The sequence below is a fragment of the Abramis brama genome (assembly GCF_963993115.1).
Source record: "Abramis brama genome assembly, chromosome: 16".
NCBI lineage: Eukaryota > Metazoa > Chordata > Actinopteri > Cypriniformes > Leuciscidae > Abramis > Abramis brama.
Window position 1 is genome coordinate 1,295,061 of NC_139978.1, and position 72,089 is coordinate 1,367,149.

Here is a 72,089-nt window from a genome sequence, read left to right on the forward strand (position 1 = left end):
GAGGAATTATATCAAGTTGTTCATGCAAAAGAAAGAAATAGATCACCACAGAGCCGTCCAAAGAAACAACCATTAAAAGACAGTGAAGGCCGTTATATTTGTTATTCGCGTGGTGAACCTGGACACACCAGTCGCTATTGTCCACAAGGTGGCAAGTCTGGAAGGGGACCAGCCCCACCACAGTGTACAGTGGATTCAGCTGAGATCACAGAAAAGATTCAGGAGGTGCAGTGCAGAAAATCCCTGGGCCCTCATTGATTAGATGTCACACGGCAGAATGGCTGGCTGATGAGACTGCTGAAAAACTGAAGAATAGCGCTTTTGGAGATTGTCTTACTGTTAAGGTTAAGATAGCAGGTGTCAAGACCAAGTGCCTCTTAGATACAGGGTCAGAGGTGTCCACCATCTCTGAGTCACACTTCAAACAGTACTTTGGGGAGCAGAGCTGAAGTTGTCCTCTGCATGCTGGGTCAACTGACAGCGGCCAATGGATTAGACATTCCTGTTTTAGGTTGCTTACAGGCTGATGTAGAGTGTCTGGGAAAAGTGCTTCCTAGGAAGTGTATATTCGTTCTGACTGACACAAGTCCTGATGTCAAGGAAATGAAAGGAGTGTCTGGAATCATCGGTATGAATATACTCAATGAAGTTCAGTCTCAGTTCATCTCAGCAGAGGGGATGGGAAAAGTAGGTAAGTATAGTCAGCGAGATGAAGCTCAAGTCCGGAGGGTACTTGCTAGAGTTGAGAAGGAAACAGGACATCTAGGGTCTGACGGAAGGATTGGGTATGTTAAGATTGCCGGAAGACAAGCTGTCACTATTCCTCCCCGCTGTGAGAAGGTTCTTGAAGGCCACTGTGGAGTGTCACCTAGGGTGAAGAGTAATGTGCTAGTAATGTGCTAGCCTAGTGATCCAACGCTGGATACTCTTATAGGTTACGTCCGTGGATCACGGCTGAACGCGTCTTCTCCGCACTCATTTACAAACAAACATTTTTTTCGCCTATCGTGCGTCTACTCCACACCCGTACCACTAAAAAGACGGATTATATCCAAGACTTAAGCCATAAATTAGTATTAATATTGATAGCATCACTGGTAGCGTCGTTGCTAACTTAACTTACTGTCCATCTGTTAAAATGGCGAATATATCAGATGTAAGTAGTCTACCTTTTGGTGCAGGTGAGGACACATTTGAGCTGCACGCGGTACAGTCTGAGCAGGAAGCTGTTGAGAAACAGATCCACAACCTTTTAGTGAGAAAAGCCGAGCTGATAGACCGGCGTTTGGCTCTTGAAACATCACGCGCCGATGCACACAAATCAGTGATTAACGTTACTAACCCGCTGACTCCGACCTCGTCTACTCCGTGCGTTACTCAGCATCGGTCACGAGCGTCGAGGCCGCGATCAGCTATGGTCTCGTTTACGCCGGCTCCAACATGCCACCACGAAGCCTGGATATTTCCGCAGCGGAAGACGCGAGTCAGGTCTAGACCAAGAAAACTCTCTCCGACCCTCCCGGTTTTCGAGATATCCACACAAAACCGCTTCTCCCCTCTTCGCGAAACAGAACGCGATGCTGTGATCATCGGCGATTCCATCGTTCGACACGTACACGCTACGTTAAATAAAAGTAAGGTGCACAGTCACTGCTTTCCTAGTGCTCGTGTTTCTGAAATCGCTGCTCACGTTCCCGAGATTCTGAACGAGCGCGTCGGAACTGTGGTCCTGCACGCGGGAGGGGCCGACATCAGGCTGCGCCAGACAGAGGTTCTGAAGAAAGACTTCAGGAATCTGATCGATACGGTACGCAGCACATCGCCTGATATAACTATCATTGTGTCAGGACCGCTTCCCACGTACCGACTAGGTCATGAAAAGTTTAGTAGATTATTCGCGCTAAATGAATGGTTAATATCATGGTGCAATGAGCAGGAACTGCTCTTTGTAAATAATTGGAATCTGTTTTGGGAGCGTCCTAGGCTTTACCGTGCTGATGGCTTACACCCAAGCAGATTCGGATCGGATCTTCTGTCAGATAACATCTCCAAAATGTTAAATACCTTTTGACTAGTAACCAAAAGTCCAAATCATAGTCTCTGCTGCACCAAATTAACTGATATAAATAGTGTAGAACATTGCATAGAAACTGTGTCTATTCCTCGTTTAGTGAGATCAAATAATAAATCTACTGCAGGATCTAGAAAAAATCTAATTGTTATTAAACCAGAAAATGTTGCTATTAGTAATCAAAAACAATTTCTAAAGCTAGGTCTTCTAAACATTAGATCACTCACACCTAAGGCAGTTATTGTAAATGAAATAGTCACAGATAATAGCTTCGATGTACTTTGCCTTACTGAAACTTGGCTTAAACCTAATGATTATTTCGGTCTAAATGAGTCTACTCCATCTGGATACTCCTATAAGCACGAACCCCGTCTGATTGGTCGTGGCGGCGGTGTTGCAGCGGTCTATAGAGATATTCTCAATGTTACTCAGAAAACGGGTTATAAGTTTATTTCGTTTGAAATACTTGTACTAAATGTTACGCTCTTAGATGTTAGAAAAAAATCCATATTATCTCTAGCCTTGGCTACCGTATATAGACCGCCTGGGCCTTACGCTGATTTCCTAAAAGAGTTTGCAGATTTTCTCTCAGATCTATTGGTCAATGTAGATAAAGCATTAATTGTTGGAGATTTTAACATACACATAGATAATTCAAATGATGCGTTAGGGGCTGCGTTTATAGATTTATTAAATTCCTTTGGGGTCAAGCAAAACGTCACCGGACCAACTCATCGTCTTAATCACACACTCGATTTAATTATATCATATGGAACCGATCCAACCGATATAGATATCATTCCACAAAGTGATGATGTCACTGACCATTACTTGGTAACTTGTATATTACATACTGCTGTAATATGTCATGCGGCGCCGCGTTATCGACCAGGCAGAACAATCCTTCCATCCACCATAGATAATTTCTCAAATTGCTTATCTAATCTGTCTCAGCTGCTGCCTGAACCCAAACAAACAGATGAACTAGAAGAACTAACTAGCACTATGAGCACCATTCTCTCTAGAACATTGGATGTTGTTGCACCCATTAAATTAAAAAAGGTCAGAGAGAAAATTAAAGCACCATGGTACAATAATACTACGCATGTTCTAAAGAGAGAAACCCGTAATTTAGAGCGTAAATGGAAACAAACTAATTTAGAGGTCTTTAGAATCGCGTGGAAAGACAGTATGTCACGTTATAAAAAGGCCCTAAAAGCGGCCAGGGCTGAGCACCTCCGCAAACTAATAGAAAACAACCAAAACAATCCTAGGTTTTTATTTAACACCGTGGCTAGACTAACAAATAAACAGACGTCACCCGAACAAAATATCCCGTTACAGTTTAGTATGATTTCATGAACTTCTTCACTGAGAAAATAGAAAACATCAGAACCACAATTGTAAACGTTCAATCCTCAATCGCACCTTATAATTCAGCCTCAATTATCCCCCCGCAAGAACAATTACAGTGCTTTACAACTATAGAACAAAAAGAGTTAAATAAACTTATCACTTCATCTAAAACAACAACATGTTTATTAGATCCTATACCAACTAAACTACTGAAGGAAGTGTTACCTGTAGTGGAAGAGCCTCTCCTCAATATTATTAACTCATCTTTATCTTTAGGTCATGTTCCAAGAACATTTAAACTGGCAGTTATAAAACCTCTCATTAAGAAACCACAATTAGATCATAATAATCTAGCAAATTATAGACCCATTTCAAATCTACCTTTTATGTCTAAAATACTAGAAAAAGTTGTGTCCACTCAACTGGGCTCTTTCTTGCAAGAAAATGATATTTATGAAAAGTTTCAGTCAGGATTCAGGCCGCATCATAGCACTGAAACTGCACTCGTTAAAATCACAAATGATTTACTCTTAGCTTCTGACCAAGGCTGTATCTCAATACTAGTTTTACTTGATCTAAGTGCTGCGTTCGATACTATAGATCATACAATACTCTTAGATCGACTACAAAATTATACTGGTGTTCAAGGACAAGCATTAAGCTGGTTTAGATCATACTTATCTGACCGCTACCATTTTGTCTATTTAAATGGAGAAAAATCGATCATAATTCCAGTAAACTATGGAGTGCCGCAGGGATCTGTGTTGGGCCCTCTGTTATTCTCAATATATATGATGCCACTTGGAAATATTATAAGGAAACATGGAATTAGTTTCCATTGTTATGCTGATGACACTCAAATATATATTTCATCACGGCCGGATGAAAACGCTAAATTATCCAAATTGATAGTGTGTTAAAGATATAAAAGATTGGATGACGCGTAATTTTCTTTTATTAAATCCAGACAAGACAGAGGTAATACTTATCGGTTCAAAAAACCGCCCACAGAACCTCTCACAATACAACTTTGACATCGTAGGATGTCCTGTTACTTTATCCTCTACAGTAAAAGACCTGGGTGTTATACTCGATTGTAACCTGTCTTTTGAAAATCATATTTCGTATGTTACAAAAACAGCCTTTTTCCACCTTAGAAACATTGCTAAGCTACGTAATATGCTATCAGTTTCTGATGCAGAAAAGTTAGTTCATGCATTCATGACCTCGAGACTAGATTATTGTAATGCTTTATTAGCCGGTTGTCCTGCATCCTCAATAAACAAGCTACAGTTAGTCCAAAATGCAGCTGCTAGAGTTCTTACTAGATCAAGAAAATATGATCATATAACACCGATTTTATCATCACTACATTGGCTACCTATAAAGTTCCGTATTAATTATAAGGTATTGCTACTGACTTATAAAGCCCTAAACGGCTTAGCTCCAGTCTATTTAACGGATCTTCTATCACCCTATAATCCATCGCGCTCTTTAAGATCAATAAATTCAAGGCTTTTGGTCATACCTAGGATATCCAGATCAACCAAAGGAGGGAGAGCATTTTCACATTTGGCTCCAAAACTCTGGAATAGCCTTCCTGATACTGTTCGTTGCTCGGACTCACTCTCCCAGTTTAAAACTAGATTAAAGACGCATCTTTTCAGCCAGGCATTCATATAATATTGTTAATCTCACAGTTTCAAACTACAATCCGGCCTCTAGTTCATAAATGCCAGAGGAGAACTGGCCCCCGACTGAGCCTGGGTTCTCCCAAGGTTTTTTTTTTCTCCATTAGGTCACCTGATGGAGTTTTAGGACACCATTAGGTCACTTGATGGAGTTTTTTCGGTTCCTTGCCACTGTTGCCTTTGGCTTGCTCAGTTGGGGATATTTTGGGGATATTTAATTTTATTCTATCAATCAATAAATTCCACTAGAAACAAACTTTGTTGTATTATTTTATTTTAATACTGTGAAGCTGCTTTGATACAATCTGTATTGTGAAAAGCGCTATACAAATATTCTTGATTTGATTTGATTTGATTTAGTAGAACCTGCTGCCAGAGTGAGTCTGCCGAAAGGACTTTTGGTGGCTCACGTTCTTGCTAAAACAGACTGTGGGAAGGTCCCTGTACGTATGGTGAACTTGAGTGAAAAGGCCGTTAGAATTGCACCCCGATCTAGAGTGGCTTCTGTTTTTAAACCAAAAGAGGTGGTCACAAAGGATGTTCTTGAATTTGAGGAAGATGACGGTGTACTTCATGTCAAGGAATTAAAGGGAGACAAGGTTCAGGAACACAATAACTTACTCAAACAGCCACCAGTTCCAGTTGAAGTAAACTTGGAAGGTCTCACACCAGCACAATATGAAAGGCTTGTCAAGTTGTTATCAGAGCATAGGGATGTCTTCTCCAGAGATGATCAGGATTATGGTTACACCACAGCTGTGGTGCATGATATTCCTACTGGCGAAGCACCACCGATAAAGCACCGTCATCATAGAGTACCACCGCATATATTTCAAGAAGTCAAAAGGCATGTCCAAAACCTGGTGTCCCAGGGAATCCTCAAAGAGAGCAGTAGCTCCTGGGCATCACCCGCAGTTATCGTTATGAAGAAAGATGCCAGTGTGCATTTCTGCTGCGATTATCGAAAGCTGAACCAAGTGACGTATAAGGATGCATATCCGCTTCCACGGGTGGACGAGTCCTTGGACGCGTTGGGCAACGCCAAGCTGTTCTCTACACTGGATTTGACTGCTGGGTATTTCCAGGTGGCTGTGAGTGAGAAGGATCAGGAGAAGACAGCCGTCACCACCCCATTTGGGCTGTTTGAGTGGACCAGGATGCCGTTCGGGCTGTGCAACGCTCCGGCCACTTTTCAGCGCCTTATGGGTGTGGTGCTTGGTGACTTGGCTTTTGACGTTCTTCTTGTCTATCTAGATGATGTCATTATTTTCTCCAGAGATTTTGAAAGCCACTGTGAGAGGTTAGAACTTGTCTTTAACCAGCTAAGACAATATGGTCTGAAGTTAAAGCCAAGCAAGTGCTTTCTTCTAAGGCCTGAAGTAAAGTTTTTAGGACACCAGATCTCCGCAGAGGGCATAAAAGTGAATGATGAGAAAGTTAAAGCCCTGGACATGTGGCCAGTTCCTAAAAATGTGAGCGAGGTCAGGCAAGTGCTTGGTTTTATGAGCTATTACCAAAGATTTGTCCCAAGGTTTGCTCAAATTGCCAAATCACTGAATGCACTGGTAAGACAAGCAAGACCCCAGTAATGTTTACTTGGAGCCAAGAATGTCAGTCCGCATTGGATGAGTTGAAAGGGTGTTTGATGTCGCCACCAGTTCTGGCATATCCTGACTTCAGTGAGCCCTTTATACTCACCACAGATGGAAGTCTTCATGGACTGGGAGCAGTCCTCAGCCAGAAACAGGAGGGGATTGAGCGTGTTGTGGCATATGCAAGCAGAGGACTTAGAAGTTCAGAAAGGAATGACAAAAACTATAGTGCGTTCAAGTTGGAGCTGCTTGCATTAAAGTGGGCGATCACTGAAAAATTTAGGGAATACCTTATGTATTCAAAGTTTACAGTGATTACTGACCATAACTCACTAAGGTACCTCTGCTCAGCTAATCTTGGCGCAGTTGAGCAGCGCTGGGTAGCACAGCTTGCTGAGTACGACTTTGAAGTATGCTACAAACCTGGCCGACTCAACACGAATACTGATGCCCTGTCAAGGATTCCCTCCAAGGAGGAACCAGAGAAGGATGATGATGGGAAGGATTTCATTCGGCTAGGAACTGACGAAGTGAGAGCATGCTTGTGGCCAGGCAAAAGGATCAACCAAGAGGAACCTGAAGGTAAAGCTGCAGTGCAGGCATCAATAAGAGGAGAAATAAATGGGTATAGTTGGAGCGAGATAAGAAAGCAGCAGAGGAACGATCCTGTGATCGGCCCCATTTATAAAGCAGTATCTGAGAACAAGAGACCAAGTAGAATGGATCACAGTGATATGGAGCCAAAACTGAAGAAGCTTGCCAAAGAATTTGACTGTCTTAAGCTGTGTCAGGGAGTGCTGTTCAGACAGGTGTTTTGAGGCCAATGTGATCAAAGAGCTTTGTAGAATCTATGTATAGGAAAAAGTCGTACAAGCCCATACCATCCACAGGGAAACTCTCAATGTGAGAGATTTAATCGTACCATGCACGACTTGTTAAGAACCTTGCCTTCAGATAAAAAGAGAGATTGGAAGACTCACCTTCCAGAGCTGGTAATGGCTTACAACAGTCACGTCCATTCATCTACTTGTTATTCTCCGTTCTATTTAATGTTCGGAAGGGATGCACGTTTACCAATGGATGTTCTTGGAGAAAAGGATCTAGAAGAGGATGAGGTTGATAACCTGGACGACTGGGTGAAGGGTCATCATGCAAGACTGAAGACGGCTGTGGAGGTTGCAAATGCAGCATCTCAAGAAGCAGACAGAGAGAGAAAGAGAAAGATAATTTATGACCGCAAGTCATTTGGAGCTCTTGTGAGGCCTGGAGATCGGGTGCTTCTGCGTAATCACAAACACAGGGGCAGAAATAAAATTCAGGATAAATGGGAAGACACACCATACATAGTGTTAAAGCAAAACCATGCAGACATACCTGTGTTTACGATCAAACCAGAAAAGGGGGGTCCTACAAAGGTTGTACACCGAGATCAGCTTCGGCACTGTTCGTTCCCCTCGCCCACAACACCGCGTACATGCCGGCGCAGTGTGAGAGACAAAACAGAGGCAGATACAGACATGTCAGACTTTGTCTGCTTTCCCAAAATTCAACAACACTCCACTTACCATGCACACACAAGGGTGGGTCAAGGGGAGTCACAGGAAGTAGGACAGGGTGACAGTGGGGAGAATCAGAATGTGATAGCTGAATCAGAGTTGAGGGTACAAGATGACTCAGATGATGCTGATGTCTCAGAAGCTAAAAGAGAAAGTATTCCTGAGCTTAGACGCTCTCAGAGGCAAAACAAGGGTATCTTACCTGTGAAGTATAGAAATGACTATATTGTAAAATAAGAGTTCAGAGTCTTCTGTAACTTTGGGTATTGACATAAGTTTTTAATTAATGTCATGTTTTTTTCTAACATGTTGTTTTGTGTTTCAGAGATGAATCTGTCAGAGATGTCAATGGAGTGGCAGGGTTTTAGCAGGGGGGAATGTAACAGGCGTATTATTTTGAAAGGAGCTTTTTTTTTTGGGGATACTCTTATTTTGGCGAGCGGTGCGCTTTTTGCGTGTGCTGTGAATGCAGTGGGCAGAGACGAAGAAGAGCACATGGTATGAGTGTGTGTTACACACAGAAGGGAGTGCAGTGTCGTGATCGAGAAGCTCGTTCGATAAAGTTCAATGGAAGATTATCGAGGCTTGAGTCGAATAAAGGACGACAGCACTAAGCGAGAGTGTGAACAGTGTGAAAATTGGATATTGTTGCACCCATTAGATTAAAAAAGGTCAGAGAGAAAAGTAAAGCACCATGGTACAATAATACTACGCATGTTCTAAAGAGAGAAACCCGTAATTTAGAGCGTAAATGGAAACAAACTAATTTAGAGGTCTTTAGAATCGCATGGAAAGACAGTATGTCACGTTATAAAAAGGCCCTAAAAGCGGCCAGGGCTGAGCACCTCCGCAAACTAATAGAAAATAACCAAAACAATCCTAGGTTTTTATTTAACACCGTGGCTAGACTAACAAATAAACAGATGTCACCTGAACAAAATATTCCGTTACAGTTTAGTAGTAATGATTTCATGAAGTTCTTCACTGAGAAAATAGAAAACATCAGAACCACAATTGTAAACGTTCAATCCTCAATCGCGCCTTATAATTCAGCCTCAATTATCACCCCGCAAGAACAATTACAGTGCTTTACAACTATAGAACAAAAAGAATTAAATAAACTTATCACTTCATCTAAAACAACAACATGTTTATTAGATCCTGTACCTACTAAACTACTGAAAGAAGTGTTACCTATAGTGGAAGAGCCTCTCCTCAATATTATTAACTCATCTTTATCTTTAGGTCATGTTCCAAGAACATTTAAACTGGCAGTTATAAAACCTCTCATTAAGAAACTACAATTAGACCCACATAATCTAGCAAATTATAGACCCATTTCAAATCTTCCTTTTATGTCTAAAATACTAGAAAAATTTGTGTCCGCCCAACTGGGCTTTTTCTTACAAGAAAATGACATCTATGAAAAGTTTCAGTCTGGATTCAGACCGCATCATAGCACTGAAACTGCGCTCGTTAAAATCACAAATGATTTACTCTTAGCTTCTGACCAAGGCTGTATCTCAATACTAGTTTTACTTGATCTTAGTGCTGGGTTCGATACTATAGATCACACAATACTCTTAGATCGACTACAAAATTATACTGGTGTTCAAGGACAAGCATTAAGCTGGTTCAGATCATACTTATCTGACCGCTACCATTTTGTCTATTTAAATGGAGAAAAATCAATCATAACTCCAGTAAACTATGGAGTGCCGCAGGGATCTGTGTTGGGCCCTCTGTTATTCTCAATATATATGATGCCACTTGGAAATATTATAAGGAAACATGGAATTAGTTTCCATTGTTATGCTGATGACACTCAAATCTATATTTCATCATGGCCAGATGAAAACGTTAAATTATCCAAATTGACAGAGTGTGTTAAAGATATAAAAGATTGGATGACGCGCAATTTTCTTTTATTAAATCCAGACAAGACAGAGGTACTAATCATCGGTTCAAAAAACCGCCCACAAAACCTCTCACACTACAACTTTAACATAGTAGGATGTCCTGTTACTTTATCCTCTACAGTAAAAGACCTGGGTGTTATACTAGACTGCAACCTGTCTTTTGAAAATCATATTTCATATGTTACAAGAACAGCTTTTTTCCACCTTAGAAACATTGCTAAGCTACGTAACATGCTATCAGTTTCTGATGCAGAAAAGTTAGTTCATGCATTCATGATCTCGAGACTAGATTACTGTAATGCTTTATTAGCCGGTTGTCCTGCATCCTCAATAAACAAGCTACAGTTAGTCCAAAATGCCGCCGCTAGAGTTTTTACTAGATCAAGAAAATATGATCATATAACACCAATTTTATCATCACTACATTGGTTACCTATAAAGTTCCGTATTAATTACAAGGTATTGCTACTGACGTATAAAGCCCTAAACGGCTTAGCTCCAGTCTATTTAACGGATCTTCTATCGCCCTATAATCCATCGCGCTCTTTAAGATCACTAAATTCGAGGCTTTTGGTCATACCTAGGATATCTAGGTCCACCAAAGGAGGGAGAGCATTTTCACATTTAGCTCCAAAACTCTGGAATAATCTTCCTGATGCTGTTCGTTGCTCAGACTCGCTCTCCCAGTTTAAAACTAGATTAAAGACGCATCTTTTCAGCCAGGCATTCTTATAATACTTTTAATCTTACAGTTAAATCCGACCTCTAGTTCATAAACGCCAGAGGAGAACTGGCCCCCGACTGAGCCTGGGTTCTCCCAAGGTTTTTTTTTTCTCCATTAGGTCACCTGATGGAGTTTTTCGGTTCCTTGCCACTGTTGCCTTTGGCTTGCTCAGTTGGGGATATTTGGGGATATTTAATTTAATTAATCAATCAACAATACTATTGATCAGCATTACCAAACGTGGACGTTTTCCACTAGAAATAAACATTGATGTATTATTTTAATTTAATACTGTGAAGCTGCTTTGATACAATCTGTATTGTGAAAAGCGCTATATAAATAAACTTGACTTGACTTGACTTGAACAGTGACCGACGTTTCATATTGAAGAAGATATTTTCTTCCAGTTTTGTTCTGGTGGTATGTGTTGGCTGTTAGAATGACGCAGTAACATATTGTGAAGACCACGGAAGCTGTGAGTACGTTTAAAGTGCAAACCCTGCTTGATTTTTGTCATCGAGAGACTTGTCACATGTCTTTTTGCTGTATTTTGCACTTCTCGTGTTTTGATCAAAAAGCATCGCCAAGAGTTAACAGTTCAATGGGACTGTTCATGTGTATTCGAGTTTCCCGCAAGTGTCAGAGCATGTGAGACTGAGATCGCTGTACAATGCACTTAATGCAGAGACATAACTTTTCCGCTGAGTCGCTGATGAAGATTGTTGTTACCCTGGCATCCAAGTGACATCTCAGTTTGATTCATCTTCAGGTTGATCCTTTTTGAGACAGTTTATCTGTGGAACGTTTTATATAAAGTTGAGTGTATTTTTGAACTTGCGCACTTAAATACGTGATCACCAGTTTATTTCAACGCACCCTACGTCCAGACAACGCACTCTAATTCATCTTTCTACGAACTGGTATTTTCTTAATTTTTCCTATTTTTTTTCAGTGATTGAACTGATAAACAGTGAACTGTGATAATTCAAGTGGACTAAAGAACTTCAGTAACCGTGAATGACTGGTGAACTGTGAGTAAACATTTGAAGAGACGTTTCATATAAGTGCTTTTTCAGAGGTGAGATTTAATGGTATGTTTTTTTTGTTTTGTTTGTTGTTTTCAAATGTGATTGTTTGAAGGTGATCATTTGAAAAGGTGAGGATTTGTGGGTTTACAAATTGACATATTGCAAATTATCTAATTTTGAAGTTCCATAAGGGATTTGTTATACCACAAGTGCAAGGGTTTTACAACTTCTGTGTTGAAAGTGTTGGTGTGAATTCAAAAGACAACACAAAGACTGTCAATTTTATTATAGTATTTTATTTGATCCTTTATTTAGACAGAAGAAATAACTAATCATAAGAAAAAGAAATCTAAAAGAATAAATTCTGTTTAATTGCTTTTTGCACTTAACAAATTTACAGTGTATCTTTTTGTTGATAGCTGCTAGGGAGTGGGGAAGTCTCACTTACCTTATTAGATCTGGGGAGGGAGGAGCATATCACACTGTGTTCTCACATATGCAATTTCACTTCAGGAAGCCACCGTGTTATATTACCATACCTGAAGCCTACCCTTGTCAATCTTTAGTGTTCTATCACAATAAGGTTAGAAACCTCATACATACATTAGTGTGTAACGAGACTAAAAAGTTTGGGGAGCGGGGTCCAAGATCCTTTCGTTGTCCAAACTTCCAGGGCAGCAATAATCCATTTCCCCTACACGACGGGCTAAATACCCCGTTACACAATTATCTAATTCATTTCCTTTGTTTCATCCATGCTTACATACCCTGAGTTCTGGCTTAGTCTCTGCCCTTCTTCATCTATGTATAGCGTGTATGAAGTGTATTCTGGTATTATCTTTAGAAATCTCTTTATGCTAATAAAGTGAGTATATTTTTCATAATTAACAAGAAATACTAAATAAGTGTTAATAAAGGTGCTGACGAGTGATCCATGAGAGACAAACTTTTGTCTCATCTCCGTTTCTCCTGTTTATTCAGGACTTTTAATCTGTTGATCTGTTTGTTTCTCCAAACACTGACAATCAGCAGATAAACAGAGGAGTGTTTATCACTGAAACTTCAGCATGAGAAGAAATCATTATAAAAGAGAGGGAGCATGACAGACCCTGGAGAAACTCTGTGACGAATAAAGAAGAGCAATAAATAAAACACGTATAAGGGTTTTGAGATCTTTTATTTTTAATATTCGAGTATTTTTATGGTTCTTTTGTGCTTAATCCAAGTAATTAGCATTATATCTTAACATTTCAATGCAAGTTCATTTTGAATAGGCTTAGATTTTGTTAATTTTACCTAAAGAAATCCTGATGTTGTTCTTTGAACTGTTTCAACACACCAACTTGATCAGAAGCTCCACCCTCTTACAACACTAACCAGGAAGAGACTGACTTGTTATTTCTCTTTTCTGCCATGCGGACTTTGTCTCGACAAAAGCAATAAAGAATGAGCGATCAGTGGAGTACGAAGGGAAAGGGAACAACAAGTTTGTTTCTGATTTTTGTGGTTCTCATGGTGATTTATTTTTGAAACCGTCATTCAGAAAGTGAAAGTAAAGTTTAGATTGCTGGAGCTCAAACAGTGAAAATGGCTTCAGCAGCTGAAGATGATTATATTTGTCCCGTGTGCTGTGAAATCTTCAAGGCTCCTGTTCTTTTATCATGTAGTCACAGTTTCTGTAAAGAGTGTCTTCAACAGTTCTGGAGAACCAAGGAATCTCAGGAGTGTCCTGTCTGCAGGAGAACCTCAAGATCTGAACCTCCAGTTAATCTTGCGTTAAAAAACTTGTGTGAGTCGTTCCTGAAGGAGAGAAATGAGAGGCGTTCATCAGGGTCTGAGGAGATCTGCAGTTTACACAGTGAGAAACTCAAACTCTTCTGTCTGGAGGACAAACAGCCTGTGTGTTTAGTGTGCAGAGATTCAAAACAACATGACAATCATAAATTCAGACCCATCACTGAAGTGGTTTCATCATATAAGGTAAGACAAATGTTTCTTGATTCACATGTAAAGAATCATAACGAGTCACAAACACTGATCGTTCCAGTTACTAAACGATCTGGTTATTGCGCAGAGTTCCTCCTTCGATTGGGCTAAAAGCAGTCAATCATTGAGGTAATTCAGGAGGTGAACTCCCATCTGTCTCAGGGGGAGAGGGCCGCATCCACGAGTATCATAAAAGTCCGCGGAGTAAGAGATAGTCAGAATGGTAGGACTGTATTATTTTGGTAAGCCACCCCTTCGAACGTGAATCTCAAGAACTGTGATGAGAGGCTATCTGGATATGAAAGTATGCGTCCTGCAGATCCACTGATATAAAACAATCAGATCTGTGAGAGGATTTGTTTCAAAGTTAGCATTAGCATTCTAAACGGCCGTCTTACCAGAGCGCGGTTCAGACATCTAAAATCGAGGATGAGCCTGAGGCCGCCATCCTTCTTTGGAATGAGGATGAAGCGGCTGTAAAAGCCTGAGTCGCCCTTCGCTAGCAGAGCTTGTGCTTCAGCTCGGAGGACGTGAGCGTCGATGTCCGAGACTGAAGTGTTAGTCACACTCCTGAAGCAGGGGAGCCTGCGAGAGAACTGAAGCGAGTAACTCCGTTTGATTACTTCTAAAACCCAATCTGACATGCCGGTAAAAGCTTCCCAAGCCTGGCTCTGGGCGGCGAGGGGTTGAAGAGTCGCAGCTGTGGTGGGGGGCTGATACTTGCAATTGGATAATGAAGAGGAGGAATGCTCTTTGCAAAAGGTGTTTGTTTTTTATTTGAAGTGGTGCATCATCTATGATGACTTCTGGGCCTGTAAAACGCTCAGCGAAGCCGTCCACTGCAGAACCGAACAGGCTCGAGAGAGAGACAGGGAGTCAAGGAGGGCTGTCTTGTCTTGATCTCCGTCAGGTTCAGCCAAAGGTGATCCACCAAACTGGCCATGGCACGACCAATCGCTTTATCCATGGTGCAGAGAAGGTTGGCCTGGTAGACTTGAAGTATCTAGTTCTGCACGGCTTAGAGGGAAGGGCAGCTTTAAACAGAGATGCGCGGATGGTCTCTCCCAATGGGGGAAGCTTACCACACCTCCACACTGTCAAAAGAGTTGAGGGAAGACGAAGAGGAATAGCGGACGCGTGATGAGTAGGGAGCGCGCCTTGACTTATAACAGAGTTCGCTCAGTCCTCCGCTTCAGAGTCATAGTGTCATCAAAGTCCTCCTCAGAGCCGCCAAATTAAACCATGGCACTCGCTCCAGATGAGGGAAGCAGGGAGCCCTGCAGGAGCAACACTCGTGGCACGGCATTTTGCAACAAATGTTACTCAAATTTACTCTTTTAATAGTGACATTGTCTCTTGAAGAGTTGCCGGATAGCCCAGAGGATAAGCGGCGAGACAGCTTTAGCTGTCGAAGAGCCGTTAATCCGCTAGTTGAGGCTTGTTTCAACGGTGAGCAGAAAGGCTCCTATCTTCTTCTCTTTGTAGACAGCGAAGAGATGATCTTCACGTATGAAGGAGAACAATTCTGATGAATCGCGACTTAAATAGGCAGTCGGCCCCGTCCGTTTTAGTGGGCTGAAAAGCCATTTGTCTGTAGAGGTGCACAGACGTGAACCAATCAGGCTTTAGTATTCAGTGTTGATTGGATTGAACAGGGCTGCAGTGATCAGGACTGGATGTGTTTAGTCCAGCTGAACTACATTCTAAATGCAGTTTTATAGATTTGAGGGATTAGTAACTACGGGGGCAAATACATTTTCACGCCGGCCCAGTTGGTATTGGATAACTTTTTTGTTTCAATAAATAACATTGTAATTTACAAACTGTACTTTGTGTTTACTCAGGTTGCCTTTGTTTTATGGTAGTTTTTCATTTGTATTTTAATGTATGTTTGTTCAATTCTAGGAGGAGCTCAATACAGCACTGAAGTCCTTAAAACAGAAACTTAAACACAATGAAAAAATGAAAGCAGAGTTTGAGAAAACAGTTCAACACATCAAGGTGAGGAAACAGAAACGAGAGTCATTTTCATTACAGCTGTTGAATCACTATATACAGTTATGATCTGATATAATGGATTCCAGTTTATTATTTCTGTAAATGACTAGCAGCAATCTGCTTCTGGATCCGTTTTATGTCGGGTATCTGAGTTTATCTTGGATATTAATGTGTGTCGATTGAGATGATTGGAGTGAATGTGCTTTGATTTCAGTCTCAAGCTGAGCACACAGAGCGTCAGATTAAACAGCAGTTTGAGAAGCTTCATCAGTTTCTCAGAGATGAAGAAGAAGCTACAGTCACTGCACTGAGGGAGGAAGAGGAGCAGAAGAAGCAGAGGATGGAGGAGAAGCTGGAGGAGATGAACACACACATCTCAGCTCTTTCACACACAATCAAAGACATGGAGGAGATGATGAAAGCCAATGACGTCTGCTTTCTGAAGGTCTGATTTCAGATCATTGGTTGATTGATTGATGATTGATTGAGTTCTTGATGATAAATGGTGTGTTTGTTCTGCAGGAGTTTCCAGTCTCAATGGGAAGGTGAGTGATCTGCTCCTGTCTCTGGTCTCTCTGGTTCTGATCCAAAGCCACTGCAGTTCTGACTCCTGAATGTTCTTCCAGAGTCCAGAGCTCACAGCCGGATCCACAGATGGCTTCTGGAGCTTTGATTCATGTGCCACGATACTTGGGCAACCTGCCGTTCAGAGTCTGGAAGAAGATGCAGGACATCGTCCAAAACAGTGAGTCTGACTGCAGGAGATCTGAGTTGGAAATGATGGATGGGTGAAGAGTTAGAGGTTCTTCATGACAGAGATAGATAGATAGATAGATAGATAGATAGATGGACATATAGATAGATATATAGATAGATAGATGGATATAGATAGATAGATATATAGATAGATAAAGATAAATATATAGATAGATAGACAGACAGACAGACAGATAGATAGATAGATAGATAGATGTATATACAGATGTAGCGGGTAGGACGTAGGCAGTGGGAATTGCGCCTTGATTGAATCAGGTGGTGGTCATTTGGCACTGCACCTTTAAATCCAGCAAGCTGGCGGTCTCTCTCATTAGTGTTTTGCTACAGACTCTTGGTTTCTTGGACTCTTGGTTGGTTGTACGAGTTGATCTTGATCTGTTGTTCGTGCGGTTATTCAGTGCCATGGTTACATCCAGCTTCCTGTCTTCACGAGCCCTCACTGGCTATGAATTGTGTCTGCGCGTTTCAACGAAAATGTAAGTTCTCTACTTTTACTCGTGAGCAGCGTTCAGCTAGAATGTGACCCCTAGGGGATGCTACATTTCCCTGACGTAGCCTTTCATTGCCAGCCTGCAACTGTTTAATCTGCTCCATTAGCTGCCCGACCCGTTTCTCCAGCTCCTGAGACATTTTCAAACCGAACAAAGCCAGAAAGAAAAAAAAAAAAAAAGAAAAGTTACGTTTCCTTTCCTTTTTTTTTTTTTTTTTTTTATATAAATACAAACCACTTGTCACTTGCAGAACCGCTGTCCAGGCCCAGTCCTCAACCACTGCTTTTCCTGTACTCTACCTGCACTCAATACACACACATACACACAAAACAACAAAAACAATAACAAATTACACCAGTCCCAATCAACCCTGCCCCGACTACGCCAAATGTGACCCCTAGGGGGCCTGTTTAAACCAATCACAAGTGGATAACCAACAATCTAAATTTTAGATGTTTACAAGCAGGCTATCCCAATGAAGGGAAATAAAAGGAGAGAGAGGGACTGGAGTATTATAAAAATATAAACCGTTTATTTTATTTTTCTCAAGTTGGACACACACATGAAAAACAGACCTTAGGCCTCTGGGCAACAAATTCAGGGACGGGGACAACAAAGTGCAAAATCAAGGTGTTTGAATAAATAGCACACACAGAATAAATAGGGCACATCACAAATCACATGCACAAAAAAAACAAAACAAAAAAAGTAATTTACACTCAGCAAACCAGTGAACACAAAACAGAGTTGTTACCCCCCAGGATATTGCACCAACCCAATGGCCTAAGATACAAACATTACATACACAAACATGAAACATACAACAACACACACAAGTGGGCAACACAGTGGGCCTCCCTCCCACACACACACACGCTCACACACAACTGAATACTAAAAATATACATATGACGGTCCTCCTGCAAAAAAACAGTTACAACATCATACCAGTAATTATACAGGTCAAATCAAAGCTATGCCTAATTTGTAGCCTGTGCATCAATGGGCTGAAAGTTACTTAACCCTCTGGGGACCAAAAACGCGCCCGCGCGTTTTGCTCGTTTTTTTTTTTAGCAATGTAAATTAAGTTCATAATGCTCTGTTAATTTTGAACTTTCATTTTCGTGTTATACATCAATCGATCCTGTTCAGTTTCTATTTTTTTTCTGTGTACTCACAATAAAAATAAAGTGTTTTGCTTTTTGCCAAATAAAGAAAAATTAACATGATGCGAGTTCTGCACTTTTTCTCCAATTTGAAACGCGTTCGAAAATGATCTGTAACTCCGCGAAAATTCTGTCAAACAGGCAAACATACCCACGGGCATAAAGCTTGAGATCTCATCTTTTAAATGAAGTAATTTATATAAAAAACAAATATTCTCAGCTTCTGTAATCTGTATGAAAAGAGAGTGATTCTAGTCGAGCTCATTACGAGCTCATTCACTTTAATTCGTTCACGCTTACTCATGGAGCGCGCTATTCACAAGATAATGTGTTAAGCCATCTATGCAAAACCGGTAAACGCCCCCAAGCAAATGCATTTAACGCTTCAAGTTTCATCATTCAATCACCTGCGCGTTGGGAAGATGGCACGATACACCGGTGCAGAAGCCCTTCAGCTCATCCTGGATACTAGCGACGAAGAGTCCACATTTTCATCAGAAGAAGAGCGCGACTACTCTGATGACGACCGTTTGTATTTTGAAGAGCGACTTGATCCAGCCGTGGATAGAATTTCGGATGAGTAAGTATTTAGTCTTACTTGCATTAGTTGACAAGCTATTCAATATAAACATGAAGCTTACATATTATACTGGGTCTATTTTCCACTTGCCATCCAGAGTATTGACATTTGATATCTACCTATAGCCTATTCAACACGATCTAATTAATGGTTAATGGCAACACGATCTATTAAATTCATATCTATACCATGAATTTAATATCTCGTACCATTTAAAAAAAAATTTAGTGCATATGCTACACACTGTAAACCCCTTGGTTAGGAAATTTGTATTTGTATGTGTAAATGATATGTTTAGATCATTATGTAGGCCTTTGAAAGCTAGAATTTAGAAATTATTTTAGAAAATAGGCCTAGGTGTTTAGATTATATTTTGACTAGTTTAAATGCTGCCTCATTATCATTAACGATGCATGCTCGCAAATATCAGTTGTAAATGCGTGTAAATGTGCTGAAATGTGTAAATATACCCAGTTAATGAAGTGCGCAAATGTTTGCGGTGTGCCTTTCCGGTAATTGCCCATTGACACGCATATAGGCTTATTGCATGCGTCTAAAATTATGTACATCAGTTATTCATTATAGACTAATGCTACTATAGTTATATTTATGTAATAATATTCTTCAACTTTTTAAAAAGGAATGTAGCTTCATCACTACCTCTGCCTGCAACTCGGAGTGCGCTTAGCAACACAGTCAGAAATCAGAAAGAGTAAGTACATATTTACCCACTATTTTACAGATGTTAGTTCAATTTTGTTTATACTTAGTGTTAATACAATATGCGCCTATATGACTTTATTATTTATTTTTGGAGATTGGTTGATGATGTTACATATGTTTTGTGTTATCAGCATTGCTAAATGTCCATCAGTTGTGCATGTGCTGGAATAGTACTCTGTAAAATATATGATAATAATAGTTTTTAACTTTTTTTAAAAGGAATGTAGCTTGTTCACTCTCGCCTTCCACTGCAACGAGGACACGCAGCAACAAAAATCAAAAAGAGTAAGTATATATTTACCTACTATTTTACAGATGTTAGTTACATTTTGTTTATATACTTAGTGATGATACAAATGTATATGTGCCTGTGTGGCTTTGCAAAAAATGTGTTATGCATGCACTATATAACAATTATTGACTGGTAATGTTAATATAAAAGAGCTTATATTGTGTTGCTTTATCAGCATTGCTAAATGTCCATCACTTATGCATGTGCTGGAATAGTACTCTGTAAAATATATGATAATAATAGTTTTTAACTTTTTTTAAAAGGAATGTAGCTTGTTCACTCTCGCCTTCCACTGCAACTCGCAGGACACGCAGCAACGGAAATCAAAAAGAGTAAGTACATATTTATCTACTATTTTTTACCTACTACTGTGGCTTTGCAAAAAATGTGTTATGCATGCACAATATTACAATTATTGATTGGTAATGTTAATATAAAAGAGCTTTAATATAAAAGAGATATTTTTTTTGTTTTATCAACATGCTGATTGCCCTGATAGCCCTGACATGCTGATAGTACTTTGATCAACCTTTATTAACCTTTATTGATATTATTATTTTTATAGGAATGTGGCAAAGAGGGCCAAGACAAACATTCAGACGAGCAACAAGGAGTCCACTCTGTCATGGAAAACAGAGACTGACATTGATATGGTTCCACAGACTCTGAGATTCCTGCCTGCCCGGGAACTTGGACCACAGCTGAGTTTAAATTGCTTTGTTTATAGCCGACTGATTATTTTTTTATTTTGCTCACATTTAATTTGCTTAGAGCAACATTTAGAATTTAGAACATTTAGTTCCTCCACACAGAGGAATTACAATAAAACAGATTGAAAAACAAAACCTTTGAATGTCCTCTCATTCTTTCTTCAGGCTGCCTCACTTGATGGCCCATTAGCCACTGGGGGGGGGGGGGGGGGGTGTCTATGTCACACCCCTGGTCTGAATCTCATTAATATTGATAGGCCATTACCACTCCCATGCATAAACCTCTTCTGACAAAAAAACTGTCTTACAATGTTTAAATCAATGTATTGTTTTATGTGAACGATTAGGCAGGATGATTTTCACATCATTTTGAAGCCAGAACTCGAAGCGACAACATCCATTAGTCAAAAGTCTTGTGGACACATATTTAGTATGTGTTTTGTGGTCTTATTTCAGCAACTTTCATTTTTATTTTTTTCAATAACCACGCATAAACATTATTCTCTTAAAAGTACAAACATGTACATACATGTTACTTACATATTATGGTAGCCCCGTTTGTGCTATATAGAGTGAATTTACACCTTTGCCATTAACATGTTTATAAATAACTGAAAAAAGCACAAATGTCAGGGCATGTCAAAACATCCCAAGGGCCCCAAAAACGCCTTGGTCCCCAGAGGGTTAAACCATAAAAGGTCTTCAATTGAATATAAGCAGTCGAAACAGGGCAAGGTGCTAAAGTAGCCTACTTTACCAACCTGTATGAACGCAGACTGCAGCGTCGAGCCAAGAGCTTGTTTAGTTGTAGTACTGTAGCGATCGCTTTATTCCGTCTGGTTTTTACTCGTACATTCCCAGGCCAAACTATAATACAGACATGGCGAGTCAACATGACTACATACATATGAACAAGCGTTCCGTGACGAAAATGCACACACGTGAGGGAGAAAGGAAGCCAGTGAACTTACATTCTCAGCACAACAAACAGCACTCAGCAAACTTGTAGTGGTCACACTCTACACCAGTATCTAATATAGACAGAACACGAATCAATGAGAGTTCATTACGGCCAGTGCCTAAAGAAAAAAAGCTGAACGCTGCTCAAGAGTAAAAGCAGAGAACTTACATTTTCGTTGAAACGCGCAGACACAATTCGTAGCCAGTGAGGGCTCGTGAAGACAGGAAGCTGGATGTAACCACGGCACTGAATAACCGCACGAACACCAGATCAAGATCAACTCCTACAACCAACCAAGAGTCCAAGAAACCAAGAGTCTGTAGCAAAACACTAATGAGAGAGACCGCCAGCTTGCTGGATTTAAAGGTGCAGCGCCAAATGACCACCACCTGATTCAATCAAGGCGCAATTCCCACTGCCTACGTCCTACCCGCTACACATATATAGATAGATAGATAGATAGATAGACAGACAGACATATAGAGAGATAGATAGATAGACAGATATAGATAAATAGATAGATAGATAGATAGAGATATACAGATATAGATAGATAGATAGATAGATAGATAGATAGATAGATAGATAGATAGATAGATATAGAGATTAGATAGATAGATAGATAAAGATAGACTGATAGATAGATAGATAGATAGATAGATAGATAGATCGATAAAGATAGACAGATAGATAGATAGATAGATATACAGATATAGATAGATAGATAGATAGATAGATAGACAGACAGACATATAGAGAGATAGATAGACAGATATAGATAAATAGATAGATAGAGATATATAGACATAGATAGATAGATAGATAGATAGATATACAGACATAGATAGATAGATAGATAGATAGAGATATACAGATATAGATAGATAGATAGATAGATAGATACATATACAGATTATATAGATAGATAGATAGATAGATAGATAGATAGATAGATAGATAGATCGATAAAGAGACAGATAGTTAGAGATATATAGACAGACAGACAGACAGACAGATAGATAGATAGATAGATAGATAGATAAAGATAGACTGATAGATAGATAGATAGATAGATAGATAGATAAAGATAGACATATAGATAGACAGACAGATAGATAGATAGAGATATATAAATAGACAGACAGACAGACAGACAGACAAATAGATAGATAGATAGATAGATAGATAGATAAACTGATATAGATAGATAGATAGATAGATAGACAGACAGACAGACAGACAGACAGACAGACAGATAGATAGATAGATAGACAGACAGACAGACAGACAGACAGACAGACAGACAGACATATAGAGAGATAGATAGATAGACAGATATAGATAAATAGATAGATAGATAGATAGAGATATACAGATATAGATAGATAGATAGATAGATAGATATAGAGATTAGATAGATAGATAGATAAAGATAGACTGATAGATAGATAGATAGATAGATAGATAGATAGATAGATAGATAGATAGATCGATAAAGATAGACAGATAGATAGATAGATAGATAGATATACAGATATAGATAGATAGATAGATAGACAGACAGACATATAGAGAGATAGATAGACAGATATAGATAAATAGAGATATACAGACATAGATAGATAGATAGATAGATAGATAGATATACAGACATAGATAGATAGATAGATAGATAGATAGAGATATACAGATATAGATAGATAGATAGATCGATAGATACATATACAGATTATATAGATAGATAGATAGATAGATAGATAGATCGATAAAGAGACAGATAGTTAGAGATATATAGATAGACAGACAGACAGACAGACAGATAGATAGATAGATAGATAGATAGATAGATAGACTGATAGATAGATAGATAGATAGATCGATAAAGAGACAGATAGTTAGAGATATATAGATAGACAGACAGATAGATAGATAGATAGATAGATAGATAGATAGATAGATAGATAAAGATAGACATATAGATAGACAGACAGATAGATAGATAAAGATAGACATATAGATAGACAGACAGATAGATAGATAGATAGAGATATATAAATAGACAGACAGACAGACAGACAAATAGATAGATAGATAGATAGATAGATAGATAGATAGATAGATAAACTGATATAGATAGATAGATAGATAGATAGATAGACAGACAGATAGACAGACAGACAGACAGACAGACAGACAGACAGACAGACAGATAGATAGATAGATAGATAGATAGATAGATAGATAGATAGATAGATAGATAGATAGATAGACAGACAGACAGACAGACAGACAGACAGACAGACAGACAGACATATAGAGAGATAGATAGATAGACAGATATAGATAAATAGATAGCTAGATAGATAGATAGAGATATACAGATATAGATAGATAGATAGATAGATAGATAAAGATAGACTGATAGATATACAGATAGATAGATAGATAAAGATAGACAGATAGATAGATAGAGATATATAGCTAGACAGGTAGACAGACAAATACATAAAGATAGACAGATAGATAGATAGAGATATATAGCTAGACAGATAGACAGACAAATAGATAAAGATAGACAGACAGACAGACAGATAGATAGATAGATAGATAGATAGATAGATAGAGATATATAGCTAGACAGATAGACAGACAAATAGATGGATAGATAGATAGACAGATAGATAGATTGATATAGATAGATAGATAGATAGATAGATAGATAGATAGTTCCCTTTGAAAAGCTACAATCGATGCTGTGCTGCTTAACGCATTGCTTAACGAACTTAACATCTTTAATCGTGACCTGCTGTGAATATAGTGTGTAAACACGTCGATGGAATCGACCGGAAGTAATATAGCCTCGGTCGGTGACGTCATCGGCGCGCACCCGCGACACGAGGCTATAATTAGATGAGCCACAGGTGCATCGTCAGGTCTTTTGTCTTCAGACCACTCTGTGTTTGGTGTGCAAGCATCTATTTTCTCTCTCTGCTACAGATCTTGGTTAGGAGTTATTTAGCTTTATACCTGACAGTGTGCAGATTTTCTCTCTTTCTCATTTCTTAACGATCTTAAAAGAGTTTCAAAAAGTCAAAAAGAGAAATGAGTCAGCAAGCTAAGCGTTGTGTCCCTCCATGTTCTCGTCTTATGTCAGAACTGGATGCACACACTTACTGCTTTGTGTGTTTGGGGGAGGAGCATGCGGCCGCTGCATTGGAGTCAGGAGAGTGCGAGCATTGTGAACTGTTCACAGTTAAAATGCTTTGCGCTTGTCTTGGCTACTTTCAGTCCGCACCCGCATTATCATCGTGGGGCTCCCGAATGGATTTGGCTGATGAGCAAGAGATGGGTCCGTCCCTTTCGCTTGCTTGTTCACCAGATCCACACGTTCCCTCACGTGATCCCGAAGCGCACCCCGGTGCTTCTTCGGCTCATGCAGGGGACGATAATGAATCTCTTAGGTCTACGGACTTCGAGCAGCCAACCTCTGAGCGTTCCTCGCGCAAAGATAAATCTGTCGAGGAACTACTCAAGGCGGTTACTCGTGCGGTGGCCAGATTGCAGCTTGACTGGCCTCGCGAACAAGAGACCCCCAAATGCAGTAAGCTTGAGGATAGGTTTTTGTCCAGTGGCAGGGGGGAGGGACCTCAACATCAGTCTCTCCCCTTCTTCGAGGACCTCCATGATGAGCTATCTAAGTCATGGAGGAAACCATATACCTCTCGTGTCATTGTGCCCTCGACGTCGACTTCTTCGACTATCATGGGTGCGAAGGCGCGAGGGTATGCAGAGATGCCCCAGGTTGAAGAGACGCTCGTGAGCTATCTCTCGCCTGGGTCTGCATCTTCGCCTAAAAAACCTACCCTCCCCTCGAAGCCGTGTAAAATAACATCTTCGCTCGTGGGTAAAGCTTACCAAGCTGCAGGTCAGGCTGGTGCTGCGCTGCACACAATGGCTGTGTTAGAGGCGTACCAGGCTGACCTCTTGAAGGACCTGAGTGCGGGTACTACAATAGACGAGGAAGCATTCTCTGAACTGCGCCGAGCCATGGACCTGTCTCTCCGTGCCACTAAGCAAATGGCCCATGCCATCGGCCATTCTATGTCCGCTTTGGTTAGCACGGAGAGGCATCTGTGGCTCAACCTCACGGGGATAAAGGATAAGGACCGTGTCTATCTTCTGGACTCCCCGGTTTCTCCCTCTGGCCTGTTTGGCGACTCGGTCAACACAGTCGTCACCAGGTTCAGGGAGGTTAAGAAACATAAGGAGGCGTTTGTTCAGTTCCTTCCTCGCCGCACTCAAGGGGAGGGGCCATCAGCCACCCAACCTATCCCCGGTCCTTCAAGACCTAGGGAGGTGAAAAAGCAGAGCGTCAAGCTCAGCATTCTCCCAAGCCAGACCTGAGGACTATCATCAACAGAAAGAAGAAGTCCTGATGGTCTGGCGCCCAGTCTGGTGGGGGTAGCCCCCCACGGGACGGGGCGTGTGTTATATCTGACCGCCCCTCCTCATTACCCCCACAAAACCTCTCCATCCCCTCCACCTCTGGTGCTTTGGGGGGCAGCGGTTTCCAGCGAAATGTTAGATGTTCCGTTGCTTCCTGCTGTCATCCAGGACATGGAACATCTAACATCCCCTCAAAAGGAAGTGTTAAAATTGATACCACTCTCAGAGAGTCTGGCAGCATGGAAACTTCTGCCAGGCATTTCTGCGTGGGTATTAAGCACAGTACAGATAGGATACAGAATCCAATTTATTCATCGTCCTCCGCGTTTCAACGGCGTGGTATCCACTTCCATGAGACCGGAGCTGATGCATGTACTGTCGCAAGAGCTACAAACTCTTCTGAGCAAAGAGGCCATAGAACATGTTCCTCTTCCAGAGAGGGAGTCGAGCTATTACAGCAGATACTTCCTGGTTCCCAAGAAGGATGGGGGGTTGCATCCAATCTTAGATCTTCGAGGCTTAACCCTCTGGGGCCTAAGGTGTTTTTGGGGTCCTTGAGATGTTTTGACATGCCCTGACATTTGTGCTTTTTTCAGTTGCTTATAAACATATTAATGGAAAAGGTGTAATTACACTCTATTTAGCACAAACAGGGCTACCATAATATATGAGCAACATGTATGTACATGTTTGTATTTTTGAGAAAATAATGTTTATGCATGGTTATTGAAAAAACTAAAAATGAAAATTTCTGAAATAAGGCCACAAAACACATACTAAATATGTGTCCATAAGACTTCTGAATAATGCATTTTGTCGCCTAGAGTTTTTTCTTCAAAATGATGTGAAAATCATCCTGCCTAATCATTCACATAAAACAATACATTGATTTAAATTTTGTAAGACACTTTTTGTTTGGAAAGGCAATATGCGAGTGGGCGTGATTCACACCTGAGAAGACAACGACCCGCATAATGAGGCTGCATACATAATGAGCCTTTCATTCAGGTGTGTGACTGAGCCACAAGAAAGAATGCAAGGACTAATATATATATATATATATATATATATATATATATATATATATATAATTGGTTCACAGTTGGAAACACAGTTGTTGTTGTTTTTCCACAAATTGTGCTTGCAAATTGTATAATATCCAAGGTAAACATTTCTAGTAATTGTGCAGTTAATTGTTCTCATACTGTATTTTCAGATTTTGAATATATTCTCTACCCAAATGTGTCACTAATAAAACACAATAAAAATTATTTAAAGAGAAGGCTTATACTGACCTTTTAAGATTTTGTTTACATCTATCCTTGTGTATATATATATATATATATATATATATATATATATATATATATATATATATATATATATTTTTTTTTTTTTTGTGCTATTTTATTCAAGGTTATACAAATACAACAACAATTAAAATTGTAACAATATTTCCAGTGTAATCTTTCTTTGTAAAAACTAAAGTATACATTTTATCATACGTAATTCAAAGTTAAGGATTAATTAGTTTGAATATAGCCTACATTGGAACAAACACTATAATAACATCTTAGTTGATGACTTTATTTTTTACAAAACATAGTATATATATATTTAACATATGAGCAGAAATTGGCAACATTATAAGCTTATTTGATGTGGCAGTATTTTACAGTTTTACTCATCTCAGTATAGCAATAGAGTTTGGTAAAAGCTGTTCATTCATTCACACACAAAAACGCGATTCATTTTGAAACAGTATTTTTGCCAGCTGTAGTAGCTACACAACAGCGCGCATCTGTGCATTCATTCATTCACACACAGAAACGCGATTCATATTTAAACTGTATTTTTGCGTGTACAGACACACACTATTGCGATTAGAACAAAGCAAATGTAGAACTGACCTATTCCTCAGCTGGATCCGTTGCTCCTCGAAATGAAACTTCCAGCACTTCTGAGGTAAATTTTCCAGGATTATTATTAAGATAGTATTATTCCTCACAGCGTCGTAAAGTACATGAGTCTGAAAGTGAACTCGCGGTGTGTGTTATCCAGCTGATGTGGGCGTTTCACAGGTTTGCATGTATCGCCTCAGATTATTTGCGTTTGAATAGCGCGCTTTCTGTGGGCGGGGTCACATTAAAACATAATGAGCTAAGATGAGAACGACTGACATCTCTCTCTTTTCATACATAGTACATAAACTGTGAATATTTGTTTTTTATAAAAATTACTTCATTTAAAGGAAGAGAATTCAAGCTTCATGCCTGTGTGTCTGTATTCGCTGAGTTACAGTTCATTTTCGGACGTGTTTCAGAATTGACTTCACTGACGGAGAGAAAGCAGAACTCACATCATGTTTATTTTTCTTTTTTTGGCAAAAAGCACAACACGTTGTTTTTATTGTGAGTACACACAAAAAATACACACTTAACAGGATCGATTGATGTATGAAACTTGTATGCAAGATCAAAGTCAACAGAGTATTTTGAATCTCTTTTGCACTGATAAGAAAAAAAGCCGGCGCGATTGTCGACCCCAGGGGGTTAAACCGTACAGTCAAAGCGCTCAAGTTCATGATGTTAACCGTCAAGACGGTCGTGTCGCAAAATTCAACATCACAATTGGTTCGTCACGATCGATCTGAAGGACGCATATTTTCACATACAAATATTGCCACAACACAGGAAGTTCCTGAGGTTCGCTTTCGGGGGCGAAGCATACCGATTTCGTGTTCTTCCATTCGGCCTAGCCTTGTCACCCCGCACGTACACAAAATGTATGGATGCAGCACTGGCTCCATTAAGACTCCAGGGCATTCACATTTTGAATTATATATACGACTGGCTTATACTAGCACAATCGCAAAAGGTGGTGCTTCAACACAGAGACATCGTGTTAGCTCATCTAGTTTCTCTAGGGTTGAGACTCAACACCAAGAAATGTGTTCTTTCTCCTGCCCAGAGAACGACTTATCTCGGGATCGTTTGGGATTCGATCACGATGCGGGCACAATTGTCTCCCGCTCGAATCGAGACCATTCGGCTAATCATGAGCAAAGTCAGGCTAGGCCAAGATCGCACTGTTCGTCAGTACCAAAAAATGTTAGGTTTCATGGCCTCAGCATCCACGGTAATTCCTCTGGGGCTGTTGCACATGAGGCCGTTTCAGTTGTGGCTAATAGCCAGGGGATTTCATCCAAGGGCCAATCCTCAAAGGCAAATAAAAGTGACGCGCCGAGGGCTTTGTACACTATCTCTGTGGCTCAGACCCCGGTTCCTCGCATTGGGTCCCACTCTAGGGGCGCCTTGTCGTCGCAGATTGCTAACGACAGACGGGTGTGCGCCGATGACGTCATCAACTGAGGCTATATTACCTCCGGGTCAATTCTATTGACGTGTTACACACAATGTTCACAGCTGGTCACGATTAAAGACGTTCCCAATGTGCTAAGCAGCACAGCATCTCTTTCCGCTTTTTCAGGGAACAGGGTTACAGTCAAGTAACCCGGAACGATCTCATTGATTTATTGTTATTTAACTTTCCCAAAGTATCAGTTTCTCTTGATGGACACAAATGTCTGAATCTCATATTTAATGTTTGTAGTTGATGCCGTTAAACGCTGATGATAAAAGCGAGTGTGAAACTAATAACAGCACTGACAGTGATCAGAGGAAAATGTGTTTGATCAACAGGACGAGTGTCATAATTCATAATAAACTGTGTTTGGTTCACTCTTGATCATTATATGAAGATCAGAATAAAAGCATCTGTTGATTGTGTCTCATCAGCTCCTGTGATTCTGGATCCAAACACTGCGAATCCACGTCTCGTCCTGTCTGATGATCTGACCAGTGTGAGAGACAGCGGGAACAAACAACCTGTTCCTGATAATCCAGAGAGATTTAACTGTTGTCTCTGTGTTCTGGGTTCAGAGGGTTTTAACTCAGGAACACACTGCTGGGATGTGGAGGTTAAAGAGAGTAAACGCTGGACTCTTGGAGTAACTACAGCATCAAACCGGAGGAAGGGAGGTGTTTTCTTCAACACTGATGTCTGGAGTGTGGAGTATCATAAGGGAAGACTGTCTTTAGGTTCTGGTTTTCATGTTAAACAGAAGCTTGATCGTGTGAGAGTGAATCTGGACTATGACGGAGGAACAGTGTTGTTCTCTGATCCTGTAACTAACACACATCTACACATATTCACAACCACCTTCACTCACACACTCTTTCCATTCTTCTTTTGTTATTCCTCTCTGAGGATCTTACCGGTCAATAGTCAGTAAACGTCACTCCTGTAGATCTGGATCTTCCTGCTTTCATCATGTTTCCAATATTTAATCCATATCGCATGAGTAAGAGTGCTGTTGATCTGAATGTCAGTACGGTGGCTGTGATTGGGCCGTGATGATCACATGACTGATATCCAGCACTACAGCAACACTCAGATCAATAAACAAGAAGTTTTCATTTATATTCCACTTCACACAATTAGACCGATTAGAGACCGTTTCAGCATTCATGTTTTCAGGATAATTGACATTTACCCGATTATTTCAGTCAATGTGTGTTTATTCATTTCTAACTTTTTTGCATCATAATTATATATGATTATATATTATATTTTTTTCTTGTATTACATCAAATCACTGAAGCAGTAAATTCTGCACATTCTCAGTGTTTGTTCAACATGAGACTAAATGAATAATTATTTCAGTTATAGAGGAGAAATTATCATTTGTTCATTGGAATAAATGGATGTAAAAGGTTCTTGCTGATAATCTTGTGTTTTAAATAAATAAATAATATGTGATTATGTGATTTAATGCTCAGAGTGAAAGATTAAATGTTTGGGATGATAATTAGGGTTTAAGTCATGGAAACAATACTTTACAGACGTAACATGTTTATTTTACCTTTCTTTCTGCCTTTATTGGAAACTCCTTCAGTCTTCCTTCGTTTGACAGACGCACATCTGTAGTTTTGACGAGCGGCAGAGATTTTCAAGGCGCTGTTTTCCTCATCCATTTCAAACAACATGTTATTATATATTATTAAATTGTATACAAAAATATATTTTTATTAACAAGTGTCATGATTTTTTTGTACTTCATTATAAAGACTATTTAGATCAATACTTGATCCAGCAATATTCAGAAACGGCTGCAGCTATTAGGCTATTTTTCTGTTTAACTTTTTTTAGATTATAAAAAACAGACAAAATTACAAAAATAAGGAAGAATGATGTTTGAGAGGTAACATGTATTATTCTTACCAATAGTGATAAAATAATTTAATATACAATTTAATTATATGAATATTATGAACCTTTTTAACGCTGCTTTAACAGGATCAACAAATACCGCTTGTCATGTGACACCATATTTATTTGCTTTAAAACCCTTTTTCTCGACAAAAAGTGTTTTCAAACTAGTTTTTTGCAACATTTGAAATTAAATGGAAAAAGATTTGATGATCGATAATCAAAAAATTCTCAATAATTGTCATTTCCTGTCACGACGCACACACAGGGAATTAGAGATCCAAAAGCAGTGTTTTATTAAAGGGTAATCCGTACTCACAACCAGTCCAAGCAAAGGTCATAATCCAAAAACATAAAAGATAAACACTAGAAACAGGTTCGAAGCGCGGTGTTTTCGAGATGCCGAGAGCTCCCATAGACAGTATATAAACGAGAGCTCCACGTCCGAGACTCCGACCGCTCCTACATGTACTTTATTAAACAGGTGAGCACATTTACATAAAACTAATCAATGTTTTATAGTTCAACAATGATAAAATGTCAGAATATGATCTGTATGTTATTCTAATGTTGATCTAGTTTACTGCTAGTCTCATACAGACAAACTAACATATAACGTTACAGTTCAACACATTGAAATGCAGTTTAGTGTGCTAGTGTAATGTTAGACCAAGTGAAACAGCGCTGTGTTACCTCACAAGTTTAATTTGTCTAATAAACTGACCTGTGAGTAGTAATTCTGCGTGTAGTTCGGTAGAATGAAATGTCCATATTCCTTTTATATCCGCGGGATCGCGTCAAGTGTGGAGCTGATAGCTGTCTCTCAGCAATCCCGAACTGCTTCATATCACAGTCATGATAAAAACATCGATGTATTCAGTCATCCATAAACATTATTAGATCGGTTGGCTTGACGTTGACGCCAAGATCCATAATTCTTAGCAAATGTTGCGTCATCAAACTACGCCTTTGTTATTGTAAAGAGGTTAGCGACCCCTAGTGGAGAAAAAAAATCCATACTGTACGTTTAAGGAGTACTGTATATTAGAGCTAGAATACAAAGTTTTATAAAATTCTGCTGTATGTTTTGAAATTGTAGATAAATCATCTGTGACAGAATTATTTATACATAATTTATTACTTGATAATCTTTCACCATTTCTTTTTTCCAAAGAATAAAAGTATCTGGTGTTTTTCACCATGTTCGAGCCACTTTCTTCTGGAACGTATGAAAGCAGATTTTGCCTTTTCCTCATAATGTTTATTTAAATTCTCTTGTAATTTTATGAGATTTTGAACTTGTTCCTCTGTTAGATCTGTTTTATCACACAGGGCACCTCAAACTCTTGATGATGGCCTGCATTTTGGCCCGTTTATTTTTGGCAATTGTTTTACTCATTTTAATGGCTAAACTCCTCACTTTAAATTTCATAAAATCCCACGGCAGCCCATATTGGTTAGTAATTACACCCTGTTTATAGTATTTATCAATTATTTTTAAGACTTCACATTTAAATTCATCATTTAATAATAAATAATTGTTTAATATCCAGTATCCACTTCTGCTCAGGTTCTTTCTATTGTCAGTAGTGATGATAAAAATGTGAATAGATTTATGGTCAGTAAAAGGTGCAGGATCAATTGTAACGTTGTCTATCAATGATGTCAACTCCTCTGATATTAACCATAATCTATTCGAGACTGCAAAGACAAATCATTATTTTGCCAAGTATACATGAGTTTCTGGGGGTTCATTTTCCGCCAGATATCAACAAGACCGAAGTTATTGGTAGTAATTCGTTTTTCTAATTCATGGAGTAGAATCAAATTTGTAGATTTGCAATTAGTACCATAAATATTAGCAATAATATATTGCTTATGAGAGTCCTCTAATATGATTATTAGCCACCTTCCATTATTATTACTCTCATTATGAAGAATTTTGCCCCTGAAATGCCCTCTGAGAATAGCGACCCCTGCTGGTGTATTTGTGCCATGACTCAACCAAATGTCCTGACCCCACTGACTCTTCCAAAAATTGTAATCAGCCTTTGAACTATGCGTTTCTTGTAATAAATAAAAATCGGCCCTTTTGTCTTTCAAAAATAAAAATACAGCCTTTCTTTTATTTATATTGCGGATGCCTCTAACATTAAGATAAACTAAAGAAAAAGACATAAGAAAAAACTTGAACTGTAAGTCCAGGGGGTTGTTCCATAAAAGACGCTTAGAAAAGCGGGGATTAAACTCCAAAACCAGACTTGAATGAGCCTAACAAATAAGTTGGGGCTAAAGTGGTTCCATAAAAGGTAATTGAAGTTCACGCAATCTCACTAATTTGATCCAGGTTTATCAAGTCTAGATAATTGCGTGTGCACGCGTTTCTGAAGCAGCCCTAGAGGTCGATCGTGGATCAAATCGATCCACCATCAAACAGCGTATATTTTGTGCTGTTTTATGCGTTTGTGACATGTTTTTTTTTTTCCTCAGTGCAAAACTTACATTTTACAGTTATATTCTCCATCTGTAAATGTTAGAAAGTCGAGCCAATGTATCCATTTTACTGCTAATCTTCATATTGAACGAGCGCTGCTGCGCGCATGCGCGCCAAATAGGAGCGCAATAATTCTGACTAAAATATACATTTTGCTTGGAAAATTAATATGCGATATTTTATAACACTAGAAATATCTTCTAATTATAATAATTTATCTTTAGGATGTTGGATAAGTTGCAGTGAACTTCTAGCGAACAGAAGTACTTCAGTGAACAGAAGTAGCCTAATTCAGGGAAGATTTTTTTTAAGAAACTAAATATATAAAGATACAAAATATAGTTTTGGGTATTGGACCTATGCTATTTAATAAAGATGATGTATACTTATTTAGAATGCTGAGAATTACAGCTTTTAATGCAATAATTTTTTTGGAGAAAGCAAGAATCCCCAGTTTTAAATGAGTGGTTAGATTTAGTTTCTAAAGTACATTATGGAGAGGATAACATGAAATTAAGAGCAAATGTATACATTTTGAAAAGATATGTGCAACTCTAAAATCAAAGAATATTCCATAAAATAAAGGAATATATATTAGCCTACATTACATTTTTATATAACCCTCCCTCCCTTTTATTTCTAGTTATTTGTTATTTTATGTATTTACTTATTTAAAATTGAATATTTGATATTCAAATAATATTACTTGAATAACTATTAGGAATTATGTGTCATTATAAGAGTTTGATATAAATATGTGAATGTTAAATTTTTATTAATATTTATTTATTGTTTTTTGTCTTTTCCCCCTTAAATCATATGTAAAAGTGTCTAACTATGTACTTTTTGGTTATTGTTCTAATCATGTGTTTTTTAGGCTATGTGTTGGTGGGTATTATCACAAAAGAAAAAAAGTAGAAGGAAAAATAAGGAATATTTATTGGGGGAAAATATGATGTCTTTAAAGGAACTGTCCATTTGTATAATTGTGTTAAATGTGTTTGAATTGAAAGACATAATAAAGTATAGATAGATAGATAGATAGATAGATAGATAGATAGATAGATATGCTAAAATATTTGTTGTGTATTTTTACAAGTGTATTTTTATGATAGCAATAACTGTAAAGGGACTATATGTACTGTGCTTTTGTAATTATTTATTTTTAATTTTGTGATTTTAACTTCTGCTTTACAAAGCTTTTTTTTAGATTGTGTTCTAATGTCCTTCTAATAATCATAAACATGTACTACAGCTGCCAAACAAAACCAGAGAGAATGAATGTATATATATAGGTCTATATTGTCTAATTTATCATTGTAGCCTTATTTAAGTTGATTTTCTGTATACTGTGTATTTATTTTTGGACTAATAATGGTTAATAAAGTCCAATAATGGTATGAGAGAGTGTCAGTGGCAATATCATTGTGTTCTTGTTGGTCAGTGTTAGAGGATCTGTGTAACAACTGAGGCTTAGCCTGACAGTTAGCCTGCCCTGGACCAGGCTAGTTTCCCAGCATAAGTTGCCAGGGTAACTGAGTTTGAACTATTTTAAGTTTGCTTTATGAAACCGAATCTACCAAAAATAAGCCTGACTAACCGAAATAAGCCTAGCTTATACTCTAATCTTGGTTTATGGAACAGCCCCCAGGTTTACTAAGTAGAACAATACCCGGACAACCCTTCTATGTTAAAATGAACAAAAACTTATTAAAAAAATAACTTTCTATATATTTCATGTATTGATGATGAGTAAGAAGGGAAAGAGAGAAAATATATAGGCTATATAAATGAGGCGTTGGAGGGAGGGGGGAACTGTCCGTGGAGCTGGTTTAACTGTCCAGCTCCTCCCTGAGTATATAACATATAACAGTCTGAACAAATTAGTTATTTCTTCCTTCTTTTTCCCCTTTACCTGAACACAGAAATTTCATGAAGATTGTCAGCTGTCAAACTTCAAGGGAGAAATTTGTTTTCACTCCTTTCTCTCTTCTGCTGCTTGTTTTGGGTCTCTAAAAGTAAAAAAAAAAATCATCAGATCTCCATTTTTCCATCTTTTGGTCGAGTCTGGATCCCACCCACATACGCCTTCGCTCCCACAAAGTAGGCCGACTTTCCAGCTTTCCTGGCGTGCTCCACCTCTGGCCACCGCTGCTGTCTCGCTGCTCGATCAGCGGGCGTCAAATCTTCCTCGAATTGCAACTCGTTAGTCTTCAAGTACTCGCTGGTTTTGGCTGCCCTCCAGAGAATCTTCCTCAGATCGAGAAATGAATCGAAGGATCACGGGCCTGTCTCGCTGGTTCTCACTGTTGATCTTGCCCAGTCGATGAGCCACATCAACTGTGCCCGTGTTGAATTCTGGAATGACCGCACGACACACCTCCTTGACTCTGGCCTTGACGTCGTCCTTGCTGTTCTCCGATAGCCCGTAAAGTCGGAAATTCCACCTCCTTCCATAACGCTCAGACAACCTCTCTTCTAACATTGCAATTTTCTGTTCATAAGCTTAATGTTTCTGCTTGAGAACGTCCATTTCGATGTGAAAGCCGCCCACTTCGTTGTATATTTCCAATTGCTAACACACTAAAATGACATGCACAGCACAATTATTTAAACTGACACACAGAGAGCAAAACCTCTTCTCACGTCTCCAAAAGTCTAAACACATTTTCTGCTTTACACACATTTTGCAATTCAAAATAGCACTTTTTAAACACACTGAACACAGTTCCCTGCATAACACACAACAATCTGACATATAGTCACATGATTGACATTTCAAAACACTGCCATTCAAAATGACACTCCATGATCTGATTTTCCGATACATGTGTCACCTGACCAAACACCTCAGTGGTTAATTGTTAAAGCTGCATTATGCAGCTTTGCCGACTTCTTCGCTGTTTTCTCGCTTTTTGCTCACGGGTTTCTCTATAGAGCTCCCCCTACAGCTTCGGAATATATATTTGACAACACTGTCGTTAAAACTCGTTGGCTCGTCCCATCTTCTCCCGCCCCATATGAAAAAAACCTGCATGGTTCATATACAGCAACCATATATCTTCCTTACATAAATCGACCAGAATTACCTTCTGTGTTTCATGTAAGGCCCATACATGTCTTATAAAAAAATCAGACCGATTATGGCCACTTTCATACTAAATCGCACACATAAAACTTGTAGGGGATTTTTGCGTTTTATATGAATACTGTTAAAAGTCTTATATGAGTTTTACATGACAAAAGTATGCAAATGTGTATGGTATTAGTAGAAATATATAAAACTCATATAAAATTCATATATAAATCATTTAAAGTTCTTATATTGAATCATATGCTAGTCAAATTAAAGTCATATAAAATTTATACACATTTTGTGTCATTTGTTTATGTGTTTCATACAGATTTCATGTTTTGATGACCAACATCTGATTCACTTATGCAGTTGGCAAAATTTTTAAATTGTACAGTGCAGAAGCCGGTTCGAGGATTACAGTCAGAGTATCACTGACCTTTATGAAGACTGTTAATTTTCCTAAAGGATTTGAAAGAGCAGTTGAAAAGCAATGACATTGTAACACTGTGTATTTACATTAATTGTGAACTGTCTGGGCCTGTTGTTTGAGAACAAATCATAACATATTATTGCAAATGAACAAAGTTGAGTCAAACATCATGTTTCTAGAACAGTGATTAAAATGTTGAAAATTGGCTGGAATATGTTTTTGTTATGTGACATGAACTCTGGTGGTGATGCACTCTAAAAACTTTTAATATGATTTACTCATTTTTTTGGTGAAACATTTTTACACTTAGAATACTGATTAGCCTAGATTAAGCAGTGAAATCCATTACATGCACTGTATTAACGGAGTAAATATAAGTAAAACAAATTAAATAGATCCGAGTAACTGCATTTGGTACATTAACAAATAAAATTGAGTAAAAATAATTAGGGGGGGGGGGGGGGGGACATTTAGAAACAAATATTTATGAGTACTATTAACTGTGTTTATATGCCAGTAATATTAACTTTTTTATTTCCTCTAAACCTTTGTAAAAATATTCCATACAACCACCGGTATAACTACATGACATTGGCCTTTATTGTCGATGCGTAGCCTACAGCAATACAGCATTTTTTATACTATTTTTAAGACGTATACAATATTGCCTACATTTAAACTCATGTAACAAACATTTTCGAAGTAAAAATTAAACATTTAGGCCTAAACATTCAAGTAATTCAAGTGTAATCAACCGGTCTGTTATCAATATCCACCGGATCAGCGCTGGTTGCCGTGCCGGAGACGGACTCGCCTCTCCGGGTGAACCTCTAACTTTACACGGCCGTCCTGCGTCACTCACAGCCGAAAGATGCTGCGACGCGACTGACTCCATAACCTGCCAATAAACAAACAGTGCACAGTTCTGAGGACATTTTATCATCCAAATTAGTTATATTCATTATCTTTAGGAATATAGTCGTGTACTTTTTATGCAAGGCGTTACAATCACGGGAAAAGGCAGGCGCGAGTCGACACTCGTTTAACTCGTGAGTAACATTGCGTCTCTGTATGTTCTTTCGCATTAAAAAAATGATTTAAAGCACATTAATGATTATACAGATAAATAAAAACATACACACACCTGAATTTCACAGAGGAAATGCACCAGTTCATGACGCTGAGAAGAGAAGAGGAGAACTCTCTGAAGACTGGCGAGAGACTGAAGAGTGGAGAGAGAGCTCAAACAGCGCGCGCTCCCTCAACCGCTGAGTGTCGTCAGAGGGTGGGGGAGGGGTGCATTGTTTTAATTGATTTAATTTTATGCGTGTTAAAAATTAATAGGTTGGTTTCACGTGACGTCACGCTGCTGCATCGCGAGAGCGCGAAATTCAGATGGAGGGCAGGAAGTGAAACAGCTGAGGATCTGCCGTCTGAGAAAATGCCAATGTTTTGTGTAGTTTACGGCTGCTCCAATCGTTCTAATCGAGAAAAGGGAAAGGGTTTTTATAGAGTACTGAAGATTGTCACTCATAAATGTGAGAAATGTAAAAAGCTCACAGAACAACGCCGTAAAAAGTGGATTTTTAACGTAAGTTACGTTTGCAGTCGGGAGGAGCAGAGTCTGTTAATGCCCGTGTCTGCAGCGATCACTTCGTCGGAGGTATGTTAGCTTGCCAACGTGTTTTTTGTGTCTGTGTTTATAGCATTATGTTGTCGTTAAATGCTCATTTATTTAGGCCTCGTTGTCAGTGAAATGTGACCCAATTCTGATTTTTTGCTCATATGTAACACAGAACCCATGTGTTCTATGACAGTGTAAAAAGGAAAAAAAACGCATGCATTCGGATATTTTGAGATCAGTTTCAGGCCTCATTCATATGTGGGAATAAATCGGATATGTGCCAATGCGACTGTCATGTAAACAGGCAGATCGGATGTTCTGAGGCATTACGTTAGGCAACGTCTCCGCGGTTAAAGCCAATATTTAAACACAGTATGCTCCCACCAGTCCTGAGATCTCTCTCACACACAATAACTGAAGCATGTGTGCAATGATGGCACTTTTCGTCCTCCTTCGCCTCATAATCATGGTGATGTTTGGCGAACTTCGCATTACGTTATATCGCAGAGCTCAAGCATATTTCGCGTTCGTCCATCTGTGCAAGAGAATTGAACCCTTTAAGCATGCGCGATGTTTCAGATAGTATGGCAAGTGTAAACGCATGAATCGGATATGGGTCAGAGTTGAAAGAACGTGTAAACAGACGGTAAAAAAAATCGGATAAATGTACAATACGGACACTCCGCAACGGTTTCCTACATAGACGTATTCTCCGTGTTTACTTCCTGCCCTCCATCTGATATCGCCCCGCCTTCGCGCGTCATAATAATCACGTGACTGAAACCCAGCTATAATATTGATTTTAAGTAATAGGCTATTTGTGGTTCTTGAAACAGATCAGTTTAATTATCCATTCCCAAATAATGTGATGGAAATTTCCATAATTTCTTAGCTCTAAGCGTATTTTAAATAAATAATTGCTTAGTCAAATACTAAATTATTTTAGTGAAAAACTTCAAACTGTAAATTTCAGACAAAATTAATTGTTGGAGTTTTAGTCAATTATTTCGGTATGTTCAACTCAAACTATCAAGTAAATAATATTCGGAGATTTTATTAAGTTAATAAAGTTAATTATTACTGTGATATTTACTAAGCCACTGAATTATTTTTTAGAGTGATACGCATAAGAATCACTTCGACATTTAGGAAAGTTTTATGTTTGTAGGTTAAGAATAGTTGAACTGTTGTATACCATAGTTGTTCTGTGATAAAGTTTAGAGAAATTGTCACAAATGAAAATGAAATCTGGTGATGCAGGATTTAAAATGAAAACTATTGATATGTGAAATATGCAAATGTATCTTTTAGAATATACTCTAATAAATAATTTTGTAATTAAAATGTGTGCTTGTGTAGTTTAAATGTGTTTCATCTAAGGCTGATTATACAGTATGATTGACTACAGGCATAGGGCTCGACTTAGGACAAGATAAGAGCAAGCATGAGTGAAGTACAGCCTTATACTCATTGGTAAAGTGCACTGTGTTTTATACACATCCATGCTGGACATTCATATTAAATTAGCATTATTTTCCTATGTTTTTACATCATGAAAATCTATATGGCTTTAGTTGTATGTAGGACATATATGACATATATGATTAAAAATACATTAATATTATGCAATTTATATATGTGGTTTTTGCAGCATATATGTCCCTTACAATATTCTGTTGGAACATATAAGAATCACAGATGTTTTTAGCAAACCTTTTCCATATGGGGCTCGTCATGTGCATTTGTTTTCAAAGAAGCCGGCGAACGCACGGAGCCATGTCCACTGAGGTATGTATAATACACAGAAGGCTAGCATAAATGTTTAGATAGTATATGTGTGCAGTGCCGTAAAGCAGTTTGTTACATCGCGAGACCTGATATCACGCGATACTTCCTGATGCTGCGGTTGTCGGCCCACCGGCCCAAAGTTGCAAGGGTGGTTTTTTGTCTCACAGGCGCTTGAGGGGTGCGAGAAGACCACCATTCAACCCGAAAACAGTCATATAACCATTCCAATGACTCCGAAGCTGTTCGGTTAAGATTCACCTTTAACACTTCAATCTTTTTCAGTTTACTGTTTTTTGTGAGCATATTTGTGTTCAGTCCAGTGTAAATATTTCTGCTGTGCATATGTTGCATTGACTTGTTTTGTAAAAATAAAAAAATAAATGTTTCAACAGCGTGTGTGTCTCTGCAAATATTTCTGTGCATGTGAACAATTAGAAGAATTTTCTACAATTTAAACTATTTTAGTATTATGGCAAAGGATACTAAAGATGAGAGTGCTCTTCATTACGCCCAACAGTGTGTAGTTGGTTAGACAAAAATCTGTTTATATGAATGAAGTGTGTGCCATTTTGTGGAAAAGTTTGATTTTGATAATGCTATATGTAGTTTAGTTTGCAGTGCTTCATTCTGCAGGATATATTGGGTATTTTGCAGTTTAGGTGTGTGGTTTTGTGAATTGTGAAAAGTATTTTGAAAAAAACAGCCTAGTTTGCAAAATTGTGTGTGAGCAATTGGAAAAAACTGTAAGGATGTCCACACAGACTTATGGTCTCCTATACTCACATAATAACCTCTCACTTCTTAGTATGACCTGAACCATTTGAGGACCATCCAGAGTGTTGTGATCGACAGTGTCAAACCCAGCTCTGATATTTTGCCTGTTTCTGCATTGAGTAGCCTACTGTGCTGTATTGAGTAGCCTACTGTACTGTATTGAGTACCTACTGTACTGCATTGAGTAGCCTACTGTACTGTATTGAGTAGCCTACTGTACTGTATTGAGTACCTACTGTGCTGTATTGAGTAGCCTACTGTACTGTATTGAGTACCTACTGTGCTGTATTGAGTAGCCTACTGTACTGTATTGAGTAGCCTACTGTACTGCATTGAGTAGCCTACTGTACTGTATTGAGTAGCCTACTGTACTGCATTGAGTAACCTACTGTACTGTATTGAGTAGCCTACTGTACTGCATTGAGTAGCCTACTGTACTGCATTGAGTAGCCTACTTTACTGTATTGAGTAGCCCACTGTACTGCATTGAGTATCTTACTGTACTGCGTTGAGTAGCCTACTGTACTGTATTGAGTAGCCTACTGTACTGCATTGAGTAGCCTACTGTACTGCATTGAGTAGCCTACTGTACTGCATTGAGTAGCCTACTTTACTGTATTGACTAGCCTACTGTACTGCATTGAGTAGCTTGCTGTGCTGTATTGAGTAGCCTACTGTACTGCATTGAGTAGCCTACTGTACTGCATTGAGTAGCCTACTGTACTGCATTGAGTAGCCTACTGTACTAAATTGAGTAGCCTACTGTACTGCATTGAGTGGCCTACTGTACTGCATTGAGTAGCCTACTGTACTGTATTGAGTAGCATTGAGTACCTACTGTACTGTACTGAGTAGTCTACTGTACTGCATTGAGTAGCCTACTGTACTGTATTGAGTAGCCTACTGTACTGCATTGAGTAGCCTACTTTACTGTATTGAGTAGCCTACTGTACTGCATTGAGTAGCCTACTGTACTGCATTGAGTAGCCTACTGTACTGCATTGAGTAGCCTACTTTACTGTATTGACTAGCCTACTGTACTGCATTGAGTAGCTTACTGTGCTGTATTGAGTAGCCTACTGTACTGCATTGAGTAGCCTACTGTACTGCATTGAGTAGCCTACTGTACTGCATTGAGTAGCCTACTGTACTGCATTGAGTGGCCTACTGTACTGCATTGAGTAGCCTACTGTACTGTATTGAGTAGCATTGAGTACCTACTGTACTGTACTGAGTAGTCTACTGTACTGCATTGAGTAGCCTACTGTACTGCATTGAGTAGCCTACTGTACTGCATTGAGTAGCCTACTGTACTGTATTGAGTAGCCTACTGTACTGCATTGAGTAGCCTACTGTACTGCATTGAGTAGCCTACTGTACTGCATTGAGTAGCGTACTGCATTGAGTAGCCTACTTTACTGTATTGACTAGCCTACTGTACTGCATTGAGTAGCTTACTGTGCTGTATTGAGTAGCCTACTGTACTGTATTGAGTAGCCTACTGTACTGCATTGAGTAGCCTACTGTACTGCATTGAGTAGCCTACTGTACTGCATTGAGTAGCCTACTTTACTGTATTGAGTAGCCTACTTTACTGTATTGAGTAGCTTACTGTACTGCATTGAGTAGCCTACTGTACTGTATTGAATAGCCTACTGTACTGCATTGAGTAGCCTACTTTCCTGTATTGAGTAGCCTACTGTACTGCATTGAGTAGCCTACTGTACTGCATTGAGTAGCCTACTGTACTGCATTGAGTAGCCTACTGTACTGCATTGAGTAGCCTACTTTCCTGTATTGAGTAGCCTACTGTACTGCATTGAGTAGCCTACTTTCCTGCATTGAGTAGCCTACTGTACTGCATTGAATAGCCTACTGTACTGCATTGAGTAGCCTACTGTACTGCATTGAGTAGCCTACTGTACTGCATTGAGTAGCCTACTGTACTGCATTGAGTAGCCTACTGTACTGTATTGAGTAGCATTGAGTACCTACTGTACTGTACTGAGTGGTCTACTGTACTGTATTGAGTACCTACTGTACTGCATTGAGTAGCCTACTGTACTGCATTGAGTAGCCTACTGTACTGCATTGAGTAGCCTACTGTACTGCATTGAGTAGCCTACTGTGCTGTATTAAGTAGCCTACTGTACTGCATTGAGTAGCCTACTGTACTGCATTGAGTAGCCTACTGTACTGCATTGAGTAGCCTACTGTACTGCATTGAGCAGCCTACTGTGCTGTATTGAGTAGCCTACTGCACTGCGTTGAGTAGCCTACTGTACTGTACTGAGCAGCCTACTGTACTGCGTTGAGCAGCCTACTGTGCTGTGTTGAGTAGCCTACTGCACTGCGTTGAGTAGCCTACTGTACTGTACTGAGCAGCCTACTGTACTGCATTGAGCAACCTACTGTACTGAGTTGAGTAGCCTACTGTACTGTATTGAGTAGCCTACTGTACTGTATTGAGTAGCCTACTGTACTGTATTGAGTAACCTACTGTACTGTATTGAGTAGCCTACTGTACTGTATTGAGTAACCTACTGTACTGCGTTGAGTAGCCAATGTAGTCAGCCGGATCTGGGCCGTATCAAGATCAGACGGTGGACCTGCGCCTGGACACAAACACAAAACATGATGCAGTCTGCCGAATCTTGGCCGTATCTAGATCAGATGGTGGACCTGCACCTAGACACGACCACAACGCATGATGTAGTCAGCCAGATCCGGGTCGTATCCAGATCAGATGGTGGACCTGCGCCTAGACATGACCACAACGCATGATGTAGTCAGCCGGATCCAGGCCGAATCTAGATCAGATGGTGGACCTGCACCTAGACACGACCACAACGCATGATGTAGTCAGCCGAATCCGGGCCGTACCCAGATCAGATGGAGGACCTGCGCCTAGACACGACCACAACGCATGATGTAGTCAGCCGAATCCGGGTCGTATCCAGATCAGATGGTGGACCTGCGCCTAGACACGACCACAACACATGATGTAGTCAGCCGGATCCAGGCCGAATCTTGGCCGTATCTAGATCAGATGGTGGACCTGCACCTAGACATGACCACAACGCATGATGTAGTCAGCCAGATCCGGGTCGTATCTAGATCAGATGGTGGACCTGTGCCTAGACATGACCACAACGCATGATGTAGTCAGCCGGATCCAGGCCGAATCTTGGCCGTATCTAGATCAGATGGTGGACCTGCACCTAGACACGACCACAACGCATGATGTAGTCAGCCAGATCTGGATCGTATCCAGATCAGATGGTGGACCTGCACCTAGACATGACCACAACGCATGATGTAGTCAGCCAGATCCGGGTCGTATCCAGATCAGATGGTGGACCTGCACCTAGACACGACCACAACGCATGATGTAGTCAGCCAGATCCGGGCCGTATCCAGATCAGATGGTGGACCTGCACCTAGACATGACCACAACGCATGATGTAGTCAGCCAGATCCGGGCCGTATCCAGATCAGATGGTGGACCTGCACCTAGACACGACCACAACACATGATGTAGTCAGCCGGATCCAGGCCGTATCCAGATCAGATGGTGGACCTGCGCCTAGACATGACCACAACGCATGATGTAGTCAGCTAGATCCGGGCCGTATCCAGATCAGATGGTGGACCTGTGCCTAGACACGACCACAACGCATGATGTAGTCAGCCGAATCTTGGCCGTATCTAGATCAGATGGTGGACCTGCACCTAGACACGACTACAACGCATGATGTAGTCAGCCAGATCCGGGTCGTATCCAGATCAGATGGTGGACCTGTGCCTAGACACGACCACAACACATGATGTAGTCAGCCGAATCCGGGCCGTACCCAGATCAGATGGTGGACCTGTGCCTAGACATGACCACAAAGCATGATGTAGTCAGCCAGATCCGGGTCGTATCCAGATCAGATGGTGGACCTGCGCCTAGACATGACCACAACGCATGATGTAGTCAGCCGAATCCGGGCCGTACCCAGATCAGATGGTGGACCTGCGCCTAGACACGACCACAACACATGATGTAGTCAGCCGGATCCAGGCCGTATCCAGATCAGATGGTGGACCTGCGCCTAGACACGACCACAACGCATGATGTAGTCAGCCAGATCCGGGTCGTATCCAGATCAGATGGTGGACCTGCGCCTAGACATGACCACAACGCATGATGTAGTCAGCCGGATCCAGGCCGAATCTTGGCCGTATCTAGATCAGATGGTGGACCTGCACCTAGACATGACCACAACGCATGATGTAGTCAGCCAGATCCGGGTCGTATCCAGATCAGATGGTGGGCCTGTGCCTAGACATGACCACAACGCATGATGTAGTCAGCCGGATCCAGGCCAAATCTTGGCCGTATCTAGATCAGATGGTGGACCTGCACCTAGACATGACCACAACGCATGAGGTAGTCAGCCAGATCCGGGTCGTATCCAGATCAGATGGTGGACCTGTGCCTAGACATGACCACAACGCATGATGTAGTCAGCCAGATCCAGGCCGAATCTTGGCCATATCTAGATCAGATGGTGGACCTGCACCTAGACATGACCACAACGCATGATGTAGTCAGCCAGATCCGGGTCGTATCCAGATCAGATGGTGGACCTGTGCCTAGACATGACCACAACGCATGATGTAGTCAGCCGGATCCAGGCCGAATCTTGGCCGTATCTAGATCAGATGGTGGACCTGCACCTAGACATGACCACAACGTATGATGTAGTCAGCCAGATCCGGGTCGTATCCAGATCAGATGGTGGACCTGTGCCTAGACATGACCACAACGCATGATGTAGTCAGCCGGATCCAGGCCGAATCTTGGCCGTATCTAGATCAGATGGTGGACCTGCACCTAGACACGACCACAACGCATGATGTAGTCAGCCAGATCCGGATCGTATCCAGATCAGATGGTGGACCTGCACCTAGACATGACCACAACGCATGATGTAGTCAGCCGGATCCGGGCCGTATCCAGATCAGATGGAGGACCTGCGCCTGGACATGACCACAACGCATGATGTAGTCAGCCGGATCCAGGCCGAATCTTGGCCGTATCTAGATCAGATGGTGGACCTGCACCTAGGTACAACCACAACGCATGATGTAGTCAGCCAGATCCGGGTCGTATCCAGATCAGATGGTGGACCTGCACCTAGACACGACCACAACGCATGATGTAGTCAGCCAGATCCGGGCCGTATCCAGATCAGATGGTGGACCTGCACCTAGACATGACCACAACGCATGATGTAGTCAGCCAGATCCGGGTCGTATCCAGATCAGATGGTGGACCTGTGCCTAGACATGACCACAACGCATGATGTAGTCAGCCGGATCCAGGCCGAATCTTGGCCGTATCTAGATCAGATGGTGGACCTGCACCTAGACATGACCACAACGCATGATGTAGTCAGCCAGATCCGGGTCGTATCCAGATCAGATGGTGGACCTGTGCCTAGACATGACCACAACGCATGATGTAGTCAGCCGGATCCAGGCCGAATCTTGGCCGTATCTAGATCAGATGGTGGACCTGCACCTAGACACGACCACAACGCATGATGTAGTCAGCCAGATCCGGATCGTATCCAGATCAGATGGTGGACCTGCACCTAGACATGACCACAACGCATGATGTAGTCAGCCGGATCCGGGCCGTATCCAGATCAGATGGAGGACCTGCGCCTGGACATGACCACAACGCATGATGTAGTCAGCCGGATCCAGGCCGAATCTTGGCCGTATCTAGATCAGATGGTGGACCTGCACCTAGGTACAACCACAACGCATGATGTAGTCAGCCAGATCCGGGTCGTATCCAGATCAGATGGTGGACCTGCACCTAGACACGACCACAACGCATGATGTAGTCAGCCAGATCCGGGCCGTATCCAGATCAGATGGTGGACCTGCACCTAGACATGACCACAACGCATGATGTAGTCAGCCAGATCCGGGCCATATCCAGATCAGATGGTGGACCTGCACCTAGACACGACCACAACACATGATGTAGTCAGCCGGATCCAGGCCGTATCCAGATCAGATGGTGGACCTGCGCCTAGACATGACCACAACGCATGATGTAGTCAGCTAGATCCGGGCCGTATCCAGATCAGATGGTGGACCTGTGCCTAGACACGACCACTACGCATGATGTAGTCAGCCGAATCTTGGCCGTATCTAGATCAGATGGTGGACCTGCACCTAGACACGACTACAACGCATGATGTAGTCAGCCAGATCCGGGTCGTATCCAGATCAGATGGTGGACCTGTGCCTAGACACGACCACAACGCATGATGTAGTCAGCCGAATCCGGGCCGTACCCAGATCAGATGGTGGACCTGTGCCTAGACATGACCACAAAGCATGATGTAGTCAGCCAGATCCGGGTCGTATCCAGATCAGATGGTGGACCTGCGCCTAGACATGACCACAACGCATGATGTAGTCAGCCGAATCCGGGCCGTACCCAGATCAGATGGTGGACCTGCGCCTAGACACGACCACAACACATGATGTAGTCAGCCGGATCCAGGCCGTATCCAGATCAGATGGTGGACCTGCGCCTAGACACGACCACAACGCATGATGTAGTCAGCCAGATCCGGGTCGTATCCAGATCAGATGGTGGACCTGCGCCTAGACATGACCACAACGCATGATGTAGTCAGCCGGATCCAGGCCGAATCTTGGCCGTATCTAGATCAGATGGTGGACCTGCACCTAGACATGACCACAACGCATGATGTAGTCAGCCAGATCCGGGTCGTATCCAGATCAGATGGTGGGCCTGTGCCTAGACATGACCACAACGCATGATGTAGTCAGCCGGATCCAGGCCAAATCTTGGCCGTATCTAGATCAGATGGTGGACCTGCACCTAGACATGACCACAACGCATGATGTAGTCAGCCAGATCCGTGTCGTATCCAGATCAGATGGTGGACCTGTGCCTAGACATGACCACAACGCATGATGTAGTCAGCCAGATCCAGGCCGAATCTTGGCCATATCTAGATCAGATGGTGGACCTGCACCTAGACATGACCACAACGCATGATGTAGTCAGCCAGATCCGGGTCGTATCCAGATCAGATGGTGGACCTGTGCCTAGACATGACCACAACGCATGATGTAGTCAGCCGGATCCAGGCCGAATCTTGGCCGTATCTAGATCAGATGGTGGACCTGCACCTAGACATGACCACAACGCATGATGTAGTCAGCCAGATCCGGGACGTATCCAGATCAGATGGTGGACCTGTGCCTAGACATGACCACAACGCATGATGTAGTCAGCCGGATCCAGGCCGAATCTTGGCCGTATCTAGATCAGATGGTGGACCTGCACCTAGACACGACCACAACGCATGATGTAGTCAGCCAGATCCGGATCGTATCCAGATCAGATGGTGGACCTGTGCCTAGACATGACCACAACGCATGATGTAGTCAGCCGGATCCAGGCCGAATCTTGGCCGTATCTAGATCAGATGGTGGACCTGCACCTAGACATGACCACAACGCATGATGTAGTCAGCCAGATCCGGGACGTATCCAGATCAGATGGTGGACCTGTGCCTAGACATGACCACAACGCATGATGTAGTCAGCCGGATCCAGGCCGAATCTTGGCCGTATCTAGATCAGATGGTGGACCTGCACCTAGACACGACCACAACGCATGATGTAGTCAGCCAGATCCGGATCGTATCCAGATCAGATGGTGGACCTGCACCTAGACATGACCACAACGCATGATGTAGTCAGCCGGATCCGGGCCGTATCCAGATCAGATGGAGGACCTGCGCCTGGACATGACCACAACGCATGATGTAGTCAGCCGGATCCAGGCCGAATCTTGGCCGTATCTAGATCAGATGGTGGACCTGCACCTAGGTACGACCACAACGCATGATGTAGTCAGCCAGATCCGGGTCGTATCCAGATCAGATGGTGGACCTGCACCTAGACACGACCACAACGCATGATGTAGTCAGCCAGATCCGGGCCGTATCCAGATCAGATGGTGGACCTGCACCTAGACACGACCACAACGCATGATGTAGTCAGCCAGATCCGGGCCGTATCCAGATCAGATGGTGGACCTGCACCTAGACACGACCACAACACATGATGTAGTCAGCCGGATCCAGGCCGTATCCAGATCAGATGGTGGACCTGCGCCTAGACATGACCACAACGCATGATGTAGTCAGCTAGATCCGGGCCGTATCCAGATCAGATGGTGGACCTGTGCCTAGACACGACCACAACGCATGATGTAGTCAGCCGAATCTTGGCCGTATCTAGATCAGATGGTGGACCTGCACCTAGACACGACTACAACGCATGATGTAGTCAGCCAGATCCGGGTCGTATCCAGATCAGATGGTGGACCTGTGCCTAGACACGACCACAACGCATGATGTAGTCAGCCGAATCCGGGCCGTACCCAGATCAGATGGTGGACCTGTGCCTAGACATGACCACAAAGCATGATGTAGTCAGCCAGATCCGGGTCGTATCCAGATCAGATGGTGGACCTGTGCCTAGACATGACCACAACGCATGATGTAGTCAGCCGGATCCAGGCCGAATCTTGGCCGTATCTAGATCAGATGGTGGACCTGCACCTAGACATGACCACAACGCATGATGTAGTCAGCCAGATCCGGGTCGTATCCAGATCAGATGGTGGACCTGTGCCTAGACATGACCACAACGCATGATGTAGTCAGCCGGATCCAGGCCGAATCTTGGCCGTATCTAGATCAGATGGTGGACCTGCACCTAGACACGACCACAACGCATGATGTAGTCAGCCAGATCCGGATCGTATCCAGATCAGATGGTGGACCTGCACCTAGACCACAACGCATGATGTAGTCAGCCGGATCCGGGCCGTATCCAGATCAGATGGAGGACCTGCGCCTGGACATGACCACAACGCATGATGTAGTCAGCCGGATCCAGGCCGAATCTTGGCCGTATCCAGATCAGATGGTGGACCTGCACCTAGGTACGACCACAATGCATGATGTAGTCAGCCAGATCCGGGTCGTATCCAGATCAGATGGTGGACCTGCACCTAGACACGACCACAACGCATGATGTAGTCAGCCAGATCCGGGCCGTATCCAGATCAGATGGTGGACCTGCACCTAGACATGACCACAACGCATGATGTAGTCAGCCGAATCCGGGCCGTACCCAGATCAGATGGTGGACCTGCGCCTAGACACGACCACAACACATGATGTAGTCAGCCAGATCCGGGTCGTATCCAGATCAGATGGTGGACCTGCGCCTAGACATGACCACAACGCATGATGTAGTCAGCCAGATCCGGGTCGTATCCAGATCAGATGGTGGACCTGCGCCTAGACACGACGACAACGCATGATGTAATCAGCCAGATCCGGGTCGTATCCAGATCAGATGGTGGACCTGCGCCTAGACACGACCACAACGCATGATGTAGTCAGCCGGATCCATGCCGAATCTTGGCCGTATATAGATCAGATGGTGGACTTGCACCTAGACATGACCACAATGCATGATGTAGTCAGCCAGATCCGGGTCGTATCCAGATCAGATGGTGGGCCTGTGCCTAGACATGACCACAACGCATGATGTAGTCAGCCGGATCCAGGCCGAATCTTGGCCGTATCTAGATCAGATGGTGGACCTGTGCCTAGACATGACCACAACGCATGATGTAGTCAGCCAGATCCAGGCCGAATCTTGGCCATATCTAGATCAGATGGTGGACCTGCATCTAGACATGACCACAACGCATGATGTAGTCAGCCAGATCCGGGTCGTATCCAGATCAGATGGTGGACCTGTGCCTAGACATGACCACAACGCATGATGTAGTCAGCCAGATCCAGGCCGAATCTTGGCCATATCTAGATCAGATGGTGGACCTGCACCTAGACATGACCACAACGCATGATGTAGTCAGCCAGATCCGGGTCGTATCCAGATCAGATGGTGGACCTGTGCCTAGACATGACCACAACGCATGATGTAGTCAGCCGGATCCAGGCCGAATCTTGGCCGTATCTAGATCAGATGGTGGACCTGCACCTAGACACGACCACAACGCATGATGTAGTCAGCCGGATCCGGGCCGTATCCAGATCAGATGGAGGACCTGCGCCTGGACATGACCACAACGCATGATGTAGTCAGCCGGATCCAGGCCGAATCTTGGCCGTATCTAGATCAGATGGTGGACCTGCACCTAGACATGACCACAACGCATGATGTAGTCAGCCAGATCCGCGTCGTATCCAGATCAGATGGTGGACCTGTGCCTAGACATGACCACAACGCATGATGTAGTCAGCCGGATCCAGGCCGAATCTAGATCAGATGGTGGACCTGCACCTAGACACGACCACAACGCATGATGTAGTCAGCCGAATCCGGGCCGTACCCAGATCAGATGGAGGACCTGCGCCTAGACACGACCACAACGCATGATGTAGTCAGCCGAATCCGGGTCGTATCCAGATCAGATGGTGGACCTGCGCCTAGACACGACCACAACACATGATGTAGTCAGCCGGATCCAGGCCGTATCCAGATCAGATGGTGGACCTGCGCCTAGACACGACCACAACGCATGATGTAGTCAGCCAGATCCGGGTCGTATCCAGATCAGATGGTGGACCTGCGCCTAGACATGACCACAACGCATGATGTAGTCAGCCGGATCCAGGCCGAATCTTGGCCGTATCTAGATCAGATGGTGGACCTGCACCTAGACATGACCACAACGCATGATGTAGTCAGCCAGATCCGGGTCGTATCCAGATCAGATGGTGGGCCTGTGCCTAGACATGACCACAACGCATGATGTAGTCAGCCGGATCCAGGCCGAATCTTGGCCGTATCTAGATCAGATGGTGGACCTGCACCTAGACATGACCACAACGCATGATGTAGTCAGCCAGATCCGGGTCGTATCCAGATCAGATGGTGGACCTGTGCCTAGACATGACCACAACGCATGATGTAGTCAGCCGGATCCAGGCCGAATCTTGGCCGTATCTAGATCAGATGGTGGACCTGCACCTAGACACGACCACAACGCATGATGTAGTCAGCCAGATCCGGATCGTATCCAGATCAGATGGTGGACCTGCACCTAGACATGACCACAACGCATGATGTAGTCAGCCGGATCCGGGCCGTATCCAGATCAGATGGAGGACCTGCGCCTGGACATGACCACAACGCATGATGTAGTCAGCCGGATCCAGGCCGAATCTTGGCCGTATCTAGATCAGATGGTGGACCTGCACCTAGGTACAACCACAACGCATGATGTAGTCAGCCAGATCCGGGTCGTATCCAGATCAGATGGTGGACCTGCACCTAGACACGACCACAACGCATGATGTAGTCAGCCAGATCCGGGCCGTATCCAGATCAGATGGTGGACCTGCACCTAGACATGACCACAACGCATGATGTAGTCAGCCAGATCCGGGCCATATCCAGATCAGATGGTGGACCTGCACCTAGACACGACCACAACACATGATGTAGTCAGCCGGATCCAGGCCGTATCCAGATCAGATGGTGGACCTGCGCCTAGACATGACCACAACGCATGATGTAGTCAGCTAGATCCGGGCCGTATCCAGATCAGATGGTGGACCTGTGCCTAGACACGACCACTACGCATGATGTAGTCAGCCGAATCTTGGCCGTATCTAGATCAGATGGTGGACCTGCACCTAGACACGACTACAACGCATGATGTAGTCAGCCAGATCCGGGTCGTATCCAGATCAGATGGTGGACCTGTGCCTAGACACGACCACAACGCATGATGTAGTCAGCCGAATCCGGGCCGTACCCAGATCAGATGGTGGACCTGTGCCTAGACATGACCACAAAGCATGATGTAGTCAGCCAGATCCGGGTCGTATCCAGATCAGATGGTGGACCTGCGCCTAGACATGACCACAACGCATGATGTAGTCAGCCGAATCCGGGCCGTACCCAGATCAGATGGTGGACCTGCGCCTAGACACGACCACAACACATGATGTAGTCAGCCGGATCCAGGCCGTATCCAGATCAGATGGTGGACCTGCGCCTAGACACGACCACAACGCATGATGTAGTCAGCCAGATCCGGGTCGTATCCAGATCAGATGGTGGACCTGCGCCTAGACATGACCACAACGCATGATGTAGTCAGCCGGATCCAGGCCGAATCTTGGCCGTATCTAGATCAGATGGTGGACCTGCACCTAGACATGACCACAACGCATGATGTAGTCAGCCAGATCCGGGTCGTATCCAGATCAGATGGTGGGCCTGTGCCTAGACATGACCACAACGCATGATGTAGTCAGCCGGATCCAGGCCAAATCTTGGCCGTATCTAGATCAGATGGTGGACCTGCACCTAGACATGACCACAACGCATGATGTAGTCAGCCAGATCCGGGTCGTATCCAGATCAGATGGTGGACCTGTGCCTAGACATGACCACAACGCATGATGTAGTCAGCCAGATCCAGGCCGAATCTTGGCCATATCTAGATCAGATGGTGGACCTGCACCTAGACATGACCACAACGCATGATGTAGTCAGCCAGATCCGGGTCGTATCCAGATCAGATGGTGGACCTGTGCCTAGACCTGACCACAACGCATGATGTAGTCAGCCGGATCCAGGCCGAATCTTGGCCGTATCTAGATCAGATGGTGGACCTGCACCTAGACATGACCACAACGCATGATGTAGTCAGCCAGATCCGGGACGTATCCAGATCAGATGGTGGACCTGTGCCTAGACATGACCACAACGCATGATGTAGTCAGCCGGATCCAGGCCGAATCTTGGCCGTATCTAGATCAGATGGTGGACCTGCACCTAGACACGACCACAACGCATGATGTAGTCAGCCAGATCCGGATCGTATCCAGATCAGATGGTGGACCTGTGCCTAGACATGACCACAACGCATGATGTAGTCAGCCGGATCCAGGCCGAATCTTGGCCGTATCTAGATCAGATGGTGGACCTGCACCTAGACATGACCACAACGCATGATGTAGTCAGCCAGATCCGGGACGTATCCAGATCAGATGGTGGACCTGTGCCTAGACATGACCACAACGCATGATGTAGTCAGCCGGTTCCAGGCCGAATCTTGGCCGTATCTAGATCAGATGGTGGACCTGCACCTAGACACGACCACAACGCATGATGTAGTCAGCCAGATCCGGATCGTATCCAGATCAGATGGTGGACCTGCACCTAGACATGACCACAACGCATGATGTAGTCAGCCGGATCCGGGCCGTATCCAGATCAGATGGAGGACCTGCGCCTGGACATGACCACAACGCATGATGTAGTCAGCCGGATCCAGGCCGAATCTTGGCCGTATCTAGATCAGATGGTGGACCTGCACCTAGGTACGACCACAACGCATGATGTAGTCAGCCAGATCCGGGTCGTATCCAGATCAGATGGTGGACCTGCACCTAGACACGACCACAACGCATGATGTAGTCAGCCAGATCCGGGCCGTATCCAGATCAGATGGTGGACCTGCACCTAGACACGACCACAACGCATGATGTAGTCAGCCAGATCCGGGCCGTATCCAGATCAGATGGTGGACCTGCACCTAGACACGACCACAACACATGATGTAGTCAGCCGGATCCAGGCCGTATCCAGATCAGATGGTGGACCTGCGCCTAGACATGACCACAACGCATGATGTAGTCAGCTAGATCCGGGCCGTATCCAGATCAGATGGTGGACCTGTGCCTAGACACGACCACAACGCATGATGTAGTCAGCCGAATCTTGGCCGTATCTAGATCAGATGGTGGACCTGCACCTAGACACGATTACAACGCATGATGTAGTCAGCCAGATCCGGGTCGTATCCAGATCAGATGGTGGACCTGTGCCTAGACACGACCACAACGCATGATGTAGTCAGCCGAATCCGGGCCGTACCCAGATCAGATGGTGGACCTGCGCCTAGACATGACCACAAAGCATGATGTAGTCAGCCAGATCCGGGTCGTATCCAGATCAGATGGTGGACCTGTGCCTAGACATGACCACAACGCATGATGTAGTCAGCCGGATCCAGGCCGAATCTTGGCCGTATCTAGATCAGATGGTGGACCTGCACCTAGACATGACCACAACGCATGATGTATTCAGCCAGATCTGGGTCGTATCCAGATCAGATGGTGGACCTGTGCCTAGACATGACCACAACGCATGATGTAGTCAGCCGGATCCAGGCCGAATCTTGGCCGTATCTAGATCAGATGGTGGACCTGCACCTAGACACGACCACAACGCATGATGTAGTCAGCCAGATCCGGATCGTATCCAGATCAGATGGTGGACCTGCACCTAGACATGACCACAACGCATGATGTAGTCAGCCGGATCCGGGCCGTATCCAGATCAGATGGAGGACCTGCGCCTGGACATGACCACAACGCATGATGTAGTCAGCCGGATCCAGGCCGAATCTTGGCCGTATCTAGATCAGATGGTGGACCTGCACCTAGGTACGACCACAATGCATGATGTAGTCAGCCAGATCCGGGTCGTATCCAGATCAGATGGTGGACCTGCACCTAGACACGACCACAACGCATGATGTAGTCAGCCAGATCCGGGCCGTATCCAGATCAGATGGTGGACCTGCACCTAGACATGACCACAACGCATGATGTAGTCAGCCGAATCCGGGCCGTACCCAGATCAGATGGTGGACCTGCGCCTAGACACGACCACAACACATGATGTAGTCAGCCAGATCCGGGTCGTATCCAGATCAGATGGTGGACCTGCGCCTAGACATGACCACAACGCATGATGTAGTCAGCCAGATCCGGGTCGTATCCAGATCAGATGGTGGACCTGCGCCTAGACACGACGACAACGCATGATGTAATCAGCCAGATCCGGGTCGTATCCAGATCAGATGGTGGACCTGCGCCTAGACACGACCACAACGCATGATGTAGTCAGCCGGATCCATGCCGAATCTTGGCCGTATCTAGATCAGATGGTGGACTTGCACCTAGACATGACCACAATGCATGATGTAGTCAGCCAGATCCGGGTCGTATCCAGATCAGATGGTGGGCCTTTGCCTAGACATGACCACAACGCATGATGTAGTCAGCCGGATCCAGGCCGAATCTTGGCCGTATCTAGATCAGATGGTGGACCTGTGCCTAGACATGACCACAACGCATGATGTAGTCAGCCAGATCCAGGCCGAATCTTGGCCATATCTAGATCAGATGGTGGACCTGCATCTAGACATGACCACAACGCATGATGTAGTCAGCCAGATCCGGGTCGTATCCAGATCAGATGGTGGACCTGTGCCTAGACATGACCACAACGCATGATGTAGTCAGCCAGATCCAGGCCGAATCTTGGCCGTATCTAGATCAGATGGTGGACCTGCACCTAGACATGACCACAACGCATGATGTAGTCAGCCGGATCCAGGCCGAATCTTGGCCGTATCTAGATCAGATGGTGGACCTGCACCTAGACACGACCACAACGCATGATGTAGTCAGCCAGATCCGGATCGTATCCAGATCAGATGGTGGACCTGCACCTAGACATGACCACAACGCATGATGTAGTCAGCCGGATCCGGGCCGTATCCAGATCAGATGGAGGACCTGCGCCTGGACATGACCACAACGCATGATGTAGTCAGCCGGATCCAGGCCGAATCTTGGCCGTATCTAGATCAGATGGTGGACCTGCACATAGGTACGACCACAACGCATGATGTAGTCAGCAAGATCCGGGTCGTATCCAGATCAGATGGTGGACCTGCACCTAGACACGACCACAACGCATGATGTAGTCAGCCAGATCCGGGCCGTATCCAGACCAGATGGTGGACCTGCGCTTAGACATGACCACAACGCATGATGTAGTCAGCCAGATCCGGGCCGTATCCAGATCAGATGGTGGACCTGCACCTAGACATGACCACAACGCATGATGTAGTCAGCCAGATCCGGGCCGTATCCAGATCAGATGGTGGACCTGTGCCTAGACACGACCACTACGCATGATGTAGTCAGCCGAATCTTGGCCGTATCTAGATCAGATGGTGGACCTGCACCTAGACACGACTACAACGCATGATGTAGTCAGCCAGATCCGGGTCGTATCCAGATCAGATGGTGGACCTGTGCCTAGACACGACCACAACGCATGATGTAGTCAGCCGAATCCGGGCCGTACCCAGATCAGATGGTGGACCTGTGCCTAGACATGACCACAAAGCATGATGTAGTCAGCCAGATCCGGGTCGTATCCAGATCAGATGGTGGACCTGCGCCTAGACATGACCACAACGCATGATGTAGTCAGCCGAATCCGGGCCGTACCCAGATCAGATGGTGGACCTGCGCCTAGACACGACCACAACACATGATGTAGTCAGCCGGATCCAGGCCGTATCCAGATCAGATGGTGGACCTGCGCCTAGACACGACCACAACGCATGATGTAGTCAGCCAGATCCGGGTCGTATCCAGATCAGATGGTGGACCTGCGCCTAGACATGACCACAACGCATGATGTAGTCAGCCGGATCCAGGCCGAATCTTGGCCGTATCTAGATCAGATGGTGGACCTGCACCTAGACATGACCACAACGCATGATGTAGTCAGCCAGATCCGGGTCGTATCCAGATCAGATGGTGGGCCTGTGCCTAGACATGACCACAACGCATGATGTAGTCAGCCGGATCCAGGCCAAATCTTGGCCGTATCTAGATCAGATGGTGGACCTGCACCTAGACATGACCACAACGCATGATGTAGTCAGCCAGATCCGGGTCGTATCCAGATCAGATGGTGGACCTGTGCCTAGACATGACCACAACGCATGATGTAGTCAGCCAGATCCAAGCCGAATCTTGGCCATATCTAGATCAGATGGTGGACCTGCACCTAGACATGACCACAACCCATGATGTAGTCAGCCAGATCCGGGTCGTATCCAGATCAGATGGTGGACCTGTGCCTAGACCTGACCACAACGCATGATGTAGTCAGCCGGATCCAGGCCAAATCTTGGCCGTATCTAGATCAGATGGTGGACCTGAACCTAGACATGACCACAACGCATGATGTAGTCAGCCAGATCCGGGACGTATCCAGATCAGATGGTGGACCTGTGCCTAGACATGACCACAACGCATGATGTAGTCAGCCGGATCCAGGCCGAATCTTGGCCGTATCTAGATCAGATGGTGGACCTGCACCTAGACACGACCACAACGCATGATGTAGTCAGCCAGATCCGGATCGTATCCAGATCAGATGGTGGACCTGTGCCTAGACATGACCACAACGCATGATGTAGTCAGCCGGATCCAGGCCGAATCTTGGCCGTATCTAGATCAGATGGTGGACCTGCACCTAGACATGACCACAACGCATGATGTAGTCAGCCAGATCCGGGACGTATCCAGATCAGATGGTGGACCTGTGCCTAGACATGACCACAACGCATGATGTAGTCAGCCGGTTCCAGGCCGAATCTTGGCCGTATCTAGATCAGATGGTGGACCTGCACCTAGACACGACCACAACGCATGATGTAGTCAGCCAGATCCGGATCGTATCCAGATCAGATGGTGGACCTGCACCTAGACATGACCACAACGCATGATGTAGTCAGCCGGATCCGGGCCGTATCCAGATCAGATGGAGGACCTGCGCCTGGACATGACCACAACGCATGATGTAGTCAGCCGGATCCAGGCCGAATCTTGGCCGTATCTAGATCAGATGGTGGACCTGCACCTAGGTACGACCACAACGCATGATGTAGTCAGCCAGATCCGGGTCGTATCCAGATCAGATGGTGGACCTGCACCTAGACACGACCACAACGCATGATGTAGTCAGCCAGATCCGGGCCGTATCCAGATCAGATGGTGGACCTGCACCTAGACACGACCACAACGCATGATGTAGTCAGCCAGATCCGGGCCGTATCCAGATCAGATGGTGGACCTGCACCTAGACACGACCACAACACATGATGTAGTCAGCCGGATCCAGGCCGTATCCAGATCAGATGGTGGACCTGCGCCTAGACATGACCACAACGCATGATGTAGTCAGCTAGATCCGGGCCGTATCCAGATCAGATGGTGGACCTGTGCCTAGACACGACCACAACGCATGATGTAGTCAGCCGAATCTTGGCCGTATCTAGATCAGATGGTGGACCTGCACCTAGACACGACTACAACGCATGATGTAGTCAGCCAGATCCGGGTCGTATCCAGATCAGATGGTGGACCTGTGCCTAGACACGACCACAACGCATGATGTAGTCAGCCGAATCCGGGCCGTACCCAGATCAGATGGTGGACCTGCGCCTAGACATGACCACAAAGCATGATGTAGTCAGCCAGATCCGGGTCGTATCCAGATCAGATGGTGGACCTGTGCCTAGACATGACCACAACGCATGATGTAGTCAGCCGGATCCAGGCCGAATCTTGGCCGTATCTAGATCAGATGGTGGACCTGCACCTAGACATGACCACAACGCATGATGTATTCAGCCAGATCCGGGTCGTATCCAGATCAGATGGTGGACCTGTGTCTAGACATGACCACAACGCATGATGTAGTCAGCCGGATCCAGGCCGAATCTTGGCCGTATCTAGATCAGATGGTGGACCTGCACCTAGACACGACCACAACGCATGATGTAGTCAGCCAGATCCGGATCGTATCCAGATCAGATGGTGGACCTGCACCTAGACATGACCACAACGCATGATGTAGTCAGCCGGATCCGGGCCGTATCCAGATCAGATGGAGGACCTGCGCCTGGAGATGACCACAACGCATGATGTAGTCAGCCGGATCCAGGCCGAATCTTGGCCGTATCTAGATCAGATGGTGGACCTGCACCTAGGTACGACCACAATGCATGATGTAGTCAGCCAGATCCGGGTCGTATCCAGATCAGATGGTGGACCTGCACCTAGACACGACCACAACGCATGATGTAGTCAGCCAGATCCGGGCCGTATCCAGATCAGATGGTGGACCTGCACCTAGACATGACCACAACGCATGATGTAGTCAGCCGAATCCGGGCCGTACCCAGATCAGATGGTGGACCTGCGCCTAGACACGACCACAACACATGATGTAGTCAGCCAGATCCGGGTCGTATCCAGATCAGATGGTGGACCTGCGCCTAGACATGACCACAACGCATGATGTAGTCAGCCAGATCCGGGTCGTATCCAGATCAGATGGTGGACCTGCGCCTAGACACGACGACAACGCATGATGTAATCAGCCAGATCCGGGTCGTATCCAGATCAGATGGTGGACCTGCGCCTAGACACGACCACAACGCATGATGTAGTCAGCCGGATCCATGCCGAATCTTGGCCGTATCTAGATCAGATGGTGGACTTGCACCTAGACATGACCACAATGCATGATGTAGTCAGCCAGATCCGGGTCGTATCCAGATCAGATGGTGGGCCTGTGCCTAGACATGACCACAACGCATGATGTAGTCAGCCGGATCCAGGCCGAATCTTGGCCGTATCTAGATCAGATGGTGGACCTGTGCCTAGACATGACCACAACGCATGATGTAGTCAGCCAGATCCGGGCCGAATCTTGGCCATATCTAGATCAGATGGTGGACCTGCATCTAGACATGACCACAACGCATGATGTAGTCAGCCAGATCCGGGTCGTATCCAGATCAGATGGTGGACCTGTGCCTAGACATGACCACAACGCATGATGTAGTCAGCCAGATCCAGGCCGAATCTTGGCCGTATCTAGATCAGATGGTGGACCTGCACCTAGACATGACCACAACGCATGATGTAGTCAGCCAGATCCGGGTCGTATCCAGATCAGATGGTGGACCTGTGCCTAGACATGACCACAACGCATGATGTAGTCAGCCGGATCCAGGCCGAATCTTGGCCGTATCTAGATCAGATGGTGTACCTGCACCTAGACACGACCACAACGCATGATGTAGTCAGCCAGATCCGGATCGTATCCAGATCAGATGGTGGACCTGCACCTAGACATGACCACAACGCATGATGTAGTCAGCCGGATCCGGGCCGTATCCAGATCAGATGAAGGACCTGCGCCTGGACATGACCACAACGCATGATGTAGTCAGCCGGATCCAGGCCGAATCTTGGCCGTATCTAGATCAGATGGTGGACCTGCACATAGGTACGACCACAACGCATGATGTAGTCAGCCAGATCCGGGTCGTATCCAGATCAGATGGTGGACCTGCACCTAGACACGACCACAACGCATGATGTAGTCAGCCAGATCCGGGCCGTATCCAGACCAGATGGTGGACCTGCGCTTAGACATGACCACAACGCATGATGTAGTCAGCCAGATCCGGGCCGTATCCAGATCAGATGGTGGACCTGCACCTAGACATGACCACAACGCATGATGTAGTCAGCCAGATCCGGGCCGTATCCAGATCAGATGGTGGACCTGCACCTAGACATGACCACAACGCATGATGTAGTCAGCCAGATCCGGGTCGTATCCAGATCAGATGGTGGACCTGTGCCTAGACACGACCACAACGCATGATGTAGTCAGCCGAATCCGGGCCGTACCCAGATCAGATGGTGGACCTGTGCCTAGACATGACCACAAAGCATGATGTAGTCAGCCAGATCCGGGTCGTATCCAGATCAGACGGTGGACCTGCGCCTAGACATGACCACAACGCATGATGTAGTCAGCCGAATCCGGGCCGTACCCAGATCAGATGGTGGACCTGCGCCTAGACACGACCACAACACATGATGTAGTCAGCCGGATCCAGGCCGTATCCAGATCAGATGGTGGACCTGCGCCTAGACACGACCACAACGCATGATGTAGTCAGCCAGATCCGGGTCGTATCCAGATCAGATGGTGGACCTGCGCCTAGACATGACCACAACGCATGATGTAGTCAGCCGGATCCAGGCCGAATCTTGGCCGTATCTAGATCAGATGGTGGACCTGCACCTAGACATGACCACAACGCATGATGTAGTCAGCCAGATCCGGGTCGTATCCAGATCAGATGGTGGGCCTGTGCCTAGACATGACCACAACGCATGATGTAGTCAGCCGGATCCAGGCCAAATCTTGGCCGTATCTAGATCAGATGGTGGACCTGCACCTAGACATGACCACAACGCATGATGTAGTCAGCCAGATCCGGGTCGTATCCAGATCAGATGGTGGACCTGTGCCTAGACATGACCACAACGCATGATGTAGTCAGCCAGATCCAGGCCGAATCTTGGCCATATCTAGATCAGATGGTGGACCTGCACCTAGACATGACCACAACGCATGATGTAGTCAGCCAGATCCGGGTCGTATCCAGATCAGATGGTGGACCTGTGCCTAGACCTGACCACAACGCATGATGTAGTCAGCCAGATCCAGGCCGAATCTTGGCCGTATCTAGATCAGATGGTGGACCTGCACCTAGACATGACCACAACGCATGATGTAGTCAGCCAGATCCGGGACGTATCCAGATCAGATGGTGGACCTGTGCCTAGACATGACCACAACGCATGATGTAGTCAGCCGGATCCAGGCCGAATCTTGGCCGTATCTAGATCAGATGGTGGACCTGCACCTAGACACGACCACAACGCATGATGTAGTCAGCCAGATCCGGATCGTATCCAGATCAGATGGTGGACCTGTGCCTAGACATGACCACAACGCATGATGTAGTCAGCCGGATCCAGGCCGAATCTTGGCCGTATCTAGATCAGATGGTGGACCTGCACCTAGACATGACCACAACGCATGATGTAGTCAGCCAGATCCGGGACGTATCCAGATCAGATGGTGGACCTGTGCCTAGACATGACCACAACGCATGATGTAGTCAGCCGGTTCCAGGCCGAATCTTGGCCGTATCTAGATCAGATGGTGGACCTGCACCTAGACACGACCACAACGCATGATGTAGTCAGCCAGATCCGGATCGTATCCAGATCAGATGGTGGACCTGCACCTAGACATGACCACAACGCATGATGTAGTCAGCCGGATCCGGGCCGTATCCAGATCAGATGGAGGACCTGCGCCTGGACATGACCACAACGCATGATGTAGTCAGCCGGATCCAGGCCGAATCTTGGCCGTATCTAGATCAGATGGTGGACCTGCACCTAGGTACGACCACAACGCATGATGTAGTCAGCCAGATCCGGGTCGTATCCAGATCAGATGGTGGACCTGCACCTAGACACGACCACAACGCATGATGTAGTCAGCCAGATCCGGGCCGTATCCAGATCAGATGGTGGACCTGCACCTAGACACGACCACAACGCATGATGTAGTCAGCCAGATCCGGGCCGTATCCAGATCAGATGGTGGACCTGCACCTAGACACGACCACAACACATGATGTAGTCAGCCGGATCCAGGCCGTATCCAGATCAGATGGTGGACCTGCGCCTAGACATGACCACAACGCATGATGTAGTCAGCTAGATCCGGGCCGTATCCAGATCAGATGGTGGACCTGTGCCTAGACACGACCACAACGCATGATGTAGTCAGCCGAATCTTGGCCGTATCTAGATCAGATGGTGGACCTGCACCTAGACACGACTACAACGCATGATGTAGTCAGCCAGATCCGGGTCGTATCCAGATCAGATGGTGGACCTGTGCCTAGACACGACCACAACGCATGATGTAGTCAGCCGAATCCGGGCCGTACCCAGATCAGATGGTGGACCTGTGCCTAGACATGACCACAAAGCATGATGTAGTCAGCCAGATCCGGGTCGTATCCAGATCAGATGGTGGACCTGTGCCTAGACATGACCACAACGCATGATGTAGTCAGCCGGATCCAGGCCGAATCTTGGCCGTATCTAGATCAGATGGTGGACCTGCACCTAGACATGACCACAACGCATGATGTATTCAGCCAGATCCGGGTCGTATCCAGATCAGATGGTGGACCTGTGCCTAGACATGACCACAACGCATGATGTAGTCAGCCGGATCCAGGCCGAATCTTGGCCGTATCTAGATCAGATGGTGGACCTGCACCTAGACACGACCACAACGCATGATGTAGTCAGCCAGATCCGGTTCGTATCCAGATCAGATGGTGGACCTGCACCTAGACATGACCACAACGCATGATGTAGTCAGCCGGATCCGGGCCGTATCCAGATCAGATGGAGGACCTGCGCCTGGACATGACCACAACGCATGATGTAGTCAGCCGGATCCAGGCCGAATCTTGGCCGTATCTAGATCAGATGGTGGACCTGCACCTAGGTACGACCACAATGCATGATGTAGTCAGCCAGATCCGGGTCGTATCCAGATCAGATGGTGGACCTGCACCTAGACACGACCACAACGCATGATGTAGTCAGCCAGATCCGGGCCGTATCCAGATCAGATGGTGGACCTGCACCTAGACATGACCACAACGCATGATGTAGTCAGCCGAATCCGGGCCGTACCCAGATCAGATGGTGGACCTGCGCCTAGACACGACCACAACACATGATGTAGTCAGCCAGATCCGGGTCGTATCCAGATCAGATGGTGGACCTGCGCCTAGACATGACCACAACGCATGATGTAGTCAGCCAGATCCGGGTCGTATCCAGATCAGATGGTGGACCTGCGCCTAGACACGACGACAACGCATGATGTAATCAGCCAGATCCGGGTCGTATCCAGATCAGATGGTGGACCTGCGCCTAGACACGACCACAACGCATGATGTAGTCAGCCGGATCCATGCCGAATCTTGGCCGTATCTAGATCAGATGGTGGACTTGCACCTAGACATGACCACAATGCATGATGTAGTCAGCCAGATCCGGGTCGTATCCAGATCAGATGGTGGGCCTGTGCCTAGACATGACCACAACGCATGATGTAGTCAGCCGGATCCAGGCCGAATCTTGGCCGTATCTAGATCAGATGGTGGACCTGTGCCTAGACATGACCACAACGCATGATGTAGTCAGCCAGATCCAGGCCGAATCTTGGCCATATCTAGATCAGATGGTGGACCTGCATCTAGACATGACCACAACGCATGATGTAGTCAGCCAGATCCGGGTCGTATCCAGATCAGATGGTGGACCTGTGCCTAGACATGACCACAACGCATGATGTAGTCAGCCAGATCCAGGCCGAATCTTGGCCGTATCTAGATCAGATGGTGGACCTGCACCTAGACATGACCACAACGCATGATGTAGTCAGCCAGATCCGGGTCGTATCCAGATCAGATGGTGGACCTGTGCCTAGACATGACCACAACGCATGATGTAGTCAGCCGGATCCAGGCCGAATCTTGGCCGTATCTAGATCAGATGGTGGACCTGCACCTAGACACGACCACAACGCATGATGTAGTCAGCCAGATCCGGATCGTATCCAGATCAGATGGTGGACCTGCACCTAGACATGACCACAACGCATGATGTAGTCAGCCGGATCCGGGCCGTATCCAGATCAGATGGAGGACCTGCGCCTGGACATGACCACAACGCATGATGTAGTCAGCCGGATCCAGGCCGAATCTTGGCCGTATCTAGATCAGATGGTGGACCTGCACATAGGTACGACCACAACGCATGATGTAGTCAGCCAGATCCGGGTCGTATCCAGATCAGATGGTGGACCTGCACCTAGACACGACCACAACGCATGATGTAGTCAGCCAGATCCGGGCCGTATCCAGACCAGATGGTGGACCTGCGCTTAGACATGACCACAACGCATGATGTAGTCAGCCAGATCCGGGCCGTATCCAGATCAGATGGTGGACCTGCACCTAGACATGACCACAACGCATGATGTAGTCAGCCAGATCCGGGCCGTATCCAGATCAGATGGTGGACCTGCACCTAGACATGACCACAACGCATGATGTAGTCAGCCAGATCCGGGCCGTATCCAGATCAGATGGTGGACCTGCACCTAGGCACGACCACAACGCATGATGTAGTCAGCCGGATCCAGGCCGTATCCAGATCAGATGGTGGACCTGCGCCTAGACATGACCACAACGCATGATGTAGTCAGCCAGATCCGGGCCGTATCCAGATCAGATGGTGGACCTGTGCCTAGACATGACCACAACGCATGATGTAGTCAGCCAGATCCGGGCCGTATCCAGATCAGATGGTGGACCTGCACCTAGACATGACCATAACGCATGATGTAGTCAGCCAGATCCGGGCCGTATCCAGATCAGATGGTGGACCTGCACCTAGACATGACCACAACGCATGATGTAGTCAGCCAGATCCGGGCCGTATCCAGATCAGATGGTGGACCTGCACCTAGGCACGACCACAACGCATGATGTAGTCAGCCGGATCCAGGCCGTATCCAGATCAGATGGTGGACCTGCACCTAGACACGACCACAACGCATGATGTAGTCAGCTAGATCCGGGCCGTATCCAGATCAGATGGTGGACCTGCACCTAGACATGACCACAACGCATGATGTAGTCAGCCAGATCCGGGCCGTATCCAGATCAGATGGTGGACCTGCACCTAGACATGACCACAACGCATGATGTAGTCAGCCAGATCCGGGCCGTATCCAGATCAGATGGTGGACCTGCACCTAGGCACGACCACAACGCATGATGTAGTCAGCCAGATCCGGGCCGTATCCAGATCAGATGGTGGACCTGCACCTAGACACGACCACAACACATGATGTAGTCAGCCGGATCCAGGCCGTATCCAGATCAGATGGAGGACCTGCACCTAGACACGACCACAACGCATGATGTAGTCAGCCGGATCCGGGCCGTATCTAGATCAGATGGTGGTCTTGTGCCTAGACACAACCACAACACATGATGTAGTCAGCCGGATCCGGGCTGTATACAGATCAGATGGAGGACCTGCACCTAGACACGACCACAACGCATGATGTAGTCAGCCCGATCCGGGTCGTATCTAGATCAGATCGTGGACCTGCGCCTAGACACGACCACAACGCATGATGTTGTCAGCCGGATCCAGGCCGTATCTAGATCAGATGGTGGACCTGCACCTAGATACGACCACAATGCATGATGTAGTCAGCCAGATCCGGGCCGTATCCAGATCAGATGGTGGACCTGCACCTAGGCACGACCACAACGCATGATGTAGTCAGCCAGATCCGGGCCGTATCCAGATCAGATGGTGGACCTGCACCTAGACACGACCACAACGCATGATGTAGTCAGCCAGATCCGGGTCGTATCCAGATCAGATGGTGGACCTGCACCTAGACACGACCACAACACATGATGTAGTCAGCCGGATCCAGGCCGTATCCAGATCAGATGGAGGACCTGCACCTAGACACGACCACAACGCATGATGTAGTCAGCCGGATCCGGGCCATATCTAGATCAGATGGTGGACTTGTGCCTAGACACAACCACAACACATGATGTAGTCAGCCGGATCCGGGCTGTATACAGATCAGATGGAGGACCTGCACCTAGACACGACCACAACGCATGATGTAGTCAGCCCGATCCGGGTCGTATCTAGATCAGATCGTGGACCTGCGCCTAGACACGACCACAACGCATGATGTTGTCAGCCGGATCCAGGCCGTATCTAGATCAGATGGTGGACCTGCACCTAGATACGACCACAATGCATGATGTAGTCAGCCGGATCCAGGCCGTATCTAGATCAGATGGTGGACTTGTGCCTAGACATGACCACAACGTATCCCTGAAGTGTCAGCACAGATTGTGTCAACTAGACTCTCCCCTGTGAAGGCCTTGTTGACACGACAGCCATCGGCATTGATCCTCAACAAACCGTCTCCATACTAGCGTGACTCCGATCTTCAACAAGATGGAACTGGATAAATAATCTGAATGTTCCGATCCAATCTGACTTCTGACATGTAATTCTGCCTGAATCATAACTGTTCGTTCATTGACCAGAGGAGAACTGATCGACTGAGCCTGGTTTCTGCCAATATTTTTTTTTTCTCAAGATTTTGTCACTGATGGAGTTTTGGTTCCTTGCCGCTGCTGCCTCTGACTTGTGAATTTGGGGACACTTAATGGTTTCAGGTCGGGTTTGAGTTCGGGTTTTGGTTAAAGTTTAATGAATATCTTCGGGTTCGGGTTGGGTTCAGGTTTGTAAGTAAAAAAATGACTATAAGTAAAAAAATGGAGGAGTTTTAAAAAAAAGATATAGGCTTTATATATGTAGAAATGTATGTATTGTTATTTATATGTATATCTACTGTTTTGCGCACATGTTCCCGGCTCCTGTGTGCATTCCCTTCACAACACAGCAGACGACGGCAAGCGAACATTAACGTAAAAAAATATGATCTTGTCGTTTCAACCAATAATGAGCCCACGGTTACGTACAGCGTAGAGCTTGCGAAGCTGTCTTGGCGTACGACAGCAAAAAGACAGGTACATCTTCTCTACAGCAACACACTGATCGTGGATGCACTCGTCCAACAGCAGGCCTAGCCGCTAGTAACAACACACACTCATCTCTTTCACACTATTTATCTCCAACAGCCAAGTCAGTACCAGTCAGCTGTCAGCTTCTGTACAATCCAATGGAACCGAAAAATGTGTGGAGTTTTGCCGTCGAGATATAAGGTCGTGTCATACTGTTGCTGGAAGAGTTTTTATGAACCTAGCGCAAGACCTAATAAATCTGGGGGCTACATATGGGTCTCAGAGGATAGTGTGTTACATGATCCCACAAACATCTCTCTGAGATCTAATGAAACCGCGGCCTCCAAAAGACAGGTGCTGGTCAACGAAATATCAGAAATTATGTCTGATATCAATGTTGGGATGACCACTGACATGTGGACTGATGATTATCGTAAGATCAGTTTCTTAACAATCACTTGCCACTACATCACTCCAGATTTTTCACTTGGAAGCAGAGTCCTTACAACAGCGATGTTCCCCCTGAAGAAAAAAGAGCAAAAGGACAGACTACAGACTCCACAAAGTCACAGCAAATTTGGTGGGCGGGCTTTTCAATAAGCCTGATCGCTTGACCGGAATATCTCCATGGCGTTGACGGGTGAGTCTTGCCGACCGATGGACGGGGAGCGGTGGGATTCGAAAAACGGCCGACCGGGAGGGCCCATGTAGCTTCTGACGTGAGTGACTCAACAGCGTCAGGATATTGGGCTCTACCGGCCACAGTATGCGTCTTGAAACGCCAGCCCGCCAAATTCGCTGTGACTTTGGGGGGTTTATAGTCTTTCCTTTTGCTATTTTTCTTTTTGGGGTGAGTACTCTGGGTTCGGGCAGAAATTCCGAGCTCGGAGCCCTCTACCCGGACAGCACGCCAAATACGCATAACCTTTACCGTAATAATTATATAAAGATGTGAACTCATGAAATCAGTGTTAATAAAGGTGCTGATGAGTGATCCATGAGAGACAAACTTTTGTCTCATTTCCGTTTCTCCTGTTTATTCAGGACTTTTAATTTGTTGATCTTTGTTTCTCCAAACACTGACAATCAGCATGATAAACAGAGGAGTGTTTATCATTGAAACTTCAGCATAAGAAGAAATCATTTTAAGAGAGAGGGAGCATGACAGACCCTGGAGAAGAGCAATAAATAAAACACGTATAAGGGTTTTGAGATCTTTTATTTTTTAATATTTGAGTATTTTTATGGTTCTTTTGTGTTCAATCCAAGGATTTAGCTTTATATCTTAACGTTTCAATGTAAGGTAATTTTGAATATTAGATATATATAGAATATTTGTTATTTTTGCCTAAAGAAATCCTGATGTTGTTCTTTGACTTGTTTCAACACACCAACTTGATCAGAAGCTCCACCCTCTTACAACACTAACCAGGAAGAGACTGAGCTGTTAATTCTCTTTTCTGCCATACTGACTTTGTCTCGACAAAAGCAATAAAGAATCAGCGATCAGTGGAGTACGAATGGGAAAACTTTACAGAACAATTTGAGAAGTTTGTTTCTGAACAAGTTTGTTTCTGATCTTTGTGATTCTCATGGTGATTAATTTTTGAAACTTTCGTTCAGAAAGTGAAAGTAAAGTTTAGATTGCTGGAGCTCAAACAGTGAAAATGGCTTCAGCAGCTGAAGATGATTATATTTGTCCTGTGTGTCATGAAATCTTCAAGGCTCCTGTTCTTTTATCCTGTAGTCACAGTTTCTGTAAAGAGTGTCTTCAACAGTTCTGGAGAACCAAGGGATCTCAGGAGTGTCCTGTCTGCAGGAGAAGATCCTCAAGATCTGATCCTCCATTTAATCTTGCGTTAAAAAACTTGTGTGAGTCGTTCCTGAAGGAGAGAAATGAGAGGCGTTCATCAGGGTCTGAGGAGATCTGCAGTTTACACAGTGAGAAACTCAAACTCTTCTGTCTGGAGGACAAACAGCCTGTGTGTTTAGTGTGCAGAGATTCAAAACAACATGACAATCATAAATTCAGACCCATCACTGAAGTGGTTTCATCATATAAGGTAAGACAAATGTTTCTTGATTCACATGTAAAGAATCATAACGAGTCACAAACACTGATCGTTCCAGTTACTAAACGATCTGGTTATTGCGCAGAGTTCCTCCTTCGATTGGGCTAAAAGCAGTCAATCATTGAGGTAATTCAGGAGGTGAACTCCCATCTGTCTCAGGGGGAGAGGGCCGCATCCACGAATATCATAAAAATGGTCAGAGCAAGAGACAGTCAGAATGGTAGGACTGTATTATTTTGTTAAGCCCCTTCGAACGTGAATCTCAAGAACTGTGATGAGAGGCTATCTGGATATTAAAGTATGTGTCCTTCAGATCCACTGATAAACCAATCAGATCTGTGAGAGGATTTTTTTCAAAGTTAGCATTAGCATTCTGAACGGCCGTCTTACCAGAGCGCGGTTCAGACATCTTAAATCGAGGATGAGCCTGAGGCCGCCATCCTTCTCTGGAACGAGGAAGAAGCGTCTGTAAAAGCCTGAGTCGCCCTTCGCTAGCAGAGCTTGTGCTTCAGCTCGGAGGACGTGAGCGTCGATGTCTGAGACTGAAGTGTTAGTCACACTCCTGAAGCAGGGGAGCCTGCGAGAGAACTGGAGCGAGTAACTCCGTTTGATTATTTCTAAAACCCAATCTGACATGCCGGTAAAAGCTTCCCAAGCCTGGGTGGCGAGGGGTTGAAGAGTCGCAGCTGTGGTGGGCGGGTGATGCTTGCAATAGGATAATGAAGAGGAGGCTCTTTGCAAAAGGTGTTTGTTTTCTATTTGAAATGGTGCATCATCTATGACGACTTCTGGGCCTGTAAAATGCTCAGCGAAGCCGTCCACTGCAGAACCGAACAGACCCGAGAGAGAGACGAGGAGTCAAGGAAGTCAAGCCCTGTCTTGTCTTGAT

The 72,089-nt window shown here is 44.4% G+C and overlaps 2 protein-coding genes and 1 long non-coding RNA gene across 3 annotated transcripts in view; all 3 read left to right on the forward strand.

Annotated features, from left to right (window-relative positions):
* Positions 1–13,317: 13,317 nt before the first annotated feature.
* LOC311066071 (zinc-binding protein A33-like) lies at positions 13,318–30,901 on the forward strand. The gene is made up of 6 exons (XM_084087046.1): positions 13,318–13,917; positions 15,829–15,924; positions 16,136–16,366; positions 16,444–16,466; positions 16,548–16,666; positions 29,865–30,901. Exons 1-6 carry the CDS (start codon positions 13,525–13,527, stop codon positions 30,359–30,361), a joined length of 1,359 nt encoding a protein of 452 aa, XP_083943172.1. The 5' UTR covers positions 13,318–13,524; the 3' UTR covers positions 30,362–30,901.
* Positions 18,543–20,838, forward strand: LOC311066077. The gene is made up of 4 exons (XR_014603019.1): positions 18,543–19,647; positions 19,878–19,943; positions 20,214–20,282; positions 20,516–20,838. It is a non-coding gene; the product is annotated as an uncharacterized lncRNA (long non-coding RNA).
* A 39,686-nt stretch (positions 30,902–70,587) lies between the features above and the next one.
* Positions 70,588–72,089, forward strand: part of LOC311066072 (zinc-binding protein A33-like) — a 5,093-nt gene continuing 3,591 nt past the window's right edge. The window contains exon 1 of the mRNA XM_084087047.1: positions 70,588–71,191. Within this exon, the coding sequence (XP_083943173.1) occupies positions 70,796–71,191 (396 nt within the window). The 5' untranslated portion in view covers positions 70,588–70,795. The remainder of the gene's footprint in view (positions 71,192–72,089) is intronic.

What these genes read in the sequence shown, in the direction of transcription:
- LOC311066071 (XM_084087046.1), top strand. Translation starts at nt 13,525, where the DNA reads ATGGCTTCAGCAGCTGAAGATGATTATATTTGTCCCGTGTGCTGTGAA. An exon ending in AAGTGGTTTCATCATATAAG is followed by an intron (nt 13,918 to 15,828) that starts GTAAGACAAATG and finishes GTTCAATTCTAG; the next exon opens with GAGGAGCTCAATACAGCACT. An exon ending in TTTCCAGTCTCAATGGGAAG is followed by an intron (nt 16,467 to 16,547) that starts GTGAGTGATCTG and finishes ATGTTCTTCCAG; the next exon opens with AGTCCAGAGCTCACAGCCGG.